At 36.4% G+C, this 72,089-nt stretch overlaps 3 protein-coding genes across 3 annotated transcripts; all 3 read right to left on the bottom strand.

Moving 5' to 3' along the window:
• Nucleotides 1-2,831: 2,831 nt before the first annotated feature.
• Nucleotides 2,832-10,130, bottom strand: LOC142356137 (ribosomal RNA-processing protein 7 homolog A-like). Its single transcript, XM_075408101.1, has 4 exons — nucleotides 10,005-10,130; nucleotides 6,729-7,263; nucleotides 6,276-6,434; nucleotides 2,832-3,382 (listed from the first exon to the last, which is right to left on the bottom strand). The coding sequence occupies exons 1-4, from the start codon at nucleotides 10,082-10,084 to the stop codon at nucleotides 3,215-3,217; spliced, it is 942 nt and encodes a 313-aa protein (XP_075264216.1). The 5' UTR covers nucleotides 10,085-10,130; the 3' UTR covers nucleotides 2,832-3,214.
• An 8,462-nt stretch (nucleotides 10,131-18,592) lies between these two features.
• Nucleotides 18,593-35,575, bottom strand: LOC142356138 (elongator complex protein 2-like). Its single transcript, XM_075408102.1, has 8 exons — nucleotides 34,609-35,575; nucleotides 33,463-33,700; nucleotides 32,959-33,129; nucleotides 26,730-26,923; nucleotides 26,196-26,403; nucleotides 25,647-25,885; nucleotides 24,719-24,957; nucleotides 18,593-19,136 (listed from the first exon to the last, which is right to left on the bottom strand). The coding sequence occupies exons 1-8, from the start codon at nucleotides 35,548-35,550 to the stop codon at nucleotides 18,599-18,601; spliced, it is 2,769 nt and encodes a 922-aa protein (XP_075264217.1). The 5' UTR covers nucleotides 35,551-35,575; the 3' UTR covers nucleotides 18,593-18,598.
• Nucleotides 35,576-41,312: 5,737 nt separating this feature from the next.
• Nucleotides 41,313-67,118, bottom strand: LOC142356139 (adrenodoxin-like protein 2, mitochondrial). Its single transcript, XM_075408104.1, has 3 exons — nucleotides 67,044-67,118; nucleotides 48,776-48,908; nucleotides 41,313-41,466 (listed from the first exon to the last, which is right to left on the bottom strand). The coding sequence occupies exons 2-3, from the start codon at nucleotides 48,889-48,891 to the stop codon at nucleotides 41,373-41,375; spliced, it is 210 nt and encodes a 69-aa protein (XP_075264219.1). The 5' UTR covers nucleotides 48,892-48,908; nucleotides 67,044-67,118; the 3' UTR covers nucleotides 41,313-41,372.
• Between the last annotated feature and the right edge of the window lie 4,971 nt (nucleotides 67,119-72,089).

Raw genomic sequence — 72,089 nt, 5'->3', positions numbered from 1 at the left:
TGTCTTTTTTTAGCAAGTTTTTTCTGAATCAACTTTGTTCCCTGAAATAATTTTTGTGAAAGAACAGTATCTGAAATTTAAAACTCTCAAATTTGAACAGTAGTGATCTCTGTTGAAAATACATGTGCTCTGCACACGAAACCTGGTTGCAATTGCGATTTTGTAAAAAATCTTGTGGCAATCGAGACCTAAACACAAGTTTTGCACTTCATGGCAGACTATTCACCATAACAAACATTTTTAAACTTGATTTGATCGCAGTGGTTGTTTGATTAACAACGAGGCTTTATCGAAAAACTAAAGCTAAAGAGAATGTAATTTTTGTGCTCTGTGATGTTTTCAAAGGTGCAAGAATGATTTTAATTTCCAATACAAATTACCAACTCTTTTTAAATATTTTCTGTTGAAATGAGATCCGTTGATTCACAGAGTGGTTACTGTCATTTTTCATTTCGTGTGATTTAGACCATTTCAATTTTACGATTGTGAGTTTTCGGTAACTTTTTCAAAATAGTCGAATGTGTTGGGTTAATTCTGATTTTTCAATAACAAAAATCTGCTCATTTCACATTAAAAAAACTTCAGAATGGAGTATGTTCTGATTTATTAGTTCGCTAGACTTGGTTCACTTGCATAAACTAGTGTTCAAAAAGCGGGTGTAAAATTTTTAAAATGTCATGTCTTAGTGCGTTACGTGGTACTCTCAAAATTTTCCCAAATTCATGTGTCAGTCAAGAACGCAAATTTGTATATTAATTCGCATCCGGAAAAAGAAGGATGGGCCACTTCATTCATTTCACGACCTAGAGTTTCAATTTTTCACTTTCAAAAATTAACAATCAGTTTCTGAAAGTGCAAAATTAAGAAAAGTGGTGCCTTTGTCTAAAAATGGGTCGAAATTTCTATTTCCGATGACATCTAAACATGCAATTTTTTTATTGTTTTCCCATGCCTCTCGGTTGTTTTAAGAGTTTCAAACCGTCGATGCACCCTGGTTGAGCTTAATGAAAATCAATGCTTCGTGCTGACACGTTACCAAATCTTGTTTATTCCAAAATTTTAAAGTGGGATTTTGCAGGCAAAATGGCAGGGCTATTTTCAGGTAGTATGTCGATTGATATTGTACTGAAACAGTAAATATTTTAGATAGATCTGGACTAGACCCTTGATAGTAAAGAAAAAGAATGGTCAGTACGAGGTGACGAAAAAAGGCTATGATCATCGATCGACGTTTAAGATATTACTTTATAAGTTCGCGGAAAAAACCAATTTACAAGAAAGTTGTTTTTATAAAAATAAGTACTGTTGTTGCCTCATTTCGGAAGTAGTCGAAAAGTGTAAGGGATTGACTTACTGAAACTTACTTTGTTGCGTGACTTTGAGATTACCTTCTATGAAATCGCCTTCTTCAATCGCACTGGCAATAAAAAATGAAAAATGAGTCAATAATCAGAAATCAGACCGGTTGAGTCTATCAATTGTCCCTGAACTTACCAGTTCAAAATGTCTATTTTGATGATTGACTGATGTGAAAATTACTAAATAAAAATTAATAGATAGAGCCGTCTATCGCAACTACCTGGAAGTTCTGTCTAGTTTATGATTATATTGAGCGTCTGATCTCAGTTAATAAAGCGGTCTGTGTGGATATAGGTGGTAAAGTGGCGGATATTAAATCGAAGTGGAGCGTTAAGTTTTTAGTTATAACTCACTGGTCCTCTAAGTCCACGGTCTGCTGGTTACAGCAGTGGGCTGATGAAGGATTTTGACAAGTCGTCATATAACTCATCTATAGCAGAAGAGGGTTAAGATGAGTTCATGATGTGCTAAGTGGGGTCAACTTCGGAAATATATTTGAGTGCGAATTCATGTGTTACAAAAAAGCAATAAATGAAACCGCCTTCAAATTTTTCTCAACGCGCAAATAGCGTTGCCAACGTAACCTCCTAACTGGTATTTCGAATTTCTATTCCATTAGTTCTGTTCAATTAATCTAACCTAATGGCAAAACCATCTGTTGTATTTTATGCTCAATAATACCATAAATGACGTCATGCTCGACCCAAAGCTCCCATGGAAAAAATTTTACACAAAACAAAAAATACCATTCCTGGAAGCTCGACTGTCTAATTTCAGTCAAAAAAGGCAAACTTATCTAGACTTTTGGAGTATTTTCATAAGTTGAGGTATTCATCTGTGTACTGACATTAATTTTGTTTCGTATTGGCAAGCTGAGAATTGAGATCTTACACAGATAACAGACCATTCAAGTATCATCCGATTGAATGGCTGTTATGTAACAAGTAGACCCTGCCAACCATCCTCAAATATTGAATGCACATGGAATGCAAAAAATAATTCTGGGATAATTCTGGGAACATAAAACCTCCACATATCTCTATACTGACTGCAAACTACGATATAAAAAAGCTGCGAAAAAAAGTCAAGTCTCAACTACTGATAAAGATCTCCACGAATATGCCAAACAACAATGGGCTTTTAGCCCGATCATTTACCCAACCTTTTTTGTCACATACAAATGTTTATAACTTCACTCTTTTTTAGAATCAAAAATTGAATTCGTCAAACTATCAATATCACAAACACTCCAATAGACTATTAATCAATTCTCGTTGCAATAACAACAGTAACATCCCTAGTCGAGACCAGACGCGTATCTTGCAAGATTCTTGCAAAAAAACTGGTTTACATAACCGATGAAATAACCTGTTAGCGCCCGATGAATACTAAAAACATCTGAAAAAGGCAAAATTCTGCTTTTGGTTTTAGATTATCTTTTTCCACAACTGTCGCTCGCTATATAAAGAGGCAGGGGATAGTCTAATCAACTGCAGTGTGGCACAAGTTATGCAACCACTGTAATCGCAACGAGAGATGATTTAAAAACATTGCCACACGATTGTTATTGCCTTCTCGAAGTTATTAAACAACTAGGATTCACATCAGAGTTGGATAACTTCTCGATGGCGATAACAACCGTGTGATAATATTCTTCCTTCTTCAGTTCACACTTCTGTAAATGCAATGTTCAGCAAATAAGGTAATGTCACAGTTCTATTACGTTTCATTGAACCATAATGTATTCGAATGCTTTCCTCTCGAACAGATACATCTTACCCCTGGATTCCTCAGCAGGAGTGTTTGCATCCTCATTTAGTCTGGGCGCAATCATTGCCAACATGAGTGGCCTTGGCTACTTTGGACCAGGGTTGAATTTGCGGTTGGAAGATTTCATTCTGGCAACGATGAGTTTATCTCGCTCGAACCTCTCTCGCAATTCTTTCTCTGCTTTTTGCTTTTTAGTCTGAAGATGATGTGCGTAGAAGTTTAGGACTTGTTTTTCATTACTTCTTCGCTCCCTCTGCAACACAGAACAATGAGCAACAGCTTAATTTTATGATGTTCTAACTTGAGCTTTTTCACTTTACATTAGAAACATCCTAATTTTTAGTGTTAACATATTAATGTCTTTACATACTAATTGGAGGTGCCACAAGCCATTACGATTCACATAAAAATCTATGAGACTATCAAAACAACAACAACAAGGAGGTTCGGTAAACTGCATTTGCACATTAAATTCTGACCCCGCTCCTCCACATTTTCACGTAATAGGAAACTTTCAAAAAATCACATACTTTGAAAACAATTGGCTTCTGAGTTAAAAACAATGCTATAAAACCATTTTTGGCAAACCAATCAAGAAAACATTAATTACGGGCAAAACTCAATATCTATTGAAAAAAAACACCAACAAAATTCAATAAGCATCAGATAATACTTCAAATTAACACACCAACTTGTACTTCACCGCAAAGTAGATGCTACCTGCCTTCCATTGCACTATGTTAAAAGGTCTACAGAAAAGAAAAAAAAGAGGCAAATTCCGAAAATTCATTAAGTTTTTGAAACCAAAAAACTTTAAAAGCCATAACAACCATCAGCTTTCAACTAAGATATCATATAGGTTATAAAAATTATTTAGAAAGCCTACAGGACCTGTCCTTAGCGAGACTATGGCATGTGTATCAAAACCACAAAACCACTGAACAAAATAATTGTTGATTAATTCAAGTATAGAACCTGTTACGGTTGACACAAAACTAAAAGTTGATTTAAATAAGATTGAAAAAATAATAAACGAACATTCAAAGTAACAAGAGCCATTACTTATCAACTGAAAGCATTGAATAGTTTCCTTAATACCTTTTTAGATTTCAATTGGACCTTTGATTGAGACTATGTAATAAAAAAAAACGAACTACCAATAAAGGCAAAAATGAACCTCCATATCAAAGGAGACTTGTCTATAATTGCAAAAACAAAACGAGGAGCAAAACAATTTTTAAAGAAGACAGCGCCCCAATACAATCTGAACTCATTTCGATTGTAAAAATCTACGATGAGTCCAAAAACTGGTCTTGCTATCACTGCGCATCTTAAAAAAACACGTAGTTATTCGCATATAATAATTTGGCTAAGTAAAATCTTAATAGATGAAAATAAAATGATGCATTTTGAATAAAAGTCAATTTAAAATAGCGAAAGGCCAGATAATTTTTAATATACGAACACTTTCATGGGAAGCAGAAGGAAAATATAACCGACTAACGTCGGATGAAAAACTTTCAAAAGCCAGGCCAATGGTTGGCTTTGGTGGTTTTCAGCTGGGCATTATTATTCAGCTGGGCATATGGTATATTTTAAGACTTGTAAGGCGTAAGGCTCTAGTAGAGCTGCTCGGGCACCTAATGCCCTGCGAGCTCTACCGTTTATCCCGTTTTTAAGGACGAAAAGTCAATTGAAACATAAAATGTCACAGGACTAATATAACGGCTACCAACTTCGTTTATTAGCCCCCCATGAGTGAATGAAGATTGGGTCAGCAGTTTTTAGGTCTGTACTTCCAAACGCTTTCCCAAATTTTAGCCAAGAAGGCGGATCAAATAGTTCAGCCACCTTCCACTATCTTTGAATAGAAAACCAGTACCCTAACATATTTTTTTAAGCAAAAGTGATGAAAATTCAAGCAAAAATGACGTGGTGGCAGCGCGAAACAATATTAACATAGCTGAAGGCAGATTGCCAGAAAATAGCCGCAATAGCTTTGAAGATCTGAAGTCTCAGAAAACAGTAAAAATGACAGACCAAAAAAAATAGTCTTTTCATTGAAGGCTGATATGTTATATTTTGATTAAAAATCTGTATAAGTTTTTGCTGCCTCTATTAGCTGCTCTCTAATAACCTCCATTTAGTGTGACACACAACCATTTGACCTTAATTAAAGTAAAATAAAAGTCAATTTCAAAGTGAGGAAGTCTTTTGTGTGAATGAGGTAAGTCAAGTGGGACCAAAAATTTTATCACGCAAATGAACAAAAAAAAACTCGCTCCACTAAGAGCGAAAAATGACGTCACGCACGCACTTCAGTTGAAATTGCATGAACGAATGGAACAAAAAGCAGATTTGAAGTGGTTGTGACGTCATATGGTCTTAACAAAAATCGCGATGACGAAATAAAAAACATAGCAGGAAAAGTCCTGAAGTACAATTCACAGAATTTTCATTGACTAAACAAAAATGGACCTAGAATGAACTATGAATGGATTGGGAAACCACTTAGAAAAAAAATACGATCCAAAAAAAATCGAAGAAAACACAGTAAAAATCATTGTGAAATTGCCGCATGTGAACGAAAAACCACAAACGAGAAAGCGAATTTTTGTTCAAACTCCGTTATCTCTCTACTTTTAAATTAGCGCCAAAAAAATTCACGTCGCAAAACCACTCGCTTTTTCGCTCCACTTCCTGTTTCGGCGTGACCCAAATCACTACTCAAATTTGACTTCAAAACTCATGAAAATGTGTGAACAGATCTTAAAAAAAGCGCCCCAATACAATTCAAATTCTTGAATTGTAAAAAAACCAAGAGAAGGCCAATAATAGACCCAGCTATTGCTGTGCGGCTATTAATTAGTCTCATAGTATAAAGATAAACAATATTATTTTAAGCAAAGAAAAATGTCCGAAGTTTTGTGCCTCAATAAATACTATCTAGAAATGAAAGATAGTTAAAGAAACGCAGTTCCTTGTATATATTATATCATCGATTTCAAGAGGTTTGACCCGATAAACTTATTCAGCTCTTTTAGATGGATTCGCTTTATTCTCTGATCCATGGAGCGGTAAAAAAAACCCCAAATGAGATCAAATTTATCAACAAAAGAAGGAAAACTAAAATGAGACATGATTACCATTTTCAGAGCTTTGATTTGGTTTTCCTGTGTGAATGCAAGGCCACCTTGTTTGATCTTGCGCTTGCCATGCCTACTCACAACAGTCCACCCATCGCCGTCATCATCCTCTTCTCCATCTCCAACTGGCTTGTTCACACCCTCCCGCATTCTATTCACCTGGAGAAAAAACTTCCGTATTGATTGCTCTCTGAAAACGCTGCAGATGTAAGAAACATTTGAAGCTCAAAAAATGTTACCAAAAGATAGATTTCGGCCAAAAAGAGACACGAAATTACTGCAAAGAAGTCATAGCCAACAAGACCCCTTGAAACGAAAAATTCTTTATTATGACAATTTTTCACCATTACCGTCGACTAAGTGGAACCTTGACAAAAAATTATGACATGGAGGCATCATAATACAGTCAACACTATAAGTACATATTCATAAACCTCAGAACAATTCTATTACCTCGTCCTTCTTGCCTAACTTCTCCTCTTCTTCCTCCTGTGCGAACTTCTGCAACCAATTTGAGACCTCTCGGTTCAAACTCGCGGGATCTGTTGGGAACTGTTCCATATATTGATTACAATAAAAGTTGACGCCTTCAAGTTCCCTTTCATTAAACGTTAAATGGTTCGTACATGAATTTCCAACACTTTTTAGAAACCTCAAGCATTCAGTTGCGCCCACCTCGTGTTGAAACACCACGAACTTCGTTCTTCTAGTCATGTCACTGGTGTCTGCAAAAATCTTGAAACAATGGTTGGCGTATGAGAACTTAGTTTCCGCCAGATTCAAGTCTCTGTCCAGTTTGCTTCCCGTTGTGATGAAATCCTTTGCAGATTTCAGAGCCGTGTAAAGAAGGTTCTCATCAATGAAAAAGGGGACATTGAGAATTTTGAGAGCTGATTCGAACTGCACTGCCGTATTGCAGAATTCATATGTTAAGGGTAACTCAGGCACGGTTTTGCATAGCTCTGCCTCTAACGAGAACAGCTTACTCCTAAATACAATTTTGTTCTATAGATAAGTCCAGTATCGCCGAAGGATTTTGAAAACTAGCCAACAGATGAAACTACATGCCATAAAAAAATTCTAAAAATGAATTTCAAAACATACGCAACAAGAATATTTCGGCTGATTTTCTTCTAAAATTGGGAGAGCAAACATTGATGGAAAAATTCTCTTTGAGAAATATCCGAAAATTATAATCCTCTCACAATTTTATAATTATATTTCGAAGAAAGAATGTAATTTAAACACTACGAAATCAATTACAGGAAAACTCATACTTCCTTCATGCAAAACCAGTTGAGATAAATTTTTCTTGAAGTACGGAGGTCGTAAAATTTTTTAACTTTCTGATTGATCAAGAATTTTATCCAGTAAAATTAGAACTTCTGACAGTCACCCAGCTCAATAACCCAATTTATAACTTAAAAAAGTTTCTTCTACTACCACCAGATCACTGTTTAAAACATTCGGTATAATTTTGGGGGCCAATCTCTTCACAACCGCCCTTCGCGCCTTGGATTTATATTTGATCAACAGTTTTGTGAATTAGAGTTTTGTGAAATAGAGTTTTTAATAGACAAAGTTTAAAATAGTAGTTTAAAATATAATCATCATCGTTTCGAAAAATGATTTCTTTTGCAATTTTGACCTCACAAAGGTGGCAACAAAATGGTGGTTTTTATTATGGTAACAGTAATAACAACTACCCGGGTTGCTCATCTTATGGAATTCTTAGTAGTCATACTAGGTCATATATGATTCCTAGTATTCATACAAGGTCATATATGATTTGTATGATTTCCTAGTAGTCATACAAGAATCATGATTTCCTAGAAATCATACAGGGATCATACAGAAAAAATCAAAGCCTAAAAACTGTATATCTTTCTTTTTTTTGTGTTGAAAAAATTTCCTGGAAATCATACAAGGTCATATATGACACATAAAACATTAATTGATTTCACAAATTCCCATATAATGTAGTCGAAGGACATAATAAATTATTATATCGCTTTTGCATTCCACATTTGATTCTTTGTGTGGCGAAAAGAATAACTTTCCAACTTAAATACATTCAGAAAACGAATTTGAGGTTATCTGCAAAAAATTTTCCAAATATTTTTTTTTATAAATGAGCATTCATAGGTACAAGCTGGCTTCAGAGAATATCAGAACCTTATTTATCCGTTTGGACTTACTCATTAAAAGCGTGCCCAACTTTGCAAATGATATTGTACGTCTGGGTCTTTTGGCGGATCACAAAGTGATGCCTGGGAATGACATAAGTGAGTCCGTGACGAATGAAATTTTTCAAAGACATAAATGCTTTTAAAATTTATGAAAAATGGATGTATGATTCTTAGTATTCATACTAGGATCATATATGAGTTCTTTGTAGTCATGCAAGGTTCATATATGAGTTCCTAGTAGTCATATATGATTTCTTAGTAGTCATACAAGGATCGTACTAGGAAATACGTTATGATTTGTATGATACCATATATGATCCTTGTATGACTACTCAGAAGTGGTGACCCTTCTGACAGTCAGCCAGCTCAATAACCCAATTTATAACTTAAAAAAGTTTCTTCTACTAACACCAGATCACTGTTTAAAACATTAGGTATAATTTTGGGGGCCAATCTTAACAACCGCCCTTCGCGCCTTGGATTTATATTTGATCAACAGTTTTGTGAATCGCGTACTAAGAAGCAATTTTTGCGGACGAAAAGTCAAATTTTCAGTAAAAAAAACTATCAGACGGAAAGTCGGTAGTGAGAAAAACCAGACCAGCAGAACTAATGTAGAAGACCAGCAGAACTACTGTAATTGCTATAAACTTCGTTTTTGAGCAACTAAACAGCAACCACGATGGATGGCTTGAACCGAGCTTGAGCCTACGGAGACCAGTCACACAGAGTAAAAGGGGTGGGGCTTATAAACCTATCTAGTATTGCCGATCAAGCCATTACGTTTTACTTCCTGAGCAGCTTCGGCGAACCGTACACTTAGAACCTTCACATGCTCGAAGAGAGCTACAAACACTTAATGCTCTCGACTGCACCAGTTTATTTTCGCGTATAGTCAAACTGCTCAAGTGAGCGAATTAACATTCTAGAATAGAGAGTCAAGCAAACATTTTGATTTAAAATGACACAAAAAAAAGAATCGCTTCAAACTTCATTTGAGGGGGATTCAAAAAAGACCGAAGCGATCTCGCTTCGAAAAACTTTGAAGTTATGCATCACAATAATCAGAATGAAATAAATAGAAAACAAAATAGCGTTCGTAGTTAGGTTCAGGTAAGCAAAGGTCGGAAAAATCAGTTAAGATATAGATCAAGCATAAAACAATTAGAAAATCAAAAGATCAAGCCAAAAATTGCTCAGATCCAGAGGGGGCTCAAATCCATTCAATACATTACCACTTAATACATCAACAAAGGATGTCGAAACAATTAACAAGCGAATGGTCTGCACAAATTTGGTTGTGGTTCTGACGAGAACTAAAGCTAAATGAAAGACATCAATTTTTTGCAGTGATTAATCGCATCAAATACGAGATATTTTTCGTTTCTGCCCCCCCCCCCCGGCAATACAATTTACAACCTGGAATATCACGTGCTATGTAATTATATCATGATTTGCCATGTACTGGTACGTGCTCGGTAACAGCGGGGGCTTAACAGAGGGAAAACATTCCAAATGACGTGTTTACGGAAATACTGACCCATTTCGTTTCTGAAAGCTTTTGGGTTTACCATTCACAAATTGCAGTTGAAACGGAACTCTGATCTCTCCATCACTCATTGTTCTCTTTTCCGATCTATCAACTCCAACACCATACAACTAATCTGCAAAAGATACAATTACAAATTTAACTTTGACTTCAAGCGAGAATAAAGGATGTCAATTCTGTTGTAACTGATAAATGCTAACTAAATAGAGTTTTTATTAGACAAAGTTTAAAATAGTAGTTTAAAATATAATCATCATCGTTTCGAAAAATGAATTCTTTTGCAATTTTGACCTCACAAAGGTGGCAACAAAATGGTGGTTTTTATTATGGTAACAGTAATAACAACTACCCGGGTTGCTCATCTTAGAGAATTCTTAGTAGTCAGACTAGGTCATATATGATTCCTAGTATTCATACAAGGTCATATATGATTTGTATGATTTCCTAGTAGTCATACAAGAATCAAATGATTTCCTAGAAATCATACAGGGATCATACAGAAAAAATCAAAGCCTAAAAACTGTATATCTTTTTTTCTCTTTTGGTGTTGGAAAAATTTCCTGGAAACCATACAAGGTCATATATGACACATAAAACATTAATTGATTTCACAAATTCCCATATAATGTAGTCGAAGGACATAATAAATTATTATATCGCTTTTGCATTCCACATTTGATTCTTTGTGTGGCGAAAAGAATAACTTTCCAACTTAAATACATTCAGAAAACGAATTTGAGGTTATCTGCAAAAAATTTTCCAAATAATTTTTTTAAATGAGCATTTATAGGTATAAGCTGGCTTCAGAAAATATCAGAACCTTATTTATCTGTTTGGAATTACTCATTAAAAGCGTGCCCAACTTTGCAAATGATATTGTACGTTTGGGTCTTTTGGCGGATCACAAAGTGATGCCTCGGAATGACATAAGTGAGTCCGTGCCGAATGAAATTTTTCAAAGACATAAATGCTTTAAAAATTTATGAAAAATGGATGTATGATTCTTAGTATTCATACTAGAATCATATATGATTTCTTTGTAGTCATGCAAGTTTCATATATGATTTCCTAGTAGTCATATATGATTTCTTAGTAGTCATACAAGGATCGTACTAGGAAATACGTTATGATTTGTATGATATCATATATGATCCTTGTATGACTACTCAGAAGTGGTGACCCGGGTACATAGACAGGATAAAAATTTCATTATTGGTGAGAACAAACAAAAAGACAAAGTTTTGATACAGAATTCAAATAATGTACGATTTCTTTAACCTCGTAAAAAGTTCAATCAATTTTTGAAAGTGAGCACATCAGATATAAATACGCAAAAGTCACAGCAGAACCGTTGCTATTTTCAGTCTATCATCTGAAAGACATAAACCGACAAACGTCGGACAAAATTGCTCACGAATGATAGGCGGCACAATTTATTCAGGGGCTGTAGCCTAGATAAATTTTTTCTTTATGGTTGCAAAAACATCAGCCGAAGGTAGAATTCAAACCCCAACCTCATGAGTCCGATTCCACCAAATCGACGGAGGTATTAACCAGTCGACAATAGGGGCCTTGTAAACAACTGTCTAACAATCGGTTTTGTTTGAACCACAAACATTATTTAGGGGTGAGCGCAATTGAAAACATAGCTGGCAGATTGCCAGAAAATAGCCGCAATAGATTCGTAGCTCGACAGTCTAAAAAAACGGTAAAAAAGACAGACCAAAAAAATTCGTCTTTTCTTTGAAGGCCGATAAGTAACATTTTGATTGAAAATCTGTATAAGTTTTTGCTGCCTCTATTAGCTGCTCTCTAATAACCTTCATTTAGAGTGACACACACCCATTTGACCTTATCTCTTTGAATTAAAGTAAATAAAAGTCAATTTTAAAGTGAGGAAGTCATTTTTGAGAGTGAGGTAAGTCAAGTGTGACCAAAAATTTAATCACGCACATGAACAAAAAAACTCGCTCCACTAAGAGCGAAAAATGACGTCACACATGCAATTCAGTTGAAATTGCATGAACGAATGAACAAAACGTGGCTGTGACGTCATATGGTCGTAACAAAAATCATGACGACGAAATAAAAAAAAAAACCAAGAGAAGGCCAATAATAGCCCCAGCTATCGCTGTGCGGCTATTAATCACTCAAAAAACAAAAGTGGGTGAGCAGTCAAATATTATTCTAGAAAAAAAGAGCAAAACTATCACGTAAAAAACTTTCATTAAAAACACAGCCGTAGAATACTGGAAACGATTCGAAGAACTACAAATTTTAGAAATAAAAAGCAAAAAGTGAGAAATCTATTTTTTCAGTGAAAAATTTGGGTAGGTAGGGGAGACGGTAGTGGAGGTGGTGGGGGCTAGTTGTGTTTGTAGGGGAGGGGGTTAGTTGTAGGGGGCTAGTTGGGGGAGTGGGTAGGTTAGATAGATTGGAGTGACTTATATCGGATCGAAAACTCTCGAGATGACTTTTTCACCTTGAAAATTACAATCAGTTCTAAATTACTGAGCATTACAAACCAAACAAATCCTAAACTCCATTGTTTGAAAACAGAAGTCGACGTTCTATAACAGAAGTGAATTTTCGAAAACAGAAGTCTAACTTCAAGTCACGACTTCAGCTTCAAAAAACATAGCCGGTACCGAAATCAGAACCTAACTTGACCAATCGGAACATCAAAATAGACACTGGGAAAAACAAAAAAGTAGCACAATAAAACAAGTATTTCAAAAAATGCAGGCCCAATTTTTCAGTTCAGAGGTGTGGGTAAGTGCTGTGATAGGCGGGGAAGGGTTGGGGGCATAAGGGAAGGGGCGGGGGTAGATGGGGGATAACTTGGGGGTTAGGTTGAGTTTGGGGGCGTTAGGTCCGGTAGTGGGGGATGGAGGTGGACAGGTAAGTAGAGGTCTGGTAGGTAGGAGGTGTGGGGGGCGGGGGTGTGGTTTAGGTAAGTAGGGGTCACTTATATAGGATCAAAAATCTCAAAATGACCTCTTGACCTTGAATATTATCAGCAGTTCCGATTACTACGCATTACAAAATCAGCAACTGTTAAAATCCAATGTTCGAAAACAGAAGTAAACAATCAAAAACAGAGGTAAATGATCGAAACGATGAAGTCAAAATTCAAGTCGGGAACAAACTTACTCTAGCTAAAAAAAACCTTTAAAATACCAGCACTCGTTTTGGAGTCGTAAAAACTCGTAGAGCCTCAATACTCCTCTTCGAGTCGTAAAAAGACACGCACGTTTACAACAATTGCTTCTCATTCGAGAGTATTTTAAAAACGAGTTTAAAGACAAACTAAATATATTGGAAGTGACAAACGTTCTATTTTTCCTGTGTATTTAAAATGCTTCTGTAAGTTATGACAGACCTAAGCAGTGACGTTCTGTGATATGTTGTACTTAGTAACGATATCAAGCAATGAAGAGATAAACTTTCTACTTTTTGTTTATCGCTTGGATCTTTTATAGCAATACAATGAGCCCCAATTTCTTTTCGCTCGAAGAGAATAATACATTAATGCTTTTGGAAATTGCCCTCCGAACGTTGCGCTTTCAAATGTTTGTAAAATTGTAAAACAACCGTCTAACTTCGGGCTAATTGCTCTCATTGGGGGTGGTTAGGGTTGGGAGAACTGGACAAGAAGGGGTCCAAATCGTCATGTGGAGTAGGGTTGACAGGGGGAGTTTTAGAATCGTATACTTAAAGACCAGAAACGCTTCAGGAGCTAAGAGCTGCTCAGCCACTTAATGCCCACCGGGGTTTACCTTTTTATCCTGTTTCTATGGATGGACAGTTAAGAGGAACAGTCGAAAAAAATGGTCAAGCAAAAAATCGCATTAAAGAGACCACAGGACTAATACAATTGATGCAAATTTCAATTAAGAGCCATTAAAAATTGACTTAAAACAATTTTGGTTTGAAATTGCAGAAATAGAAATGCAGGAGAGCTAGGAGTCTTTTTTCACCGTCGATTTGCTCATAATCGACTAGTCTAGAGATCGGTCAAAAAACGAGCATCCTGGCTTCAGGATTGTTGTTTGCAAACATTTAAATTTTGAGGAAAGAATGTTTAAAAATATGAATTTCTACAGGCGCCGAATAATTCGAATTAGGGGAGCGCAAGGAGAGAACGGCCTCAAAGAATACAAAAACTTAGGAGCGGCTGAAACGGGACGGTTTAGTGGGTATCCAAACCACCCAAAATTGCCGCGTAAACAGCAGGTTTCATGGAGGGCAGGATGAGGTCAAAATATCAAAAGAAAGCGGTCTAGGTCAATAGAGGTTTCGCCCAAAAGTTCTCGTCAAATACTCAGTGACTAGTTAGCCTTTAAGACAACTACTGCTCAGCGACTTGATAAAGCCCTTGACCTTTACGAGTTTTTCAAGACGAAAGATACAAAAATTGTTCGGTCAGACAGAAAATCGGTCATACCAAAATCCTCATAGGCTAACAAGGCTGTAAAACTTTGTTTGAGAGAAATTATTGACTGATCAGGATTGGGAAAATTGCTCTTCAACAGCATTCAAGGTTTTGATATTAGCCAATGACGACTGGGGCGTCAAGACATAACAGAACGCAATTTGCTTTGACAAAATGCCCAATAATGTCTTCCTGAGCTCAAGTTAATTCCCTCGTGTTTGACCTTGTCTCTTTCGACTAGTCAAACCAACAAGGCGGCTCGTTTATGTGCGTTCGAACATGATGTTCCGACCCGAGCTCATCTACATTTTTGACTTAATTATCAACCAAATGAAGAAATAACAAAAATAGATGTTTGAGTTTAAAACAATCGTCACACAAACTATCTACTATTTGAATTACATAATGCGAGACTACGCGACAAAAAAACAACCAACAAATTAGCAAAAACAAAAACTTCACGGCAAAAACTGAATATCTAAATTTAAAAGCACATAGCAACAACGTCAAAATGCAGTCAGATAAAACTTTAACTACTCAAATTTAATTTCTCCTAACTACACAGCGGACGGAAAGTTTTCTTAATGAGACTATGTTACAAGTCAACAAAGAGAACGATCAATAAGGCGAAATTCAAAAATTAATCAACATTTTTTAAACAAAGAAATTTCAAAAGTCCTAAAAATCATTAGCGTTTAACCAAATAATTCTTGATAAATTACTAAAAAGTTACTACAAAACCAAAAGGCCTTGTCTTTGGGTAGTTTAAGCCTTAGAAACGAACTAAAGGAAAACCTAAAAAATTAGAAACGATTTGCGAAAACAAACTATTGCTACCATTAAAATCATTAGCTACTATCTGAATATTATGTGTTTTCCATTCAATTCTTATTTCTACTAATTCAGCTGCAAGAATTATACTGAGAGATTAAATAAGTTTATTTGGACCACATTTGTAAACCATTGGGATCTGTTACTACGCGATTGCTCTGAAAGAAGAGAAAAAGAAGCGCAAAAAATGACCACTCAAAAAACCTTTATAAAAACGCATATTGTCCAACAAACAAAGCATCGGTGACAAATAATATCCGTAGGTATGTTATTTTTTGGAACACAAGAAGTTGGATGTGACCTCTCATTGATGAAAATAAGTTACAATTTGACGAAAAGAACAACAAAAACTGAAAAGTTTGAAAAATGTTTGAAAATATATATCACAAACTTTAATACTAAAGGCTATAAACTGACTAACTGATTCAGGTAAAATCATTAATTCAATCCTCAATTACAAGCATAAGAGACTTGTCAGCAATTTACGGCTACCTAAAGAACAAAAACAGGCAAAAACAGCGATTTCAGGAAAAAAAATTGAGCGAGAAAATTGTCGAAGGCATTAAAAAATGAACTTTTCACTACAAACGTTTCTATGTTCAATTAGTTTTTTAACAGCAATGAGATAATCAATATAGTTTCGAAAAATCAAATGTGAAGAAAAACATTAGAACCACCAAATTTTTGAGAAAACTCGTAGTATCAACGACATTAATTTCATTAGCTTTCAACGAAATCAACTAAATACGCTAAATTATGCTTGCATGGCACAACAAGTTTGTTGGCCATTTATATTTGGTCAAAAAACCTTACAACAAGTTATTGAAGATGAGAACAACAAAGACAGGCAACAACCAAAAATTCAGTAGAAAAGTGCAAGAAAGTTTCGAAGCAATTTAAATCATAAGTTTTTCTCCGACAACCTTATATATGATCCGTTGAAAGTCTTCCCTAAACTAATGGGAACTATCAGTATTAGGATAATGTGATAGGATTTCAAAGGGATCCAAAAACAAGAAAAAGTACCCGAAATTTTTTTGAAAAAATATGAAAACTAGTGGTATTGAAGTTTAAAAACTGATAGGTAGAAGATAAAACCGCTAACCAGATTTTTTTGGCTGCATTAGAAATAAAAAGGGATCTTGTAAGTACTAAAACTGACTAAGAGTCCACGAAAAAAAGTATAGGATCGGTTCAAAAAAATTTTCGAATAACTTTTTTTAAAGTCTTAACAGCCATTAAACTCAAAACTTTTAACGGAGTTCAATAACTACGCTCAGAAATAACACGATGGCAGAAAAAAATGTATGTCATCCATAGATAATCAATAAGCGATCGCAACAAGTCATATGACCATCAAAACAACAGCAAAATCAGGCAAAAACCAAAAATTCAGTAGAGAAGTGCGAGAAGGAAATTTCGAATCCATTTAAACCAATAGCTTTTCTCTGAAAACATTATCTGTGATCCACTGAATGTCTTTTCCAAGCCAATGGGATTAGAAAAATATTTGGAAAATGTGTATAATATTTGGATAATGTGATAAGAGTTCAAAAGTAACCAATAATACCAAAATATCCAAATTTTTTTTAAATTTTGAATTCTTGTACGATTGAAGTCATATAATCAATAATTAGAAGATAAAACCGCCAACGAAATTTATTTTAGTTTCAGTAAAAAGCAAGTGGGTTTTGTCAATACTGAGACTGACTAACAGTTCACAAAAATTTTAAGATTGGTTTATGTTCAAAAAAATTTTTGGAAAACTTATTTTTAAATTCTTAGTAGCCATTAAATTCAATAAATTTCAACGGAAGTCAAGAAATACGCTCAATTATGCATCAATAGGAGTATGAGGATGTTTGTCAAGCATACGTGATCAATAAGACATCACAGCAAATCTTATGATTATGAAAACAACAAAATCAGGCACAAAACAAAAAATCAGTAGAGAAGTGCGAGAAGAAAAGGTCGAAGCCATTTGAAACCATCAACTTTTCTCTGAAAAATTTATCTGTGATCCATTGAATGTTTTCGTGAAGCCAATAGGAGCTGTCAATATTAGGATAATGTGGTAAGATTTCAAAAGTAACCATTAATACGGAAATATCGAAAAATTTTTAAAACTTTTTGAAATCTTGTGTCATTGAAGTCATATTACTAAAACTTAGAAGATAAAACCACCAACTAGATCAAATTTGGTTACAGTAGGACCGAAGAGGATAATGAACAAAAAGCACTAGAGATGTTAACTAAGACATACAAGGACGACGTTCAAGTAGCGGGCATCTATAATTGGGCTTCATCCCGTTTTTATTTTCCATTTCCGTTTTTGATACTGGTCCTGTTCATGGTAAATTATTTTTAAAGTCTTAACAGCCATTAGCTGTTACTCACTCAAAGCACTATATAAGCTCACTTAAATCTAACTACGGAATATAGGTTAGTCAATGAGTCCGTGCCATAAGACCCCAAAAAATTAGTAAAACCTCAAAAAGAATTTCAAAATTTCATTACGAAAACTCAGAGTCGAATTTATAAAAACCATGAGCAATTCCTTGAATACGATTTTTTTGTTCATTGGGCTTCATTTGACTGTAAAGGAGGTTTTTCATTAACGGAACCTCGATATGAAAAGTGACTTGTCTCTAGATGACTTAAAAAAGCAAAAAAGTAGAAAAGTTTTATAAAAAAGAGCTCACAAATAGATTTTGTTTTTAGTCTATTAGGAAAACGAAATTGGTTCATTTTTTTGGCAAGAAATTTAAGTTTGAAATACTTTTTTTAATAGAAAATATCTTAATTTGAAGAAACATCCCACTAAAAGTGAACAAATATCACGTGTTCACACAAAACTTCAATCCTCGATAACTCCTCGAAAAAAACGAAAATCAAAAAATCTTTTAATTTTGAATTCTACGCTGGACCAGCTTTTTAATGATACCACTCACATTTCTCTGCGGTGAATATATCGATCGGCCAAAATTGACTGAACAAAAAAAACCATTTGAGTATATAGTTCCTCCCCCCCCCCCCACAAGTGGGGTCGGAACAATAAAATAAAGAAAGACCAACATGACCCAAAAAAAAACTGCTAATTCTATCTTGAGAGACAAAAGGTGGCCCTGAGAGCCCTCGTACATGCTAGCCGGTCTCTCAAACATAAACGCTCATCAAGACAAGACAACATTAAAGTCAGAAATATGGCATTAGTACTAACTTAGCACTTGACCACACCTGAGGAGTAGTTGTAATACATTTCTAGTGTTAGCTTCCAGCTTCGTAGCACAGGAAACTACAATTAGGTAGAATGCAAGAATCAAAAATTAACTTTTATTTTAAATAGTTTAACAATGTGATCATTCGAAGCCGTAGTCAGCCATAAAATATCATCACATTCTAAATTGATTTCAAAACAATTCACATTGAACTTCACACAATTAACATCCATCACGTGAGAGTCGAAGCTGTCAAAAACTGTCACAATTTCAAATGAACAGTTTGACAATTTCATCAGATATAGCAGACCATTTTCAAGCCCTGCGCAAACTAAATGCAACGATCTCTCCGAACTTTGAATTTTTACAACATCCAAAGCGGTTACTCCACTTTTAAACGTTTGAGACGCCTTCGACTCAGGTTCTGAAACTAATGTACTGTTGGGAACTTCATTCAGCACTTCAGTGAGCCAATTGGAACTCGCGTTTGGCATCTTGGAGCATTCCCATAGGATGATTGATTTATCCCGTGATCCAGTTAGAAACAAGTAAGAATTGTCGTCACTTAACAGCCATGAACCTTTCCATATTATTCTCTTGTGGTGTTCAACTTTGTGCTGCAGGGACAAATGGTATGATCTAAGCAAATAATAGACAATAATTAAACATAACGGACTAAACGTCGGAAGAATTGCTCCTGAACGACTAGTGGGAGCTCTAATCAATTGCAGCCTGCTTCAGTCGGTGGGGGGGGGGAGAGGAGGGCGAGCCTATATGGGACTAAGAAGTTCTATAGTGGGCTTCAAATAACCACATTAAAGGTTAACATATACCACTATTAAGATTTAAAGTAAAAAATGACACGTTTCGGCGCACTTTTCAGTTGACTTTTAGTAATAAATTGCCGCCAATTGAGTTCAGCTGCTTGTAATTGTGATTGAGAGGGAATTTTAGATCACGCGAAATGCAAAAAGTCAAGGGCGTAAAAGTCACTCGAAAAGTCAAAATTGTCAAGCCAAAATTTTGCATAAAAAAAGACACACACGTTTACAATAATTGCTATGAACTACGTTCAAAAGAAATTAAACATACCCCGCAGATTGTGGGAAAATAGCTGCCCTTGATTTCCATAACACCGATTGGGATTGAAGGAACAGAAAAACGATGAGAAATCTCGTTGTACTAAAACATCTTTTTAAGCGCTAACTATTTCGATTTGAATTTGTTGTTAGGCATACTCCCGTTTCTTAATGAGAGAATGCAGGTGCTAGTATCAACGCCAATAAGCACTAGAGATGTTAACTAAGACATACAAGGACGACGTTCAAGTAGCGGGCATCTATAATTGGGCTTCATCCCGTTTTTATTTTCCATTTCCGTTTTTGATACTGGTCCTGTTCATGGTAGATTGCTTTCCTGAGCTGTTTAAAAGCACTTTGAGCAGAATGAGCAAAGAATGAAGCTCGCCCTACGAAGTCAAAAAATTTAAAGCATAATGCCAAAAAGCAAGAAAATTTTTATTCGACGAAGAAAAAGTAAAAACATAACCGACTACGTCGGGCGAATGGCTCTCAAACGACCGGCGAGCAGTTGGCTTCGTCAGTAGCTAGCAACGGTTTAGTGAGGCTGGCTTTAGCTTGATTCGGCACTACAAATTTTAGTTTTCTAGCCACGTTAGTAAATAACACAAATAAAAAAACTGTTATTTTTAAAATTTGCTGATTATTACAAAATTTAAAAGAAAAGCTTCCAGATTTCGCAGTGAAAATGTTCAAAAATATTTTTTGTCTCTGGAGTTATGTCAAGTCAACACATCTGCAAGACTTGAAAAGCTTCGTTGGCCAGTAATGATCGTTAAACTCAGAAGGACAAAAATACTCAAAAAAATTGAAGACAATTGCAAATTTTAACAAAATCTTGCTAAAATTCAAGATATAAAAATCTTCAAAACCATTTCATTGTCTCAAGAGACTATCCAGTATCCTTATTTCAAGCATTAAATAGTTTCACTGGCTCATAAAGATCCATAAACTTGGAACATGATAATACTTTCCCGAAAACTAAAAATAAAAAATTTAGTCCAAAAATTGCAAAAGCTAGAGTCATTAAAATATTAGTAACCATTCCATTAACTCTAAAAAATATGCGACAGCTTATCATCATATCTTGGAGTTGTACTGAAAAAGATTCCAGCACATCTAAAAGCAATGCAGTAACTATAATCAAACCCTAGAGGAGGTTATGTGGCTCTTGAGGCTGGAAAAACCTAAAAAATGACAAAAAAAATCAAAAAATTTGAAAAAAAGTAAGTTGCATAAAAAACTGCTAAAATTTGTGATAATAAAAGTTGAAAACTAATCCATGACCAAAAAACATTTTCCAGTAACTTATTATCAAAACATATAGGAGATTTTCTGTTAGGCTGAAAAATCTGAATAATGACAACTAAAATTCAAAAAAACTGAAAAAAAAATTGCAAGTTTTGTAAAAAAAAACGCTAAAATTCGTGGTGTTGAAACCTTGCAAAATATTCCATTACACTTAGAAACTACACAGTAACCTATTGTCAAACCCTAGAGGAGATTCCTCGCCTCTTGAGGCGGGAGAAACCTAAAAACCGACCAAAAATTCTAAAAAAAAAATGCAAGTTTTATCAAAAAATTCACAAGAATTTGTAATATTAAAAAATTGAAAGCTATTCCAAGGCAAATAAATTCTTTTCAGTACCTTATTATCAAACCCTTAAGGACATTTTCTGGCCCCTGCGTCTGGAATAACGTGAATAATGAAAAAAAAATGTCTAAAAATGAAAAAATTTGCACGCTTTGTCAAAAAATGCCAAAATTCGTGATGTTAAAAAGCTGAAACCATTCCACTATCATTAGAAACTATGCAGCAACCTATTATAAAACCCTAGAGGAGGTTCCCTGACACCTAGGGCTGAAAGAACTAAAAAAATGACAAACATTTTAAAAAAAATTTGCGAAAATTAGTATAAAATTGCGTCTTTTTAGTGATCGGTTGTTCGATGTAGCAATGGGGGGGGGGGGGGGGTGCACCGGGGGCTGATGGGGAGGGAGGGGGTGGACAACAGTTGGGTGGTGGGCAACAGCGCGGTGGGGGGGTCAACAGTGGGGGTGTCTTCAACCTCTAAGAACCTCCCTTCACACCATAAGTATAAGTCTCAAAACAATTTGAGCTGACAGAGCTGCAACGTTCTAAGAGCACTTAATGCCCGCTGGGCGCTACCTGTTTATCCCATTTTTGAGACGAAAAGTCAAAAGCATCAGACAAAAAATCGGTCAAGCGAAAAATCGCATAAAAAACACCGACAGGACTAATATAATTGCTACAAACTTTGTTTGAGAGCAATTAAAAAATAGGAGTGCTCTAATAGTGGGCTGAGAAGTAGAGGGCGGCTATTAAACAAAAAATAGCCATAGCCAGCAAGCTGCCGGAAAACCCACGGTGACCCCTGTTAGAAGATATCGCTAATTCCAATTAACTCCTTATCTTCTGATCACATTTCAAACACTATTGTAGATCAAGTAATAGAGCCCCAGTCGTCTAATTTTCGTGACTGGAAACAACTAAAGACCTTGACTCGACTAGAAATAGCATTGAAACCATTTACTAAAAATCCAATTATAACAAGAAATTCAATACAGCAACATGTAAATTGTCGCAAGTGAACTAACCTCCGCAAAATGTGCTTTCTACTCCCTCATGAGCTATGCGTGAATTTGACAAATTAAAACACAGAGCATTTTCGGTTCCTTTACTGCATTGGATTGTTATGATTAGGCCTCACAGTTATAATGAAAAATCTGATAATCCAGAAAAATTGTCAGAAGTTGCGACCCCGAAACAATTCTTGGCATAAAATTCCCATAAAAATGGCTCTCAATTACAAACTAACAATTGAAAGAAAAAAATTGCACAATAGTAAACACAGAAAACCGAGAAACGAAAAAGAAACAAAATTTTTGTTTACACAAATTTCCTACAAAATGTTGAATGCTGCTTCCCAACAGTTATTGTGAGACAACACTTTCAAATTTTTCTGCTTGATCAGTGACCCACCCATTCCAAGTCATGGAGATCATAATCAAAAGTTTGAAAACTCTAACAACAAAAAACATGAAAAATTACAAATGGATATAATTTATTACATTATATTAACAGCACTGAATAACATTGAAGTGTAACCACTTAGCGATCTTTTCCGTTTGTGTGCCCCCACCCAGCTTAGTGGGTGCATATTATTTGCAACCCCCCCGACGCATAAGTCATATTTTTACATAACGATTTACTATGTAATGGTACGTGCTCCGTAACTGGGGGCGGGGGCGTACTGGGGGGGGACAAACGAAAAAGATACCCACTTAGTAACAATACCTATCAAATAGCTCTCGATTATCTAGTTCATAGAAACCCAATTATTATTTAAAAAAATGAAGATAGCAACAAGTGCCTCCAAATATACTATTACTAGCCAAATCAATTAAGACAAACACCTCTGTCGACAAAGTTATAATTTAAAAACATAGCTGGCAGATTGCCAGAAAATAGCCGCAATAGCTTCGATCTGCTGTCTCAAAAGAAAAACAGTAAAACAGACAGACCAAAAAAATTCGTCTTTTCATTGAAGGCTGATATGTTCTATTTTGATTAAAAATCTGTATAAGTTATTGCTGCCTCTATTAGCTGCTCTCAAATAACCTTCATTTAGAGTGACACACACCCATTTGACCTTATCTTTTTGAATTAAAGTAAATAAAAGTCAATTTCAAAGTGAGGAAGTCATTTTTGAGAGTGAGGTAAGTCAAGTGTGACCAAAAATTTAATCACGTGAATGAACACAAAAACTCGCTCCACTAAGAGCAAAAAATGACGTCACGCACGCACTTCAGATGAAATTGCATGAACGAATGAACAAAAAGCAGATTTGAAGTGGTTGTAACGTCAAATGTTCGTAACAAAAATCGCGACGACGAAATAAAAAAAACCAAGAGAAGGCCAATAATAGCCCCAGCTATCGCTGTGCGGCTATTAATAAAAAGTCAGCCTTGAAAAACCGCACGTGATAAAAAAAATATCAGCCACTTAGCGCACATTTTTTCACACCTACATTTCTCGCTCTCTTATAATACTGCATGAACAAAAACCTCTTTCGATCTCCTTTTGACTTTAGTTCAGCAGGTTGACCCACCGATTAGAAAACATATGCGTCGGAAATATTGCTATCGAACGACAGGCGGGCCAATTTTATTCAGAGACTGTAGCCTAGACTTTATCTGTCTTTGAGCAAAAACTCCGACTAGGGAGGGATTCAAGCCATCGACCTCGGGAGTTCTGAGTTCCCGGGGTTCTCAAGAATCAACCACTTGGCTATTTGACAATTTTGTTGTAATTTGTTACCTTATTTGTTACCCTGTAATTTGTTATACTACAATCTCACTAAATTAGCAACAAACTTTACGTCCGAATGAGAGATATTTCCAAACGAGATGGAGGAGGGTGGACGGGGGAGTCTTGCGGGGGTTAACTGAGGAGATCTTCAAACTTTCAAGATTAGGAACCGCCCTTCAAACCATGAAAATGTCTCCTCACAACAGCTACGATGAATTTCATATTCACACTAGTAAGGCGTAAGGCTCTAAGACAGCTGCTCAGCCACTAAATGTCCTCCGAGCGCTACCTGTTTTTAGGACGAAAAGTCAAATGAGTCAGACGAAAAATCGGTCAAACGAAAAATTGCATAAAAAAGACCACATGACAGAAATAATTGCAACAAACTTTGCTTGAGAGCAATGAAAAGCGCCAAAATGGGCAAGCAAAAATTTTGCATAAAAAACAACATGTTTACAATAATTGATTCAAACTTCGTTCGAGAGTAATTAAACATAGATCACCATAACTCCTCTCCGAGTCGTAGAAAGGAAAGCACCTCGATAACAGCCGTTGGAAGGCTGGTGGCGGCTATTAGAAAGCAAATCCTCTATAAACGCTTCAATCACATCTCAGGATCCAAAGCTACCTATACCCAATTGCAGTCCGAACGCCGATAAATTTTCGATCACATTCATCAGGAAGCACACATTATTGGGCATCTCTCTTCTATCAAGAAAGCAATGCTCTGAAAGTAGTGTCTTTATGAAGAACTGGTGTAATATTAAAATTTCACTAGAAAAGCTTTTGAGTATATTATGGTGATTAACCTTTTTTCTCCATCATGGTCATGCAATAACACAGCAAACAGGCAGAATGACCTATCTCGAGACACTGACAAGAGCAGGTTTCCATCTGATGAGAATTGCAAGTCTGTGACTGTTAAAGTGTGTCCCTTTCCACTCTCGTTCGATGTTGCGTTTGAGGTCGAAGAGGAACAGAGTTCAGTGTCGGCTGATGATCGGCCATATTGCCATAGCAGAATGCAGGCGGTATCTATTGAGGTAGCCTAAAAACCATTGGTGGATTACAGGTGACGAAAGAAAAGAACAGAAACGAAGTAGGAAGGAACCAGAACTTGATTTTGGCAACGGGAGACTGCATCCTAGAGCAGAGTTTATTCGAGATTATTACACAAAGTTCAATTCTAATCATTGTTCCAGAAAATAGTGTGACAACATATAGCAAAGATTTGCGTAATTCAGTTTCTAAGTTCGTTAAGAAATTTAAGATACCAGTATTTACTTTTACATAATAAATTAACAGTACGTCAAAAGAAGTAAGATACACCTACAACAATTCACTCTTGTCATCAATACATCATGGATGCCCGATTCATTAGATATAATGCATGCACTATTATGAGTATCCTCCCTAAACAGAACTTCTATGGTTAAGAGAAGGAAGTGACAAATGAAAAAGTATCAAAGAAAAGCAGTCGAAATTGAACACAAAAACTGTAAAACTGAGAACTGATTGAATTATCTTAAACGCTTGTATCCATACAAGCGTTTAAGATGAATCACTCAGTTCTCATTTTTTATGGTTTTTGTGTTCAATTGGAGGATCCTCTATTAATTCAGATAACGAGTAGTCCGAAATAAAGAGTAGTTATAATTCAGAGTAGTCCTAAGACGGCCATTGCAACAATTCTCACAGCACCTTTGTTTCAGCGCTTATAGAAATTTCAAAACGAACCTTGCAGGACGTAGCAATGAGAGTCGCGTGTTGTGAATGGAAGCAGGTGACAGCATAAACTTCGTTGCCATGACCGTACAGTTTAATCTTTTCACTCCACAGGGTCTTTTCAGCCAAGTGAGAATTAGTGAAAATGGCCGCCTTTGCATCTGAATCGGCAGCATTTCCCGAGAACTTATGCTGCGATAAGGAAGCATTCGAAAGATCTCCCACATCTTCAAATCCTTTATTAGACAGACCTGTAAAAAGAATCTTTCAAATAAGCACATAGAATTTGCTAGCCAGTCTTTTGGAACTTGTATACAACAGCCAACCTTGAGAATTTGAATGGAGGACCAATATCCAAATAGAAAGAACCATTCAGATTTTTGAGCTGTCTATATATTTCCGTAAATTGACAGTTTAGAATTAAAGTTGACCAAATGCCAATTACAACTGAGAAGGAAAAATTCACTGTTGAAAATTGGCGAAATTCGACAGAGTTGGTCAAAAATTCCATGTCAATTTATTTTCAAATAGAAACCTTGTAAGAATCTGTATTATAATCACCTAAGGCAGGAACTGCGGCTGTCTTCGAGATCTCGACGCAATCTGGGATGACCAAATCGTCATTTTCCCTTTCAAACACATGACTAAATGCGGCTGTGCAGTCGAACACTCGCGCCACTTTCTCGTCTCCACACGAGACAAGTGTGACGTCACTGAGAAGGCTGACTGAATTCATCTCGTAGCCATGCACTTGTGGACGACCCACTTCCTACGAAATAAATAGCGATCCTGCACAAATTTAGGTTGTATCCCCCACTTGAACATGTTAAGTTAACACTAGGTAGCGTGCTATATAACAACTCATAGATCGCAACAGTTGACAGAAGTATAATCGGCGGAGGATTCGAAAACCAAATAGATCCGAATCATCCGTGCTTTGCGAAATCGAACATCATAGTCGTTTTATAATGCTGGAAACGCTTAGCCTAAAGGATCCTTTAGATTTAGACCTCATTATGCTTGGGGAGGTGATATCATCTTAAGGGCTCTACGCCCTAATTTCAATTTAAACCCAGGCTAGATGATAGTACTTACTTGCCAGATATAGACACTTTCCTTCTCGCAGCTTTCTTCATGAGAAAAAGAGCGCAGATTAATCCTGGCCATGGCCCTCACTATTTTGTCCTTTCCAGCTGTCACAAAGTAAGAGGCACGTGTTTCCTTCTGTTGGTTCTCAGATGCCCATGATATCCTGTTCCAGTCGATTGATGTGGGAGCGAAGAAATGACCTAAAAACAAGGAAAGCTTCATTGCTTTTAGTAGTGTGTGTTTCTCCGTTTGACTCCACGACGCAAGGACGCATCGGCCGTAAAGCTGGAGTGAGAATATCTTCATTCAACTCGTCAACCGAATCGTCGCTAACGCGACTCATCGATCTCCTCATTTCATTCATCAATTTCTCACTCCAGGTTGGACGGCCGATGCGTCCTTGCGTCGTGGAGTCAAACGGAGAAACACACACTACTGCTTTTCATTATATAAACTGCAAAAAAAATCGACAGCAGGGTGTACGGTAAAACAGCTATACTAATTTGCAAAGCCACGCTAAAACTCTGTAAAAATATGCTCAAAGCCTTCATAAAACTGATCAAATAATCGAAATAACCAAAACTGGCCATTTAGTTAATCAAAGAAAGAAAGAAAGAAGGAATTAATTTCGTTGTTGAAAAGATGTAAAAAAAACAAGCAACGTGGACAAATAACGAGATCAGAGCGAACTTCTTTTTCAATTTGCCCAATAAATTATTGACAACGATGACTCGATATACGTTCGTTAAAAACATGCATAATATAGCAAACAAATTATTCAAATAGGATATCAATTCAATAAACTAGAGTAGCACATGTTCCACATTGTTGTTCACTTCAGTTAAAAACGAATCTAATTAGCTCATAGTTCGACACCAGATAAGTTTTTCAATTTATGACAGAAACTTTTCACTTCAACTTGACTACCATTCTCTAAATTAGCGGGAATTATCTGCATTATCTTTAATTTGTTATATAGTTTAGCACCTCAAAATCGTATTGAACTGCGCTCCAACTTTTTTTTTACAAAACGGTTCCTTTAGCAAGTTAAGAATCCCACTTCTAGTTTTCCGGTCGTTGGATTTAAATTGAAATTGTTGCAAAAAGATTGCTGGTGTAGACCATTGATTGATTTCAGAACAAATTTAATTAATTCGTATATGTGTAGCTCGTAGATAGTCAACAACGAGTGCCTCATAAAAATATCATTACAGTGATCGCCTTTTTTTCTAAAATATATTACTTTTAATTTTTTTTCTGCAATAGGTAGATCGGTAGAAGCGCTGAGTATGTACAGCAGCCATAAACCAAGGCACCATATTGTATTAGTTGTGTCACATTTGAACTGTAGTAGAAAGAAATTAGTTGATTCCGAGGAACATAATGTCTGAGTTTTGCTAGTATACCACATTGTTTACTTAATTTAATTTGCATATGATCGATATGAGCTCGAAGGGAGAACTTACTACCTAATTTTATCCCAAGATATATACAGTAATGCTCAACTTTGATGTCAGTTTTGTTCAATTAGAAACTAAGATTGGCTGGCCCTTTTTAAAGTTAAGTTGAACTGTTTTACTAAGATTTAGCACAAGCTTGTTACTCTCAAGCCAAAAGTTTATGCTAGCTAAATCTGACTTTATATTTTCAACAGAACACCCAAATGCTTCTACGTTAGTATCGTCACCGAAAAGGAAAATTTCAATATTTTTACAGACTAAAGGAAGGTCGTTTATATAAATTAAAAACAGAAGAGGGCCCAAAACCGATCCTTGAGGAAAACCGTTTTTGATTTCGCACCAATAAGAAGAAGCACCATTAATTACAACTTGCTGCATTCTATTACTCAGATAACAGTTAAACCATTCCCAGCAGTTGCCTCTAATTCCATATCTCTAGTTTTTCCAAAAGAAATGTATGATTGATAGTGTCAAAATCCTTTCTTAAATCCAAAAAGAAACTTACTATGGTCGAATAATGTTGTTTTATGCGGAAACTTTCGGTTCTCTCAACTAGTGCATCAATTGTACTATGCTTAGATCTAAAACCAAACTGCTTATTATAAAATAAAGAAAATTTCTCAAAATATTGGTACACGCAATTGTACATTGCTCTTTCAAAAATTTTACTAAAAACTACAAGAAGTGAAATTGCCCTAAAATTATTTTGGCCAAGTTCAGTCCGGTCTTTGTACAGTGGGAGAACTCTTGCTCGAGCCAGTTCTTTAGGAGAAATACCTTTGTCAAATGAAAAATTTATCAGAAACACCAGGTAGGGGTTGATGATATCTGTAGATAATTTTATCAGTATGTTATTTATATCATCAACACCTGAGGATGACTTGTTGTGAAGAATGGTTAAAATTTCCCCCACGTCTCTCGCAGTAGTTTTGTAAAGATACATGGAGCATTGATGTCTAGGAAAAGAAGGTTGGAAACTTTTATTTAGGTGCCTACTGACTTCATATCCTATGGAAGCAAAAAAATTGTTGAACTCGTTTGCATTATTTTTAACCGAAGGTTCACCAAACTTCTAATAACAGCTGCTTAGGATAGGAAAATTCTGTGATTTATATGATTTGCCTTGAAGCTCATTGAGTAGTTTGAAAGTCTCTAGAGTTTCCTAAACATTTTTGAAAAGAATTTAGATAATTATTTAGATAATGCGCAACTTTAATTGCCTTTCCAGCCTAATTCTACAGTCTTTAATTTTCTTCAGCAGCTCATGATTATTTTTGTTTTCTCTATATTTATAATAAGTATGGTTTCGTTTTTGACGTAAATTTTTTAACCTATTATCAAACCACTTCGGAATTTTTTGTTTATTATCGACACTTTTTAAAGGTGCAAAGTTTTCTGTCATTTTAAGAAAAAGTTGATTAAATGTGGAAAAAGCATCGCAAGGATCGAAACTTTTGTAAATAATGTCACTATTTTTGTTAAGATAAGCTTCCAATGCCATTTTATAACGGCTCACAGCATCTTTGTTATTTACAAAGCTATTATCTCGGAGCATTAAATCAATTTTATTTATATCTTCATTTGCTCGCCACGTTAGAACAAAGGGATTATGATCAGTAAAGTTTTGATGTTTTAGGCCTTCTACAGAAACTTGCTTATCCAAATTTTGATAAATGAAATGGTCCAAGCAAGAGCTGTACTCATTAGTTGAACGTGTTGGTTCGGGAGAGGAAATACAGAAACCATTTGCTGTAAAGCTGTTCAAGTAATTTCTGCTCAGCAAATTATTTTTCATAATATCCAAATTCATATCACCACGAAAAATGACCGGCTTGTTGCTCGAACGTAGATTGTCTAAAAATTTATCCATCATATTGACAAATTCAACTTTGTTTGAGCGTGGTGGGTTGTATATAAACAGTTTTAAACGTTTGTTTATTTTTGCGGATGTCAACACAAAGAGCTTCCTGAAAACAACTCTCGCTTTCCGTTGTAATACTGCAGCATTTGTTACATTGCAACATGACTCCACCCCCTTTAGAATTTATATTCGTCGCTACAAAACTATTGTATCCAGTAACAAGATAGTTGGAAATTTCATCTGTTTCAGAAAGCCAGGTTTCAGTTAAACAAATAACTTCAGGTTGTACATCCAGACTATAAATAAAAACTTCTAGGTTCAACAACTTTTGACTAAGAGATCTAACATTGACATTGAGGATAGTTATAGTTTTTGTGTTTTTTTATGTATTAAACTTTCAGCATTGGGGAAAAAAGATCTTTGTCCAGAACCCTGGTCCATAAATCTGAAATTTGAAGAGCTTGAGGGCATCGCTGAATGATGTTAGGTTTTTTGTTTGTCGTGTGGGAAAGTTGGCCGACGAAAAGTTTGATTATTGACATTTGCGCGTGGTGGTGGAATAAAGGAGTTGAAACAATTTAGTACACTTTCTATGCTTTAATTGAGATCAATTCCACCTTCGTACAAACCATGAATTTTGTAGGCTAAAGTGTCGTACTTTCACTCATAGAACCAAGTGCCTTCCCTTGACCATAGTGAATAAATTCTATCATCCGCCTTCTTTAAGTTGATAAAATTAACTCGCGCTTTACTCAAATCTTCAAATACTTTGACCTTTTTGTAAGAGTCCGATTGAGCCCAGTTTTTCTTTTTCATGAAGTCAAGTTTTGTTATTCTGAGCACAAATTTTTCTATTGTTGGTTTTCATTCGGAATTTGACGGCAGTTGGTGCGCAATTGAGATGTCTTCCTCCTTGATATCCATACCGATGTCCGCTGCAATATCAACAACTAACTTCGCGTCTGTTGATAATTTTCTTTACCTTCAGCTGAACATGGAGATAACCCAAGCAGTTTGATATTGTCTCTTCTGTTATATGTTTCTAAGAGCTCCTATTCAGAAAAAGTTATGAGCTTAGATTTGGCAGCTTCCAAGTTGACTTTACCATCAAGCTCACTTCTTAGGTCACTAATTTTGGCATCGACAACTTCACTGATAGCATTGAGCAGTTCTGTCCTAATGGTTTGAAGTATACACGGAACTAAGTTATCAATTGATCTTTTAATGCTAGATTCTACTGTCTTCCCTAAATTCACACCTGAATTTGACTCTTCCACCGGACTAAGAACAGTACAGCTCCTTTTAACACTTTTTGCAACGGGAGTATCAAGGTCTTTACCATTTCTAATTGGTGTTTCTCCGTGAAATCTGAGTTTGGGCATTGCTTCAGAGACGTTACGCGCAAATTTGCTTTCCAGGACTGTCGAGTTCGCTATATCGTTGATTTCGGTCCTATCCATATGAATTTCATTTCCAACAGAATTTGTAGCTTCTTACATCATTTGAGGAATTCTAATCGACTACGGAAGTTAAAATTTAAGGACAGATTATATAAATTTACAAAAACCAAAGAACAAACAAAATGTATGCAGAATAAACACGAAGAGTATGCAGAATAGTAGTATTTAGTATTTACACTTCAGTCGAATAGAATTTGAACTTTATTGCTTTTAGCAGTTCCAAGATATCAAAATCTCAAACTGCCTGTGCTGATTAAGCAAAATATCAAATTACTAAGGAAGTATTAATTACTGTTGAGCGTTTCATCCAAATTATAATCAAGCAACTAGTCCACTGCACTTTTAGCACCACAGAGTCAATCCCTCAGCAACGATCTCAGACGGCAGCTCCAAGATAACGAAATCTCAAAAGTTGCCCCAGAGATCAAAGCTAAGAAACGAAACTGACTAGCAAAGATTATGGACAAACCAACAAAAAAGCATACAGAAATTTTGACTCACTAAATGTTTCTTTTTTTATTTTTTTCTTCTTTCTCCTCTTTCTGGTTTTTGATCTTTTCTTCAAGATTAACTTGTTCAATGTACGTTGGTGCTGAATAACTGTTCTTAGCAAATTCACTTCAGTTCGTGACGCCGGATTGAATTCGCTCTAGTTCTGCTTTATAATAATGCGACTTCTTCTTTCTTGGGGAAATCAAATGATGTCTCAAACTAATAACAGGAGCAATTTTCATATCGCACACTCTTTTGAAAAGATCGGGTGCCCCAAACGATTACAGCAAACGAGGCCTAATATTTGATCGCTGTATTTCGTGAGGATATGTTTCAATTCGTTGACTGATAAAGGATTGTTTCCATTGCTCTTGTGTGGTGTCACTGAATTGTTCAGGAGATCATGCCAGATTATAAGGCCCTTTCGTTGTTCCAATGGCGATTTTTCGAGCAGCTGTTGAAGATAGAGGCCAGCGCCGCTTCTATGATTTAGGTTCAGACCTGATTTTGAATAAGTATGTCCTAGAATGCTGTACTGTTTGAGAAGAATGTAAGGGGTTCGAGTGACTGCTCTGTTAACGCAACTCGCACCAATAATTAGAACCATAGGGGTTATACACTAATCGGATCTCAAAAATCCCAGTTATTTGGGCCCCAAGTCTTATCCGATTCGTCGGCAACTACAACTGAAAAGAACTTATTAAACAGCAACGAATTGCTATCTAATAAGTTTATCACAACAATCGCATTTAATAAAAATCGAGAAACTACACATCGCAATGGTTATATATTAAACCAGGACTATTCATTTCTATAACTAATTCAAATATTGTTGGATCGCCCAACAAAAACAGACATTCCGTTATAATTGGAAGCTTGATACACATTTGAAGAATGATATTTCCACTTATTTATCGATTCGACTACTCATCATGTACTGACTTGACTGCGCATTGTCTAACCTGAAGATGTTAGTACGTGAGACCACTTGAGATCCGAGTAGGACATTGTCTTCGCATTCGGAGTGATTACTTTATTGCATTCAACAGAACAAGTCCATGAGAGAATGGAGCCCGTGTAGTTATATGCCACTATACCCTGTCCATCTGGAGATACTGATGCCCCATAGAAGCCTAAAAACAGACCAAAGATAGGACTAATAAAACTTGACATTTCGTAGTGATTGATCTATACGCAGAGATTCTCCGTATAAGATATCTTTGAGGAAAATCAAGGAGGGACTACTTATAGTGTTTGCATACTTTTTAGTAAAAACTATTACTCATTTAAGATACAAAACCGAGGGGCCAGTACATTTTGAACTACAGAATTTTCAAAACTACTGATATTAATGACCCACTTAATCATTGATGTTCTTGTTCTTTTAAACACAAATAATTTTTCCGTCACAAAACCCAATACCAAGTCCTTTTCAATTGTCCTGCTTGAGCTGACTTTCAACTAACCTAAATCATTACCTCCCACATCACCCACCCTCATTACATCTTGCCACACTGCAGCACAACCATTCAAATCACATTTGACATCCCTACTTGATAAATTCTCTCCTCTATTCCCACCTATGACTAAAGAGTCTGCGCTCAGTTCAAGAGACCACAGCACTATTGATCGGTCGAAACTTGATGAAAGCAGAGCGAGTTCCCTCTGGCCTTTATTGTATGGCAGGAACTGAACTGAAAACACCTGAAAAATTTTACATTAATAGATTCCCGAACTTCACGAATTTGCTGATCTACAAAATATATTGAAATCCGACAACTGTCAATACCGGTCACAAATTCAGGAATTCCTGAAGTTACATTGCGAATTGGAGATTTCTTTGTTTTAAGGATGCGTAGATGCACTTACCTGGAGTATTTCTGTTTATACATTTTTCGATGCAGCGAAGGAAATAATTTTCGTGACCACGTTTCAGGGAGTTTTTATTTGACAAAGCCGCCTTCATTTAAATTTCAAATTGAAATGCGATTTTGGACAAGTCAATTTTAAAACAGGTCGCTGCTACGCATATTAATGAACGTACCATAAAAATGACCGTTGTTTGACCACTTTTGACACTTCTGATATATTTTGTCACTCTTTAGGAAGCCTGCTGAGGTAAAAAAAAAACATTGTTTTCTCCACTAGATTGTAGAACTAAACGAGAAGTATTGTAGGCATGAGAACGTCTCAGCGATGTCATCATATGATGCATTTTATGCTGAGAAATTCTAATTAGTCAACATTTTTATTGTACTTCTAGGGATCTATTCTGCTCCGGCACCCTTCTTAGTAGGCATACAACTTTTACACCCCAAGGCACAGGTGCTAATTTTTAAATAAGTGGGGGTCATAAAGGACACTCGAAACAACGCAAAAAGTTTCCTTTGGACTAAATTTTACCGAACCATCCACTTGATTTTTTAAAATTGTAATTGTTCCGCCTTTGTATATTCCTAAATTGCAAAATATGAATTTATCATTCTGAGATTTTTGATTCCTTATCTCCATATTGGAATTAAGCTACAAACCTACTCAACCCAGTAATAAAGACCCACATTAAAAGACCCCGAACATACACTTTCAGACCTGAAATCTATTAGAGGACATACCTTGTCAGTGTGTGCACTCAACAGTGACTCTGCGAAAATATTCCACTTCACCTTGCCAGATTCGTCTTTGATTAGCGTCTTTTTCAATGTAGACCCATTGTCATCGTTACTCGTATGGTTTACATCAGGTACCGCATAAACACCAAAAATCTGCACAAAGCTGTCTTGGCAACCAACGGCAGCTAATATTAACTCATCACTTACGTAATCGCAATTCGAATTATGTAAGTGAACCAATGAAATTCCACGAATCCAATCGCCGAAATGCTCACTTTTGAACACGTGTCGAAACTCATTCGAATTTTGATCACCTAATTCAGCGATTGATCCGGACAGATAAACATGTAAACAACAGTCATCCAAGGCAGTAAACAAAAACAGATATCCATCTTGTGTAACCAGCGCATCAATTTGAAACGCAATTTTATTATTCAAATTTAATTTCGAGCTTAATACAAGCTCCAATTTTTCAGAGTAAGCGGAGTTAACGCTGTAAAAATTAACAGACATATCTCCACACGTTAAAAGGTAAAGAGACTTTTCATTTCTAATGAATGCAACACAATTAATGGACATTTTATGAACAGCTTTTACTGTAGACGAAGAAATCAACTGCCACTTCGCTTTTCTTTTACTCAAATTCCATAATATCAAGTTTCCTTTTTTATCACCACTGGCTATAACTGCAAAGCTATTGTCCAGTTTAGCCACATCTAAGCAGCTTATGACATTATCATGACCATTCAGGGTTGTGACAGCTTTAGTATAACTCAAATTTTTAGAATAATTATTGAATTCGTGAATTATTAAAGAGCGGTAGGCTGCAGTTACAAAATAAGCAGAATCAATCCATTTTATACAATTCGGGTTTCTGTTAACAGCCGTGAAACACGTTTCAAATTGTACATTAATTGAACTGACGGTATCGATAATGTCCTGCATTTCACTCTGAAAAAGAATATTAATGAACTAAAACGAGATGAAAATAGCAGCAAAAAGTAGCACGCAAAAAGCAGCAGAGATCAATGACGTCATAAGAGCAGCAACACTCGCAAGCAAAATCTGTGAGTAAAACTCTTTCTTTCTGCATTAAGAAAAAACAGTTGAGCAGATAGGCGTAGGAATGGCAGCCTTGAGTTGTCATTACCAGTGTATGATTTATTTTAAAGATACGATCCGATACATCAACTTTTAACCACCGAGGGTTAATGCTACTCAACTTATGGTTGCTAAATTAGATCTAGTTCAGCACAATTTTCTGACGAAATGTATATTTGATTTTTGCAGCTTGATGTTTGCATTCAAAAATTTTCTGGGGAAATAAATGACGACAGACGTTTTTGTAGAAAGCCTTCTCCTCCTGAAAGGTGAACCTAACATGTAATTAATGTTATATATTCGACTTCGAGAAAAATTTAAACGTACCATTTATTACGTCGACAGCTAATTCAGATACTCATCTATATTTTTCTTGGTATGGTCTTCTTATTAATGCCCAGAGAAAACATTTTTGAAGATCATTGTAGTAGAATATTGTCTTTGCCTTCTGGTCAAATAAATCGGATATTTCGGAATTATAAATTATATTTCCGGTCAAATAAATCGGATCCATTAAAACCAAAATGAACAAATTTTCCAGAATGTTTTTCCCGTTTCTATAAATTGCTTTTTCAATCCTGCAGTTTCTATCGAGTATCAAAGTTTGGTACCTTTCATGTACAGCATTTTTGAAATATCCGACTAACAACAGACGAAAGGAGGGAGGGAGGTATGGAAATAAATTAGTATGCTAGTATGCAGGCTTCAAGTGAAGATACAGGTTAACGTTGACAACTAATGACATTTTAAGTTAAATGAAACCAATTTTGGCGTACTTTCCACTTACTTTTTACCAGCCTGCTTCACTTGAAGCCTGCTTCAAGTGAAGATATGGGGTAACGTTGACAACTATGGACATTTTAAGTTAAATGAAACTAATTTTGGCGTATTTCCACTTACCAACAACCTGTCGAAAACTGAATTCAGCTGCTTAAATTGTGAATAAGAGCATTTTAAATCACTCAGACAGGCACGTAAAAAATCACTCAAAAAGTCAAAACGGCAAAGCTAAATTTCTGCTTTAAAAGAACACACAATTATAATACTTGCCTAACACTTCTTTCAAGAAAAAATGAAAAATTAAACTTTAAATCCCATTTATTCAGTAATAAAGAAAGATTTTTCTTCACTGTATCAAATTCTTCAAAAACTCTGCTTATGCAAAAAGCTAGATAATTGTACTGGACAGTGAGCAATGTGATCAGCCGCTATTTTGCAAAAATCTCCTTTAATCCCTATTTTCTCGAGAAAAGATGGCAGAATTAGCACAGATTTTGCTTTTTCTACCCTTATAATTTTCCATCCCAAAGTTGAGTTAAACTTGGAATAAATTTGACTGCCGCTCGAAAGTTTAAAAGGCAAAACTAAAACAAAACACGAGTATTTTTTAAAAAAATAATTAGTTGCGACTTTCTTTGAGCAAGTAAAAATTTGCAGGAACGATTGTCACGTAAACTCTGATAAGAAAGTTGAAGAAAAATTACACAAATTTCGTAGCACTTCCTATTAGACTTTTAGTAGTAAACTGCCTTCAATTAACATACCAGATGACAGATCAACTAAGATCACTCAACAATCAAGAAGTCAATGTTTAAAAACCAACCCAAAAAGCACAACCATTTAAGCAAGCGGAAATATATTTCCGGCACAATTGTCAAGCTAAAATTTTCCTCAAAAATACAGATCTTTACAATAATTGCTTCAAACTTCGTTGAAAATCAATTAAAACACAATAGAAAACATAGCCGGCAGATTGCCGAAAAATATCCACCGGTGACGCGCTAGACGCACATCGGGGTTGAAACAGAGAAAAACAGAGATAGAAATTGACAAAAAATTTTCCTAAATTTCAAAAATTGTTCAAATTTAATGTGCAGTTTCAGTTAGATTCGAAACCTATACTTACTTCAGCTTGTAAACTGAAGGGTATTAAGCTTAATACTAATATCAGCTAGCAATCGCTCGAACATTGGTAACCTAATACACTATGACTTAACGACCGGGCTTTATATACTCATCCTGTTTCTTTTGATTGTGCTCTTTCGACTTTGAACGTATTCACTACATTAAGTCATTTAATGAGTGAAAGAATTTAAAATCCCTTCAGTTGAAAAAGTGAGTGGGGTAGGTCAGAAGTCAAACGTGAAAATCGTGACTTTTGTAAAACGAAAACATTATCAAAAGGTAAAGCCAATTAGAAAAAAGGAGAAAGCCTAAATAATAGCCGTTGAGAGGCCGACGGCGGTTATTAAAAACATAAACCGACTAATGTCGGAAGAATTGATCTCGAACGACAGGGGGTAAAAAAACATTTGACCCCGCCGGGCTTCGAACCACTGACCTCCCGATCCATATCCAGATGCACTGACCACTCGTCCATGAGACCCTGTCTTTTTGCTTTGCTCTGACCGACTTTATATTAGCAACAAGCTTTACTTCGGAGTGAGAGCAATAGAAATCAGTCAAAAATGAAGAACGAAAGCGTGAAAAAGTCACTTCAGAAGTCAAAGAAGGTTCCAGAAGAAAAGCGCAAAATGGTCCAGCAAAAAATTTGCATGAAAAAGACCAACACGTTTACAATAAGTGCTATGAACTTCGTTCAAGAGCAATTAAAAACAATCCCACTCTTCAATCTCATTTGGACAACGATAACTAGAATATTGGCCACAAAAGCATTAAAAATGTTCAAAATGATCCAAATGCTTATATCACCAAATGCCTACTACGCACCAAAACTGGATAAATGTCCAGAATACAGCTTCCCTTTTAAACCAAGAGTCCGCTCAGCTTACAGCTTCCCAGCTATAAATTAAAAATAAAAAAAATGCTCTAAGTACCAGAAAGGCACCAAACATCTTTTCTTGTTTTCACTTCGGTTTCATTAACTATTACTCGTTCTATTCAGCAAAAAAACTCGCAGAGAAATATTAATTCAATAAACATAGCCGGCAGATTGCCGGAATAGCTGCGAAAGAATAGACCTGCGTGCCATATAATAGAGATAGAAACAGATACAGATGTAAATTGAAAAAAAAAATCGACGCCGCTCAAAAAACTAGGCTAAAAAACAATCAGCGATAAATCAATAAAGGTTGTTAAAACTCATTCCACAGAAGCCTCTTATTAAGGACCTTTACTGCACATATGAGTTCCTTTGACCTTAAACAAATTCAAATTAAACTTAAGTTTTAAAGTGCAAAAGTCATTTTATTGAGTGAGGTAAGTCACGTATGATCAAAATCTAATCATGCAAATAACCTAAAAACTTTCGCTAAAGCGAGGAAGAAATGACGTCACGCGCGCAAATGCCGTTAGTGAGAGGAAGAAGTCATTCAGAGAATTTGGCTTTTTCAGCTTTGCTGTGTGAACAAATGTAAAACGAAAAAAGAGCGTCAGACGACGAAACAAAAACATAGCCGGAAGAATTCCGGAAGCGACTCCAAGCGTCAAAACTTCACTAACAAAACAGTAATTGCAGCGGAAGCCACTACCTTTTGTATTAAAACATTAACTACTTCTCCAGGTCTGCTCTAAAAATTGGTGAAACTTAAACCACTGTCAACAAGAGAAACAAAAAGCAGCAAAATTTTATATTGAAAACGTTTGGTAACGTTAAAATATCCAAAATAATTAATGTGGTCAAAAACCTGATGGTCTCAAAAAGCTGACAAGGTTATCAATAGCCCTCAAATAACTCATGACACTATTATGAAAAGGATCGCGAAAGCAAAGGGCAGATAAATCTTATAAACCAAGTTAAATTTTTTTAAAAAGAATGCTCAAATTTAAGAATCAAAAACACCTATAATTACACTTCTAATCACTGCGATTAACACAAAAAACAAAACACACCTGTTCCTTGTTTTACATATGATAGACAACATGATTCAATACTAAATTAAAAACAAAATTGATCATAGAAAAGACATAAGCAGCAGAAGAATATTCAAAGGCAAAAAACCGTTTAAATTAATACCAAGGCCGGAAGAAAGCTGCAATAAATCGCCATAAGTGGAAATTTGGGAAAAAGATTGCTATCAAACTCTCGGTACTGCCTTATGTTGAATGAAATCAATTGCAAACCAAAGAAATGACGAAAATCTAAGAAAAAGCTGAAATCATTCATTTTTTACAACTGAAAAAATCAATATAGCGAAAATAAATGTAGGCTCCAGGACAAAGCTAGAATGATACTAACTAGAATGTGAAGAATATGGGCACAATGTAAGGAACACCGTAACAAAGACATTCTTGATTTTTGAAAGTAAAAAATCAATTTAAAAAATTCAAGAAAAACGAATACATTTCATTGTTCAGCATTCAAGACATAGAAAAGATAACTAGTCATCCGATACAAAGATCTATCCTCCTGAGGAGAACAAAAATATAGGAAAAAGGAGAATTCATAAATACGAAACATTGAAACATTTTGCAAAAAAAATGGTCAAAGAACTTTTAAGTTAACACTGCATTTATGAAAAAGTTTATTGAAAAATTTTTATTGAAACGAAAATAAAGTCCCTCATGTCGCACAACAAAACTATTTCTAGCAAATACAACCAAAATGCAAACAAAAAACTGACGAAAATCGGAAAAAAACTACCAAAATCGGATTAGCATATGTACAATTTTATAAAACAAAATTACATCGAGGTAGAAAGAGGCGTTGAGTATAGGAATTATCAAAGAGAAGTTGCCATATTAACTGATTTTTGACAAAAAGACGGTTAAAAGATCTAAAAATGAAGAAATTAATAGAAAAAAAAAACCAAAAATTAATAAAAAAATCAAGAATTATGAGCCAATTTTCAACTTGAAACTCATTTTCAGGCTCTGCAAAACAATGTGGCATCAATTTCCGAGGTTGACATTTCAATATAGTATCGAAAAAAAATTATTTCTACAAGAAACGAAATTAAAAGCAAAAAAATTTGGCCACTTAGACAAAAAAACGGCTAAAAACGGTTTATCTATATGTGCAATTCAGCCAAAACTACTTTTCAAAGTCAAAAAGTCATTCACTAAACGCAGCGCATGATCAAAAAACTTCTCTCGCTTAGCGAAAATCTGTTCAACAAGACAGTTTTTCTCAATTTCGCTTTTAGGTCAGAATGCCGCGTGAACAAATCTACTTCCTGTAAAAAAAACCGAGAGAAAACCAATACTCCTCTTCGAGTCGTAAAAAAAACAAAGAGCACGGCAATATAGCTACGCTCAGCTTACAGCTTCGCAGCTATAAAAAGATACATAACCTTCACCTAATGCAAGAATACCCAATGTTCCCGCCAATCCTAGTTGATATCGAAGCAATAGAAAAACACGTACAATCGTACAAATTTCCATCAAAAGAGCTTATGGAAGTCAAAAAGGGGTTATTCATAAGTAAATTAGATTTAAGGGCTGAATTTGTTTATCGAAATTTTGAAAATTTGACTGACAGAAAACGACTGCAAAATTTTTTTTGGACGTAGTAAAATTGGGATAATTAAAACAAAGCCAAGTACTCTCTAAATAAGTAATGAGACAAAAAATCCCAGTGACCAAAATCATTGCGATGACCCAAAAACGGGGCTCAAAAACGGGGAACGCAATTTTAAAAATTAAAAGACGTTATAAAACTAAATTTATATATTCAATACAAACAAATATCAGCATTCATTGAACAACTACATAGTTCTGGCATCGTTACTATCTGCTGGAACTATAATTGATATTCCATCCATCCAACTTTCAACGTGAACTTGGCACCCAAGTCTGGATCTGAAACAAAGAACGTCCAGGAAACTGAAGTACTTGGAGCTAGACTGCTGTTCAATAAAAGACTCTCAAAGAAGCAACCTTACTAATTGTTACGCACTAACTTTTAAGGTTGCTCCTCGGGATGTTTCTGAGGTTAATATTGAGAGTAATTAACTTGAATAATTGCCATTGTACAAGGACTCATTTAGTTGTTTCATAGTGCGATTTTTAGCGGATATAATTTGAATAAAATTGGCTAGTAATAGCCTTTTATTGAGCGGTTCAGATGCGTGATATATCCACTATTTGCCTTGTACTTTAGTAGCTTTTCGGCAGCCTAATTAGCACTATTGAAGCTTGTTATAACTTAGTCTTTTATAAAGTTTTTCCAGTTCAATCTTTAATTATTTTATCAAGATTTATCAATAATATTTCAACAAGAAGTTTAAAAGTATTTGTGAAGTTTCCAGGCTGGTTCTCTGGTGTTCTGATGATCGTGGGTTCCGCAGGGCTGTACCTTGAGTTGCATTGGTCCTTCGCAAATATTCTGATCTACAAGTTGGACAATTTCCGGCGTTTGTACGTCTCTTGATTTTTTTAAGTACATATACAATTTCCGTATTAGCACCCACTTTATCAGAATAATTAAAACATCTATTCCACTCAAAACATACTTAAACTGTGGACTTAAGAGGGCCTACTAAATCAATTTGGAGCATATCTCCTGGGTATGATTGTAACGAACTCACTGGTGTGATATGCCTTTTTGGATCTCTGTTTAATTGAAGGCAAGTGACGCCGTTTTTAATGAAACTAATGAAGTATTCAGTGAAGCCTCGGTAATAAAATCGCTTTCTAAACTCTTGAATTGTTGCTTTGATGCCTAATGTCCTGCAGTTTGTGAATTATGGAGCCAATATATAGTCTCTTTCCACAAATGCTTAGGTACACAGAATTGTTTATGAAGTACTTTTCCTGTATCATCATAAAGATTCCGGTATAAGACATTCCCTTCAAGAATTAATCGATTTAAATGCTTGTGATATTTTTTAAGTTTGTTGAGGCATAATTTAAGTCTGGTTGTTGAAAGTTTTGCTGAATCAGCCTATTACTATTCTAATATCTGTCTTTTTGCTGCTCTTCTGCTATATTTAGGCTAATTAAGTTGTCTGTGAGGTCTGGAAACTCATCTAATGGATTTGGGTACTGAATTGAATTTATTTCTTGCTCTCTTTTGAGTTCAAATAGCCCTTGTATTTCTGTTATTGGTTAACTACTTTGACGTTTTTTGCATTCATCATAAAGCCCAAATTTTTTAAGAGCATTTAGTGCATCTCCAATTAGTTCATCATCAGTAATTTCAGTGTCTAGTAGTACATTTATTTCAACATCAGGGTTTTCTGCTTCTGTGTCAATTTCTATTTCTCTAACTGGAGTTCTGTCAGTTAATTTCAAGGACATTGTTGCAGTTTTATCATTCTCCATTCTAGAGAGGAAATCTGCTGCGTAATTAGCGCGTCCGGGAATGTGGGCAATTACTATGTTAAAGGCAAGTATTCTGTCTAAACAATTCCAAAGAGATGGCGGTATTACTTTTGAAAGAATTGTGTAAGGCTTTTGTTGTCAGTGAGTATAATTACTTGTTTGCTTGATCCTTAAATGTAGTGTGAAAAGTAGTCCAGCGCGTAATACAAAGCTAGGAACTCTTTGTAGTAAATTGACAACTTTAATTGCGTTGCGTTAAACAAATGCGATCCAAATGATACGGGCGCACATGTTTTCTTTTCTTTCTTTCCAGTTTCGTTTACATAGTCTTCCACCATTAATACAAAACCTGCACCGTGGTAACTAGCATCACAAAGAATTACATACTGTAGACCGGGTTTTGGTTGTCGCAACGTTACATTTGTGGCTTCCATCAAGTCCTTCTTTATTACTTCTAATGCCTTTACATGTTCTTCAGTGGTTTCTATGTCTGCGTCCTTCTTCAGGTTGTAAAATGACATTAGTTTCTCAACTAGATTAGGGATGTAAATACGAAAGAAGTGCGTGAAGCCTATTAACCTCTTTACTTGCTTTGTTGTTTTCGGCATTTTGAATTCATCAAGAAATTTAGTGATTTTCGACTTTTCTGGTGATATTCCTTCTCCACTAAAGTTATTTCCGAGGAATTTCATTGTATCAGTTGCTGTTTCACACTTTTCGGGAGACGGTTTCAGTCCCCATTGACGTATACAGATAAATATTTCTCGTGAAGAGGGTACCAATTGTTCAAAATTTGTTACTGCATTACCAATGTCATCCATAAACTGGGTACAATTTCCTGAGGCTAAGCATGGGTCCAAGTAATGTCTAATTAAAGAACTAAATCCAGTTACTGACTTATTTAATCCCTGGGCAAGACATTTGTATGCATGATCTCGAAGCAAAATTAAATGCTAGCAGTTGCACTGATATATCATCTGCCATTTGCACACAGTGGTATGCTTGAGAACAGTCAAGTTGCATAAACAACTTTTTCCCGGCGAAGTAGTTTATTGCATCACTCATGTTTGAGATAGGGAAGTTCGTGTTCGGAGTCATTTTTCAGCAAATGATTTAATTTTCTCAATTAACAGTCTGTCTCCCTGAGTTCTTTAGTTGTGCGAAAAGGGGACGACTATATCTTGATTGAGACAAGGTTGTTATCAGTCTGTAGTAATGCATTAATGGTAGCTCATTTCTCAAAAGGATAGACGTTGGTTGCCTTGTTCACAAATTGGTATGCTTCTTTCTGGAGTTAACTTTATTTTAAAATCTGTGTTGTATCCAACATCAAATCTGTGTTTTGCAAAGATATCACTAAATTCAACTAATAATTCACCTACTATAGCTTTTTGCTGATCACTGAGGGTCAACTTTTCCAACGGAAATTTGCTCAAAAGGGTGATTTTGTCCTGATGGTTACCCTTTGGGTCAAATTTCTCCATTTCTTGCAGTTTTAGCAATTGCTCATATATTTCTCTCTGCAATGGCGACAAATTTGTCGGATCAGGACACGTTTCAGGCGTTGTGAAACACATTTTTTCATATTCTAGGGCCGGTTTTTGCTGGTTGCGCTTTTCTTTTTGGATTATCTGTTACCTGAATTAACTGATTTATTTCTGTTAAGTAATTTTCACTCATTTTTGCAACATTTATTAACTGAGGATCTATTGCTAGCAGCTGCTCAGCTTGGTCAGACGCTAAGAAGGAGAATTTGGCTATTTCCTCGCCTTTATTTATAGTTACTGGGTGTTCAGTAATGTTCAGAACATAGATATAAAGAGTATTATTTTCAGCAACTTTACTTAAAGAGGACGTTAATATTACTTCGCTATCTTTTTCAAAGATTTCATTTGGAATTGTTACTCCACAAAGGTCAGTAAATGATTCTATTTTATCCTGAAGATTGCATTCTAGAATTTCTTGTTGATTTGGCTGTAATACTTGCTTTTTCTCGGTATAAACTCAAATTTTTTCCGCTTAGATATTCTTCTGGGCTGCTTTTCTGGCTTAATTTCATTTATTTGTAGAGTTTGACCAAGGAATTTAATGTAGCTTTGTCCTGGGCAGATGCTAACTTTATGTTTAACAAAGAATGGGTTGCCTAAACATTACAGGAGTTGTGACAGTTAATACAAGGAAATCTTTAGTGAATAACTGTGTGCCCAATTTAAATGTAACTTTAATTGCTTTATCAATTTTAACTAAATTTCCGTATGCCATTTTAACTTTATCTAGATCAGTCTTTTCTATTTCTGTTATTGAACTAATATTGGTGTTAATAAGTTCCTTGTAAAACTCACGGCTTATCACGTTTGCCAATGCACCGGTGTCAATTAGTGCGCGTCTATCTAATTCTTCGTTAAATTTAACTTCAACATAGGATAACGTTCTGCCTAAGTGGACAAAACTGAATAATTGCTGAACATGTGTTACTGGCTTTGGTGCAGCCTGAGGTACTTGTGTTGGGAATTGCAGATTTATTCACTTTATTTCTGTTCCTACTTCTTTTGCGCTTTCTACGCTTTTTATTACTTTCGTTATAAACTGTTTCTATTACTTTATCTAAACTAGGACTAGACGTGCTTTCGTTATAATAATTAAGTGAGTTTGGTGGCTTTTTATAATTTTTATTTTGGTTTTTAAGATTGGTTGGCTTTATTAGATTTTTGTCGATTAAATGGGTAATTCATACCTCTCATACATCCTTGCGCGATTAAACTGATTTGTTTGTTGAATAACATATCGGTTTTCTGCTGGCGTTGGGCTATCATAAACTATTCCCTGTCGAAGGAGATTTGCAGGGGTATTTTTTGTTGGGAACCGATCAATGGGTCTATTAACATAAGCTGGGTGAAAAAAGGTTCATTCCAATAATTCCGAATGTGCGGCTCCTCATTGTATTAAAACGGTCTAGGAGCTCTAAATTGTGGTCTAAATTCGCGATAATTATTAGAACGGGGGGTGTACTGTTGGTGGGGCCGATAGTTTGGCTGAAATTGACAATAATAAGGCTGGAAAATAATTTGGTCTAAAACTTTGTTTGTAGACTTGTTGAGGGTAATGTGGTGTTAAAACGTTTACTGGACCTTGTTCTGATTCCTCATTTTTAGGTGCTACTTTTTACTCAAATTTCGGCTCAAGTTCTTTTTAATTATTTGAAATAACAGTTATTGCTTTTAACATTTTATCAGAGTTTGATTCAGTTATTTCGTAAAATCCTTAATCAAATTACTCTTCTCTGTTACACATCTCCCATATGGCAATCTGTTGGCTAGCTAAGGTACACTAACTGATCTGTTGTGTCCGTATCTAGCCTTTCTAACAACTTTGGCTTTAGCCGATTTGGCATAGACTTAATAAAGAAGCGCTTTATTTGTTCATTTTTTCAATTTTCTGACAATCTTCAAGGTCACCTGCTCCTGCTGGCGCTACTACTACTTCTGGTGCTGGATATGCTTTATTTGCCTCAGTTCATAACTTTACTAAAAAAATTCACTATCCTTTTTGGATTGAACTTTTGATTCTCTAACTTTATCATTCTGATTTCTCTCAGGTCATCTTGAGTGAATCTATTTCTTAGAGCAGTTATACTATCTGCAAAACTATTCTGTTAGCCTCTGGTAAGTTTAAGAAGTATCTTAAAGCATCTCCTTTTAGATGTAACTGCAGAAAATTCGATTGTTGCCCCGCTGCAATTCCTGCAACTCCGATTGCTCCCGTTATTAACTGTTTAAATTCTTTAAAATTGTCCATTTCTGATCCAGAGAAGGGAGTGATGTTGATTTGCGCGTGTGCCATTTTGCTTTTACCCATTTAGTTTATATACTTTGCGTTCAGTCAGCCTTATTTCGTTCTAAAGAAGTAAAACGCACACTTAACTTAATGAGATTAATTGACTAGCACAGGTAAATGAAGTAAAAAACAACAGTCTTAATTAATTGATGAGTAGCACAAGAGGTCAGAAAAAGAAGCTACTGAAACCATTTGCTTGAAAAAGAATACAGATGGGTTGATTAAGAAAACTAGTGCCTAAAGCTCCGGTCGGATCGTCCGACTGTTAACGTTGAAGCCGTAAGGGCCGCCGAAGTCTGACCATTAAAGAGTGCCCCTTAGTCTAAGAAAATTCTTGGGGACCACGACCGCAAAGGCCTTGTTGACGCTGCACTCATATAGGCAACAGCATGATGACTGAGTTCACTGTTTGATTCATTAACCTCCGGATCTGATTTGATTTAATATATTTGGTTTGCCCTTTCTTAATTAATGTTCAAACTGTGGCTTCAGTAATTTAGCTTATTCTGAGGTCATCTGGTATTCGGTGATGATGTTATCAAGGTTAATATCACTATCTGATTGGAGTTTGTTGCGAATAAGGCCAAATTTGCGTCTTTTTTGGTTTATGCTTTTTGCTATCCAATAAATTACAACACGTTTGTCTTCATTATCTAGCCCATAGATTACAAGAGACTTATGAATCGAAGAAGAAAAAGCCGTAACTATCTGAGCTTGCGTTTTATTACTGTTTTCCGTGTAGTTCATGTTATTCCTTGAATATGTCCAACAAAATTAGAGGAAGCACGACAATTATTAATAGCGGGGAGAACATGTTCTTTATAAATTGACATAAACAAAGCACCAGAAAGTAATTTTACAAATTCATTACTCACAATATCCGCGTTTGTAAATACCCTGTGTTGTTTTCGTCCGTTGTGGCGTCTGTGGTTGAGTTTGTTCCAGTTGTTGTCCACTCAAGCACTTTTGGATTATTGAAACATTTAGTTACCAAAGACACAAACACAGTTTCCGCCCATTCTTTCCTTTGTTACTGGTTTCTGCATTGTCGTCCTGCTCGAAAGAGGTGTGCTGGATGCTAGCTGAAGATTCTTGAGGGAATGTAGTAAAGGAAGTAAAGAAAAGAATCGAAAGAAGGAAGAAAATGTCGAATTTGTCAAAGAATTAATCGGAATTTCGGTCCGTTAAACTGGGAAACAGTTAACAACTCAACATTTATCAAGATTTATCAATAACATTTCAACAAGAAGTTTATAAGTTTTTGTGAAGTTTTCAAGAGATTGTTGTCAACTGGTTGTCAGGCTGGTTCTCTGTTGTTCTGTGGATCGTGGGTTCAGCAGGGCTGTACCTTGAGTTGTATTGGTCCTTCGCAAATATTTACTGATCTACAAGTTGGGCAATTTCCTGCTTTTGTACGTCTCTTGATGTTTGTTAAGTACATGTACAATTTTCGTATTAGCACCTACTTTATCAGAATAATTACTTCACCGAGTACATATTGTCTCATGAAGTTATTTACAAAAAATATGCGAATTCAACTTCAGGGAACTCAAAAAGGTAAATTTTGAGGCTTTTAGGTACTTAATATGTTTATCAGTAAACTGTCAATCTGCGGTTGTTTTAGTACACATTAACAAATAAGGGGTTACAGGCCTAGATGGAATTACTGGCTACATATGGCCTTGAGATCTATCGGAATATGAACTAAATTATAGCACTTTATATGGATATTTATAGGAAAAACATCACGTAACTATGAGGGACGAAATAGGAGCGTGACACTAATATTTCATCTCATTTTGTAAGGCAAACTTCAAATCACTTTTTACTTGAACATTAAATTGAGCTGTACAAGGCATTGTACTTTTTACCAGATGATAGATGACTCAAAGAATAAACCATGGCATGTTAAACATATTCATTCCTTTTCTCACAACCATGCACCCAGAATTATTGCAGAAACTGAAGCCAATGAAAGTGTTACTAGATAGCCGTATGAAACACTACTTACGTTTCACTCAACCCCAACGCCATATCTAACATATCCAGTTCGTCTTCGCTGGCAGGATCTTTGATTTTGTCAAAAGACTTATTATCAAATATCAAATGACAAGTCACGCACGCCATTGTCCCCTCACATGCGCCTGAAACAAACAGACGTTGCTGTAAAAATTTTGGCAATTTTTTGAAATTGAAAACAACTGACTCCTCTCAAACGACAGTAGAGGAATTTGTTTTGGATGTAGCCAGATTTCGCTTAGGGATGCCAGTCGCACACAAGCTCCAAAAAACGAATTCCACAAAAGGAGGCAAGAGTGCAGCGGAACCATCAAAACATTACAGGAGCACTTTTTCCTCATCAATGTTGAAACATTTTCAAGCATTGTTAACTCTCGATTTAAAAAAACGTTCGAATCGTGAAATGGCACTAGCGAAAGAAAAGAATGAAAAACAATACTTCAACATAAAGTCAAAGCAGACTTTAATTTTTAACAATAAACATAGAGAGGACACAGAGATCGTAAACTGAAACCACTTGAAATTTGCTCATAATTCATACAACAGAAATAGATCACGATTTTATAGCACCAGCTGAATCCAAATTAAAAGGCACAGTTATTTATTCAAGACTTTGTTTATAAAGTTCTCACATGCATTCCATTCAAACAATTTGACTAGTGTCCAAACATTTTGCTGATGTTTGAAGGCATAATTCAAACAAAGTCGAAAAGCATTATAGATAATCGCGTGCATCAAAATGTAATTGATTGCATCTGCAACTTAGTTTTGAATGCACCTTCATCAGGTATATGAAAAACGCCTTTCTAGTGCAAGACAAAATCCAAAAGAGACCAGGGTATTTACAGCTCTGACTAACTTTTATGTCTTTCCTTCAACTGATAATTAACATTTGAAAGCTTCGACTCGAAGCTCAATTGAACTGTTTTGTCTTGATTAAACTCAATTTGTTATCATTTAACCAGGAACTTAGATCGAAGAGATCGATTTGAATTTAAGTTCTTTGACAGTCCACAGCTGTTTAACTTGCGTAGACGTAAAAAACAGTAGTTTTAGAAATTGACTTCGAGAAAAATCGGTAAATGTATATGAAAAAATAATCCTGAATTGCGTCATGAGGAGCTCCGCACTAATAGCAGTAGAAGTACAATAGCAGTAGTAGTAATACAGGATTTGATGTTCATTATTCAGGGTTTAGCACCTACTCAGTTTTCCATGTTTGTTAGTTTGTGACTGCTGTTGCATATAATGTCGACGTTTGCATATAATGTGCCAGGTACATTTGTTTTCCTCTGTGTAGCGATTAGAGACAATGCAAAAAATTTGACACTATTTTTACATAGACATTTCGCAAATTTTGAATACACTTTAAGCACTAGGTTGTACAAATTTTTGTTCGCTGGAAGAAATTTCCGTCCGTCCTTACTAGTCGATTTTTGCTTTAATGTGTACTTCTCCTCCGCTACGTACGGGTAGTACTTCCTTGAACACATTCTAGGTTTGATAGTTTGACGTCATTTATACCTTCTTTCAAAGTAATAAGGTACAAAAGTCATGCACTTGAGAGCATTATAGCCTAATTTTAGTGTTAAACTTAAATAGCAATTTTACTATTTGATAAGTAGTGTTCTAGTTTTCTTGCCGACAAACCGGAAATATTTTTGGGCATCCCTGATAAAGGGATTTTAGAGTTCCGGTTAATGATTAAAGTATTCAGAAGCCTCATCTCGTCTGAAATATCTGATTTTCCACTCAAAGTCCCGGATAGTGCGGAATAATCAATTATCATAAGATCCCGTTAGGGCAGAAGAGGTCAAATAAAAGGTGGAGTCTAAAAGTACATTCAGAACGTGGGCGGAACCGACAATGTGCCTTTTCTGTAATCAAGTTGTACAAAAATGCGAAGAGATAATCTGTTCAACGTTTAACAAAATTGCACATCAGTAATGCACAGGATTAAATATGCCAATTAAGGGCCATGTACTTTGGAATTGTATGGAATGCGGTCCACATCCAATGAAGACGCTCACAGCCATTGTCCTAGAACTGAAGAATAAATTGTCGTCACTAGAGGGAATTTCAGACCAGATCAGCTCTCTGAAACAAGAGATAAAAATTCTCAAACCTAACTGCAGCGCCGTTCTGCAGAGAAATACACAAAATGAAAAAGTTTTACCAGCTGCGTTCAGCCAGCCCGGAAGTGGAATTTTTGATATAGGAGTACCAAACCAATACAAGAGTCTCTACAACACCTTCAGAGGGCGTATCAACAGCACCACTAGCTCAAAAAGACAAAAGCCAGATGAGGACAAGGACACAGTTATTACTGACGACTTGCAGTTTAGAAATAGGATGAAAATAAGAAAACAGAATTTTGGAACAAAGCAAAGTCAAAACGACTTCAATGGCATCAAGAAGAAACCATCGAGACGGCACATTTTTTTGGAGGCTGAACTCCAACTGCACGGAAGGCATGATCATGAATTGGTGCAGTGAAGGTGGAGCGGAAGTAATGCACTTGAGAGAAATTACCAAAGAAGGCTCTAAATTGAAAAGCTTTCACTTAATTTTTAAAGAGGATGCACATGAGCTAATACAACTCGATAACTTCTGGCCCAGTAATGTCGTACATGGGCGTTTCTACCTAAATTAGGAGGCTAGAAGTTGGCTTAGATCACTTCCGCCTGACTCCCCCAATGACTCAACAACTTCTGCGCTCTGCTTAATGCGCGTTCTGTCAGAGATAAAACTGATCTTCTAGAAGACGAAATTCTATCAAATGAATTTGATCTTTTCTTCATCAACGAAACTTGGAGTTCTTGCAATACTGATGACAATTGGCTAATCAGACCAAATTTATTCTAATTCTCTTTGCTTTGATCACTTCAGCTTCCCAAGAACTTACGGAAAAGGGGGTGGACTAGCAATCATTTACAGAAAACAGCTCAGCATTACAAATAATGTCTCATGGTTAATCACAATCGTTTGAGCACGTGTGGTTTCAAGTTAGAACAACAGAAATAATTCTTATTTGTTTACTGTACCGGCCACCTATCCCAAATACAGATGAGTTTTTATATGAGAAAGTTTTGCCAAAGTCACTCGAGTTCAGAATCGTAGTAGTTGGCGACTTTAATCTGCCTCACAGCAAGGCTCTGACCAGCTTCCACGAAGAAACGTTTTTGACCAACTAGTAAATGCACCGACCCATCAGAGTGGAAATGTGCTTGACCTAATTCTTTCTAACAATAATGAACGTGTCTCTCTGATTTCTGTCTATGAGTTGAGCTTTTCAGATCACCAACTTATCAAGTTCAGAATATCATCCCTATTCAAACCCAAAAATTGTGAACCAGCCACAAGAAAAATTTGGAGAAAAACAGATTGGAGTGCATTTAACAATGCAGTAGAATTACCTCTCTGCTTGAATCAACACATTCACTGCCCTAACGACTTAGCCAATTTGTTACTCGTTACACATTTTCTGCGGCTGTAGAGGAAGCTGTCCCAAGCGAAAAGCGCAGTCTAAAACAAATGATCTGCCCAAGAGCTGGACGAAGAGCTTTTGACGAAGAGCTGGAACTCCTGAAACGATATTGCCGGAGGAGAGAAAGGTTTTACCAGAAGAACCCCTCTATTGAAAATAAAACAGAATTTCAGCATTCTATTTCCAACTATAAGAAAGTTTTTAGAGAAAAGAAGTTAGCGTTTTTTGACAAAAATATAAACCAAAACTTGAATCATCAAAATTCTCAAATTTCAATCAGCTCTTGGGCGTTCCCAGTGAACAAAAACTTCCTACGAGTTGGGATTAACAATCAAAAACAGCAGAGGAGTTTAGGAAGTACATCACAAACAAAATTGTTGACCTTAGAAACTCAATACCCAATCCCACCGAAACAAAAATAACAGATGCGTCAGTGTCCAGTCATATCTTTCATTTTTCTCCCTTAAACGAATTTAAGCTGATAAGAGATACACAAGTTAAATATCGCACTTAAGAATCTATCAAACAGCCAAGGTGATCTGGGTCCAATTCCCACCTCGGTTGCAAAACAAACTTTCCATCTCTGGTCTAATCATTTTATAAACCTTGCCAACAGCAGCTTCGAACAAGGCGTCTACCCTGATGTTTTCAAAGTAGCAATCATAAAACCAAAGCATAAGATAGTTCAGCTTGACACAGAGGTGGCCAAAAACTATCGACCTTTGCAAACACAATATTTTTCCCGAAACTGCAAGAACGACTAGCCACCGATGAACTCAAACGATACCTTGAAGACAATAAACTGCTTGACGTCAAACAGTCTGCTTACAGAACTTATCACTCTACTGAAACTGTTAACTCAAAACCGTTAATGATGTTTTAACTGATTTGAATTTTAACAAGACAGTTCTTATTCTTGGCCTAGACCTTTCAGCAGCCTTCAAAACAATTGACTATAATATTTTTGCTGACATAGTAGAAAAACGCATTAGAATCACAGGGAAGTGCAAAAACTGGATAATGTCGTACTTGAGTACAAGAAAGCAAAAAGTACAAATTGGCAACTAGTTTTCTTTTGATTCTGATGTTAATTACGGAGTTCCCCAGGGTTCAATCCTGGCACCTCTACTGTTTACCATAAATATAACCCAAATTGGCAAATTCATGCGACAAAGTGAGCTGAACTATCAGATATACGCTGACGACACGCTAATTTTATCTAATTTCAGCCAAATTGACATAAATTCACAAATCAACAACATAACTACCAAATTGTGTAATCTTTTTCAAGTGTTCAATGAGATGAGTCTTGAAGTCAACGCCGAGAAAACGGAAATAATGCTAATTTAGTCAAGAAACCAAAAACTCCAAATCAATGCGATTCAATTACGGGCGAATTGCTAACCTTCAAAACGAAAACCGTCCCTTGGGGGGTTTTTCTCGATCAGCACCTAATCATGTCAGACCATGTCAATTCAGTTACTCGTTCCTGTTGTAATGAACTTTGTAAACTCTACAAAATAAAACACTACCTCACGTTGGAAACCAGAAAAATTGCAGTACAGAACATTACTATTTCACATCCTGATTATTGTATTTCTCTTTTGTCAGGTATCAGTAAAAAGGACATGAGTGCAAAATGCTGCCTGCCGTTTCAGTTTTTCCTTGTATAATTACGAGTCCTGTAAAGATTTCATGTTTAACCTGCACTGGCTGCCCGTTGAAAAGCGCATGATTTTAAAATTTTAATTTTTGTTCACAAAATAATGCATAAAAGTCCTGCTCCAGAGTATATTCGAAGTCTTATTACATTTCAGCCTAAAAATGATTCAAAACGATCAGTTAATTTACGGAAAGCTGCTCCAGTCAGGTCTTAAAACTCATTTGGTGATAGAGCATTTAGTATTCGCGGTCCTAAATTATGGAACAACTTACCAATCAATTTGAGAAAAATTAGCAATCACTACATGTTCAGGATAGAATTGAAGAGTTTCGTTTTCACAAGATATTATCAATCTGCTTTCAGAGGTTGAAATGGATACCACCAATTTTCGAAAATCTCGTACCAATACTATCAAGAGAAACCTCAGTCTCAGAGGTTGCCTTTTAACAGTACTTCAAAAACCGTTCCGAAGAATTGTAGACAAGAATGAACGGTTTCAAAAGACTTCTTGCGTACTCGGTTCGTCTTTAGTCTGGTGTCTTTGTACGACACTGCGTTACCATTTCTTGTCCAGGTGGAAGTATTTATGTGCTTTGATCGTATTTTAAAGGAGCTCTTAAACAGCAAAGTGCGACAAGTCGTAATCATGGCCGGTACTAATAACCTGTATGATAAGAACAACAGACGGTTAATCGGTCCAGCAGAAACATCGGATGAAATGTACTATTTGGTCCAAAAACTGAAGTTTCATTCTATTAAAGTGGCCATTATGGAGCTAATTGATCGAAAAGGCAAAACAGAAACTGTCAGGAGGCTGAACAATTGAGATGTTGCAAGAGAGTTGAATGTTCCTTTTGTCAAAATGAAGAAGTTCAAATCCGACAAGCATCTATGTAATGATGGACTTCATCCAAACCCGAGCGATATCAGAGAACTCGCCTCTGACTTTGGACGCGCGATCAAACACGCAGAACTTTATTCAAGGATACGTTAATGCGCATGGTTAGTGCTGAAGCTATTTTAATTCCAATACTTTTTATCTGAATGATTTGCAGCAAAGTACTCGGTTGAAGACCGACAAATCAAGAGAGTGTTCTGACGTATTCTTTTTCTTTTCTTTTAGAAAAATGCCCGGTTAGGGCTGAAGATATTCTACAGATTCCAATATTTTTTATCTGAAAGAATTAATGGATTTGCAGCAAAGTACTCGGTTAAAGTTGAAGACCGACAAATCAAGAGCGTTTTCTGGACGTATTCTTTTGGAAAAAATGCCCGGTCAGGGCTGAAGATATTCTACAGATGCTATGTGCCACCACCTTTGTGTAAAGAAAGGGTGGATAAAGAAAGACTGGACCACTACTACTACACACTGTAGTTCAAGTCAAGTAGTAGTATTAGTAGTTAAGAGATTAATTAAGATAACAAAATCTTCTGTTGAACAATCCACTAGTATCCTCAAGGAGAGCAACACAAGCGGGTGTTGGCATTGCGGTTAAAAAGACAATGCTTGGCGGCATAATCGAACAGGTTGCTTTGAGTGAAAGAAAAATTTATTGAAAAACTGAAAGGCAAGTGGACCGGATCAGATCTCAGCTGAAAGGTTGAAAACAAGCAAAGGCATTTCAAAATGGCTCTGGTACATTTTGAGAAGTCATGGGATGAAAAAACACTGCCCCAAGACTGGAAAAATGCAGAAGTGGTACCATTATACAAGAGCGAGATGCATCGATCAGCTGTTTGAGAAGACACTCATAAACCAGCTGGATCTTAGCTTCTGTTTCGTTGATTTTAAAGCAGCGTTGCCTCCATTGCGAGTGACCAAATGTACAAGATCATGAGACATTACTGTTTGTCGGGACAAGTTGTCAACATAAGAAACAGTTATGATGGATTCAAATGCCGTGTGAACACTGAGGGCACCGTAGTCGATACATTTGAACACGATTCTCTCAGGGAGATGTCTGGTTGCCGTTCTTGTTTGATCTAGTGATTAATTATGTCTTCGCAAGCGCTGTCCAAGGTGGAAACAACAAGTAACTGATCAAGGACAATTTTGCGCTGATCAGCACCTGTGACAAAGAAGTTGAGGAAAATTTGCACAGGTTGGACTTAAAATCAATGTTACGAAGACCAAAAAACGGGTGTTGAGTTTGCCGATCCTTGTCGGTTTCCCAAGCAGTGCAGCAATCTCACGTCAACATCATTTCAGGTCGGAAGGAAAAAACAGGAACGATACAAACTTCTGAAAACCAAATAAAACAAACATTGGCCGCGAGATATTAGCTGGAAGCAAGAAAAAAAGCAGGCTGTCTCGAGACGGCTGAAGGAATGAAATTAAGAATTAAACAGCTCAGAGACAATCCTGAGCAACATAACGCAGTAATTGTATCTGGACTGCCCGAACAGTCCACAGAGTGCTCTAATTGTTCGCGCGTCTTTGAAACATTTCGAGGCCGGCAAAATACACGAAACACGGTTTTGAAGTAATGCCAAGGATACAAACCATATATCTAGCCATAAAAAATCAGAATTTGAGGAACTACAGCAAAACCTTACTTGTCAGTACTGTTCTAGAATGGTTAAGTCTGTGAATTGACAAAAAGTGCATGAAACTCGTTACTGTGGAAAAGCTTTGAAGCCAAGAGGTTGTCAAACATTTTCCTGTTGTGTTGCTAACATAACCGGAACGGAATTCGAGAATGTCAAAAATTTATATACCTTGGCTCAGACATCAGTTTGCAAGATGGTGATTAAAAAGATCTGCAAGCTGGCTGAAGGCAGGCGACGATTTACGAACTTTTCAATTTATGGAGGAGCAGGCAATTAGGGACGTCTTTGAAATGTAAGCTCTTTTATATCAGCAGCCCTATATAGTTCAGAGACATGGACAATAAGTAGAGCGATGGAAAAGAAACTCTAAAATTTCCAACATTATTGTCTCCGAAGATTGCTATGTATCCCATACCTCCAGATGCTATGTGCCACCACCTTTGTGTAAAGAAAGGGTGGATAAAGAAAGACTGGACCACTACTACTACATTGTAGTTCAAGTCAAGTAGTAGTAGTATTAGTAGTTAAGAGATTAATTAAGCTAACAAAAAGCTTCTGTTGAACAATCCACTAGTATCCTAGTGCAACACAAGCGGGTGTTGGCATTGCAGTTAAAAAGACAATTCTTGGCGGCATAATCGAACAGGTTGCTTTGAGTGAAAGAAAAATTTATTGAAAAACTGAAAGGCAAGTGGACCGGATCAGATCTCAGCTGAAAGGTTGAAAACAAGCAAAGGCATTTCAAAATGGCTCTGGTACATTTTGAGAAGTCATGGGATGAAAAAACACTGCCCCAAGACTGGAAAAATGCAGAAGTGGTACCATTATACAAGAGCGAGATGCATCGATCAGCTGTTTGAGAAGACACTCATGTACCAGCTGGATCTTAGCTTCTGTTTCGTTGATTTTAAAGCAGCATTGCCTCCATTGCGAGTGACCAAATGTACAACATCATGAGACATTACTGTTTGTCGGGACAAGTTGTCAACATAAGAAACAGTTATGATGGATTCAAATGCCGTGTGAACACTGAGGGCACCGTAGTCGATACATTTGAACACGATTCTCTCAGGGAGATGTCTGGTTGCCGTTCTTGTTTGATCTAGTGATTAATTATGTCTTCGCAAGCGCTGTCCAAGGTGGAAACAACAAGTAACTGATCAAGGACAATTTTGCGCTGATCAGCACCTGTGACAAAGAAGTTGAGGAAAATTTGCACAGGTTGGACTTAAAATCAATGTTACGAAGACCAAAAAACGGGTGTTGAGTTTGCCGATCCTTGTCGGTTTCCCAAGCAGTGCAGCAATCTCACGTCAACATTTCAGGTCAGAAGGAAAAAACAGGAACGATACAAACTTCTGAAAACCAAATAAAATAAACATTGGCCGCGAGATATTAGCTGGAAGCAAGAAAAAAAGCAGGCTGTCTCGAGACGGCTGAAGGAATGAAAATAAGAATTAAACAGCTCAGAGACAATCCTGAGCAACATAACGCAGTAATTGTTGTATCTGGACTGCCCGAACAGTCCACAGAGTGCTTTAATTGTTCGCGCGTCTTTGAAACGTTTCGAGGCCGGCAAAAAACAAGAAACACGGTTTTTGAAGTAATGCCAAGGATACAAACTCTATATCTAGCCATAAAAGATCAAAATTTGAGGAACTACAGCAAAACCTTACTTGTCAGTACTGTTCTAGAATGGTTAAGTCTGTGAATTGACAAGAAGTGCATGAAACTCGTTACTGTGGAAAAGCTTTGAAGCCAAGAGGTTGTCAAACATTTTCCTGTTGTATTGCTAACATAACCGGAACGGAATTCGAGAATGTCAAAAATTTATATACCTTGGCTCATACATCAGTTTGCAAGATGGTGATTAAAAAGATCTGCAAGCTGGCTGAAGGCAGGCGACGATTTACGAACTTTTCAATTTATGGAGGAGCAGGCAATTAGGGACGTCTTTGAAATGTAAGCTCTTTTATATCAGCAGCCCTATATAGTTCAGAGACATGGACAATAAGTAGAGCGATTGAAAAGAAACTCTAAAATTTCCAACACTATTGTCTCCGAAGATTGCTATGTATCCCATACCTCCAGATGCTATGTGCCACCACCTTTGTGTAAAGAAAGGGTGGATAAAGAAAGACTGGACCACTACTACTACATTGTAGTTCAAGTCAAGTAGTAGTAGTATTAGTAGTTAAGAGATTAATTAAGCTAACAAAAAGCTTCTGTTGAACAATCCACTAGTATCCTAGTGCAACACAAGCGGGTGTTGGCATTGCAGTTAAAAAGACAATGCTTGGCGGCATAATCGAACAGGTTGCTTTGAGTGAAAGAATAATTTATGTCAAGTTTTAAGCAAGAGCACACTAACTCGGTTATTGTTGAGTATTACGGTTATTGTTCTGCGACCCCAACCAACGAAGCAGACGAAGAAATAAAAGAAGATTTTTCGCAGGAGTTGTCAAATTGGATGCACTGCTTTTAAGAAAGCTCGAAATGTATTGTTGGTGACCTAAACGCGGAGCAAGGATCGAATGAACTTTTTCACACAAATGAAGAGGTCCATTTAGCTATGGAGAGGAGAACTACAATACAGAAAGACTTCTAACATTTTGTAACTCAATCAGCTTATTTATTGGAGCCATGTGGCTTAGACATTGATTTGCTCATAAATATACCTTTAACCCAAAGAAAAGAAAGAAAATGCTGGACCATATACTGTTTTCCATCAGGTATAGGAGCTGCGTTCAAGATGTTGGAGCTCGGGAGGGGAAAGTTTACCATATCTGACCACGAAATGATTTTTGCACAATTTTAACTTATCTTGCAGAATTCTAAGCCTCATATTGCACCGAAAGTGAGAGAGAATCTGTAAAGTTTTCTGAGTTTATCAAAAAGAAATTTAAACTGAAGAAAATGAAGACATTAAACTTGGTTGGGTTACTTGCGACAGTCACTGAATGAGGCGGCCTCTAAATTACTTGTGCCTGCGAAAAAAGCGCACAAGCCATGGATTACGGAAGAAACGAGAAAGCTAACTAAAAAGGGAGGAGAGTTCCAGCTGAAGAAAAACTCAGAGGTGGCTTTGGCTGAGATTAACGAATGTTCTAAAGCAGTGCGAAAAGCTGTACCGGCTGTACTTGGCTGGCTGAAAAAGGCACTGTCATACAAGATCTGGCTGAAAAGGGTGACATCAGAGAAAAGTTTGCCGCATCGAAACGGATCTGCAAGAAGTGGAGTCCCCAGAGTACAATGCTTATGTCTGAAAATGGTGAACCTGGGAGAAATGGAAGACGCCAGAGAAGATTTAGAGACTGTTATAAGCCCGATGAGACTTGAAGTTCTGACATTAATTCCAAAATTGAAAAACTGAAAGGCAAGTGGACCGGATCAGATCTCAGCTGAAAAGTTGAAAACAAGCAAAGGCATTTCAAAATGGCTCTGGTACATTTTGAGAAGTCATGGGATGAAAAAACACTGCCACAAGACTGGAAAATTGCAGAAGTGGTACCATTATACAAGAGCGAGATGAATCGATCAGCTGTTTGAGAAGACACATGTACCAGCTGGATCTTAGCTTCTGTTTCGTTGATTTTACAGCAGCGTTGCCTCCATTGCGAGTGACCAAATGTACAAAATCACGAGACATTACTGTTTGTCGGGACAAGTTGTCAACATAAGAGACAGTTATGATAGATTCAAATGCCGTGTGAACACTGAGGGCACCGTAGTCGATACATTTGAAGTAAAAACACGATTCAATCAGGGAGATGTCTGGTTGCCGTTCTTGTTTGATCTAGTGATTAATTATGTCTTCGCAAGCGCTGTCCAAGGCGGAAACAACAAGTAACTGATCAAGGACAATTTTGCGCTGATCAGCACCTGTGACAAAGAAGTTGAGGAAAATTTGCACAAGTTGGACTTAAAATCAATCTTACGAAGACCAAAAAAACGGGTGTTGAGTTTGCCGATCCTTGTCGGTTTCCCAAGCAGTGCAGCAATCTCTAGTCAACATCATTTCAGGTCGGAAGGAAAAAACAGGAACGATACAAACTTCTGAAAACCAAATAAAATAAACATTGGCCGCGAGATATTAGCTGGAAGCAAGAAAAAAAGCAGGCTGTCTCGAGACGGCTGAAGGAATGAAATTGAGAATTAAACAGCTCAGAGACAATCCTGAGCAACTTAACGCAGTAATTGTTGTATCTGGACTGCCCGAACAGTCCACGGAGTGCTCTAATTGTTCGCGCGTCTTTGAAACGTTTCGAGGCCAGCAAAATACACGAAACACGGTTTTGAAGTAATGCCAAGGATACAAACCATATATCTAGCCATAAAAGATCAAAATTTGAGGAACTACAGCAAAACCTTACTTGTCAGTACTGTTCTAGAATGGTTAAGTCTGTGAATTGAGAAAAAGTGCATGAAACTCGTTACTGTGGAAAAGCTTTGAAGCCAAGAGGTTGTCAAACATTTTCCTGTTGTGTTGCTATCATAACCGGAACGAAATTCGAGAATGTCAAAAATTTTAAATACCTTGGCTCATACATCAGTTTGCAAGATGGTGATTAAAAAGATCTGCAAGCTGGCTGAAGCCAGGCGACGATTTACAAACTTTTCAATTTACTGAGGAGCAAGCAATTAGGGACGTTTTTGAAATGTAACCTCTTTTATATCAGCAGCCCTATATAGTTCAGAGACATGGACAATAAGTAGAGCGATGGAAAAGAAACTCTAAAATTTCCAACATTATTGTCTCCGAAGATTGCTATGTATCCCATACCTCCAGATGCTATGTGCCACCACCTTTGTGTAAAGAAAGGGTGGATAAAGAAAGACTGGACCACTACTACTACATTGTAGTTCAAGTCAAGTAGTAGTATTAGTAGTTAAGAGATTAATTAAGCTAACAAAAAGCTTCTGTTGAACAATCCACTAGTATCCTAGTGCAACACAAGCGGGTGTTGGCATTGCAGTTAAAAAGACAATGCTTGGCGGCATAATCGAACAGGTTGCTTTGAGTGAAAGAATAATTTATGTCAAGTTTTAAGCAAGAGCACACTAACTCGGTTATTGTTGAGTATTACGGTTATTGTTCTGCGACCCCAACCAACGAAGCAGACGAAGAAATAAAAGAAGATTTTTCGCAGGAGTTGTCAAATTGGATGCACTGCTTTTAAGAAAGCTCGAAATGTATTGTTGGTGACCTAAACGCGGAGCAAGGATCGAATGAACTTTTTCACACAAATGTAGAGGTCCATTTGGCTATGGAGAGGAGAACTACAATACAGAAAGACTTCTAACATTTTGTAACTCAATCAGCTTATTTATTGGAGCCATGTGGCTTAGACATCGATTTGCTCATAAATATACCTTTAACCCAAAGAAAAGAAAGAAAATGCGAAAGAAAATGCTGGACCATATACTGTTTTCCATCAGGTATAGGAGCTGCGTTCAAGATGTTGGAGCTCGGGAGGGGAAAGTTTACCATATCTGACCACGAAATGATCTTTGCACAATTTAACTTATCTTGCAGAATTCTAAGCCTCATATTGCACCGAAAGTGAGTTCTGCAATGTTGAGTGATGAGAGAATCTGTAAACAGTTTTCTGAGTTTATCAAAAAGAAATTTAAACTGAAGAAAATGAAGACATTAAACTTGGTTGGGTTACTTGCGACAGTCACTGAATGAGGCTGCCTCTAAATTACTTGTGCCTGCGAAAAAAGCGCACAAGCCATGGATTACGGAAGAAACGAGAAAGCTAACTGAAAAGTGAGGAGAGTTCCAGCTGAAGAAAAACTCAAAGAGGTGGCTTTGGCTGAGATTAACGAATGTTCTAAAGCAGTGCGAAAAGCTGTACCAGCTGTACTTGGCTGGCTGAAAAAGGCACTGTCATACAAGATCTGGCTGAAAAGGGTAACATCAGAGAAAAGTTTGACGCATCGAAACGGATCTGCAAGAAGTGGAGTCCCCAGAGTACAATGCTTATGTCTGAAAATGGTGAAACTGGGAGAAATGGAAGACGCCAGAGAAGATTTAGAGACTGCTATAAGCCCGATGAGACTTGAAGTTCTGACATTAATTCCAAAATTGAAAAACTGAAAGGCAAGTGGACCGGATCAGATCTCAAATGAAAGGTTGAAAACAAGCAAAGGCATTTCAAAATGGCTCTGGTACATTTTGAGAAGTCATGGGATAAAAAAACACTGCCCCAAGACTGGAAAATTGCAGAAGTGGTACCATTATACAAGAGCGAGATGCATCGATCAGCTGTTTGAGAAGACACATGTACCAGCTGGATCTTAGCTTCTGTTTCGTTGATTTTAAAGCAGCGTTGCCTCCATTGCGAGTGACCAAATGTACAAGATCACGAGACATTACTGTTTGTCGGGACAAGTTGTCAACATAAGAAACAGTTATGATGGATTCAAATGCCATGTGAACACTGAGGGCACCGTAGTCGATACATTTGAAGTAAAAACACGATTCCCTCAGGGAGATGCCTGGTTGCCGTTCTTGTTTGATCTAGTGATTAATTATGTCTTCGCAAGCGCTGTCCAAGGCGGAAACAACAAGTAACTGATCAAGGACAATTTTGCGCTGATCAGCACCTGTGACAAAGAAGTTGAGGAAAATTTGCACAGGTTGGACTTAAAATCAATGTTACGAAGACCAAAAAAACGGGTGTTGAGTTTGCCGATCCTTGTCGGTTTCCCAAGCAGTGCAGCAATCTCACGTCAACATCATTTCAGGTAGGAAGGAAAAAACAGGAACGATACAAACTTCTGAAAGCCAAATAAAATAAACATTGGCCGCGAGATATTAGCTGGAAGCAAGAAAAAAAGCAGGCTGTCTCGAGACGGCTGAAGGAATGAAATTAAGAATTAAACAGCTCAGAGACAATCCTGAGCAACATAACGCAGTAATTGTTGTATCTGGACTGCCCGAACAGTCCACAGAGTGCTCTAATTGTTCGCGCGTCTTTGAAACATTTCGAGGCCGGCAAAATACACGAAACACGGTTTTGAAGTAATGCCAAGGATACAAACCATATATCTAGCCATAAAAAATCAGAATTTGAGGAACTACAGCAAAACCTTACTTGTCAGTACTGTTCTAGAATGGTTAAGTCTGTGAATTGACAAAAAGTGCATGAAACTCGTTACTGTGGAAAAGCTTTGAAGCCAAGAGGTTGTCAAACATTTTCCTGTTGTGTTGCTAACATAACCGGAACGGAATTCGAGAATGTCAAAAATTTTAAATACCTTGGCTCATACATCAGTTTGCAAGATGGTGATTAAAAAGATCTGCAAGCTGGCTGAAGGCAGGCGACGATTTACAAACTTTTCAATTTATGGAGGAGCAGGCAATTAGGGACGTTTTTGAAATGTAAGCTCTTTTATATCAGCAGCCCTATATATATATATATATATATATATATATATATATATATATATATATATATATATATATATAGATCAGAGACATGGACAATAAGTAGAGCGATGGAAAAGAAACTCTAAAATTTCCAACATTATTGTCTCCGAAGATTGCTATGTATCCCATACCTCCAGAAAATAACAAACCAGACGTTATTGCCGAGAACACAAATGCCAACAATTTCCTTTCTGATTATGACGAGACGATTGAAGTGGTTTGGATATGTCATCAGAATGAATATGAACACATTACCTATCAAAGCCTTGAACTGGAAGCCAAGTCATCATTATAACTCAGCCAGAAAACTGTTGGAGGACAGCGGAAAACGTGCCAAGAGCAGCTTGGAAATGATTGCAAAAGAAACGGGTGACATCGGAGAAAAGTTTGCCGCATCGAAACGGATCTGCAAGAAGTGGAGTCCCCAGAGTACAATGCTTATGTCTGAAAATGGTGAAACTGGGAGAAATGGAAGACGCCAGAGAAGGTTTAGAGACTGCTATAAGCCCGATGAGACTTGAAGTTCTGACATTAATTCCAAAATTGAAAAACAAAGGCAAGTGGACCGGATCAGATCTCAGCTGAAAGGTTGAAAGCAAGCAAAGGCATTTCAAAATGGCTCTGGTACATTTTGAGAAGTCATGGGATGAAAAAACACTGCCCCAAGACTGGAAAATTGCAGAACTGGTACCATTATACAAGAGCGAGATGCATCGATCAGCTGTTTGAGAAGACACTCATGTACCAGCTGGATCTTAGCTTCTGTTTCGTTGATTTTAAAGCAGCGTTGCCTGGATTGGGAGTGAGCAAATGTACAAGATCATGAGACATTACTGTTTGTCGGGACAAGTTGTCAACATAAGAAACAGTTATGATGGATTCAAATGCCGTGTGAACACTGAGGGCACCGTAGTCGATACATTTGAAGTAAAAACACTATTCTCTCAGGGAGATGACTGGTTGCCGTTCTTGTTTGATCTAGTGATTAATTATGTCCTCGCAAGCGCTGTTGAAGGGGGAAACAACAAGTAACTGATCAAGGACAATTTTGCGCTGATCAGCACCTGTGACAAAGAAGTTGAGGAAAATTTGCACAGGTTGGACTTAAAATCAATGTTACGAAGACCAAAAAAACGGGTGTTGAGTTTGCCGATCCTTGGCGGTTTCCCAAGCAGTGCAGCAATCTCACGTCAACATCATTTCAGGTCAGAAGAAAAAAACAGGAACGATACAAACTTCTGAAAACCAAATAAAATAAACATTGGCCGCGAGATGTTAGCTGGAAGCAAGAAAAAAAGCAGGCTGTTTCGAGACGGCTGAAGGAATGAAATTAAGAATTAAACAGCTCAGAGACAATCCTGAGCAACATAACGCAGTAATTGTTGTATCTGGACTGCCCGAACAGTCCACAGAGTGCTCTAATTGTTCGCGCGTCTTTGAAACGTTTCGAGGCCGGCAAAATACACGAAACACGGTTTTGAAGTAATGCCAAGGATACAAACCATATATCTAGCCATAAAAGATCAAAATTTGAGGAACTACAGCAAAACCTTACTTGTCAGTACTGTTCTAGAATGGTTAAGTCTGTGAATTGAGAAAAAGTGCATGAAACTCGTTACTGTGGAAAAGCTTTGAAGCCAAGAGGTTGTCAAACATTTTCCTGTTGTGTTGCTATCATAACCGGAACGAAATTCGAGAATGTCAAAAATTTTAAATACCTTGGCTCATACATCAGTTTGCAAGATGGTGATTAAAAAGATCTGCAAGCTGGCTGAAGGCAGGCGACGATTTACAAACTCTTCAATTTATGGAGGAGCAGACAATTATGGACGTTTTTGAAATGTAAGCTCTTTTATATCAGCAGCCCTATATAGTTCAGAGACATGGACAATAAGTAGAGCGCTGGAAAAGAAACTCTAAAATTTCCAATATTATTGTCTCCGAAGATTGCTATGTATCCCATACCTCCAGAAAATAACAAACCAGACGTTATTGCCGATAACACAAATGCCAACAATTTCTTTTCTGATTATGACGAGACGATTGAAGTGGTTTGGATATGTCATCGAATGAATATGAACACATTACCTATCAAAGCCTTGAACTGGAAGCCAAGTGATCATTATAACTGAGCCAGAAAAACTGTTGGAGGACAGCGGAAAACGTGGCAAGAGCAGCTTGGAAATGATTGCAAAAGAAACAAAATACGTCAAGAACTGTCTTCAACGCATCCATCCAGTAAAACTTCCTCAAATGATTTGTGATGTCATAATGAAGCTTAAAATTATTGTGATTTCGGTATTTATCTTATTGCTTTTGAGGTGCCTTTATTCCATTTTTTGAACTCAAGTGTTTATTCAGTAGTAGCAGTAGAAGAATAGGATTTAGTTTACTCAACCGTTTGCAGCCTGAACAGCTTCGGTTGAATTTGATGTTTGTATTAATTGATGTGAGCTTTCCGTTGGGTTTACATTTGTATCTGCAGAATAGTCTCCAGGTGCAGGGGTTGTTTCCATCAAATTTGTCGATAAAGAAATCACGTTGATTTAAGAAATCAAGTTGATTTAGCGTCAAAATAAAGAAATCAAGTTGATTTACCGTTGACTTGTTTCTATTTCTAGTACATTGTAGATCCCCGTATTTCTAAACAGAGGGAGTTTGGCCTGACGTCCCCTTCCTCAGATGTTTCACCTTAGAAAAGTAATTGACAGCCAAGCGGAATACTGAGACGCAGAGAGCCTAATATACAACTCATCAAATTACAGAAATTATCAATATGACAAGACCTATGCTCAATAACAAATTTTATCTAAGGTGCAGAACAAACGCATTATTCTCCAGGTTTCGAACCTTTTGATAGGTGCTCCAGCATAGGCTTCTAAATCTTCTCGCAAAACTATCAGCAAACAATTGTTAACAGCACGCTGCACTTTGTGTTGATGACCTTCTACAGAAAAAACTGATTACTATAACCCTACAAAGAATTATCCATAGCATGCGCAACTGGAGCACAAAACACAAATTACCATTTCGTAGTGACAACAAAACAAAGAATTTAGACTTCTGCTGAAGCAATGCTATATGTTGGGAAATGCTGACCTTACCGATGCACAAAAACTTACCAAATCCATCTAAATCAATGTCGTTGTCCAGCACCACATCATACAAGTTGGCTCCAATTTTTGCCTTCGTGGTCAAAACTTGTCGGTACTTGTCAGTACTGTTCTAGAATGGTTAAGTCTGTGAATTGAGAAAAAGTGCATGAAACTCGTTACTGTGGAAAAGCTTTGAAGCCAAGAGGTTGTCAAACATTTTCCTGTTGTGTTGCTATCATAACCGGAACGAAATTCAAGAATGTCAAAAATTTTAAATACCTTGGCTCATACATCAGTTTGCAAGATGGTGATTAAAAAGATCTGCAAGCTGGCTGAAGGCAGGCGACGATTTACAAACTTTTCAATTTATGGAGGAGCAGACAATTATGGACGTTTTTGAAATGTAAGCTCTTTTATATCAGCAGCCCTATATAGTTCAGAGACATGGACAATAAGTAGAGCGATGGAAAAGAAACTCTAAAATTTCCAACATTATTGTCTCCGAAGATTGCTATGTATCCCATACCTCCAGAAAATAACAAACCAGACGTTATTGCCGAGAACACAAATGCCAACAATTTCTTTTCTGATTATGACGAGACGATTGAAGTGGTTTGGATATGTCATCGAATGAATATGAACACATTACAGTAGTTATATGTAAGCAGACCTGGGGGGGTAAAAGGATGTACCTATGTATTAACATTAGGTATAGCCTATTTTCGTCCAATTTCCAAAGATGTACCTAAAAAGAGAGTGAGAACAATAGACCTGTCATCTTATCGTAATTACCCAGGGGTAATTATCTTAATTACCCCAGGGAAATGCATCCGCTCTAATGCACTTCAGCTAATCTTATCTACTTAACCTTTTTTTGTGTCCAGGAAGCAATTCTTTTATCGGATAGATCCAGCAGGTGCACAAGCTTTTTCAATAAACAAGCATAATTTGATGTATTCTTTTCTTTCCATTTGTTAGTTTTCGAAAAAAAAGATTTTTATTCGAATTTTTGTGATTAGTTAAAAAAATTTTTTTGACAAAAAGGTTAATTCACTTAGAAATTTTTTTTTGAAAAATGTCGCTTTTTACATAAGGTTTTTGATGAAAAAAGCATAATTTGAAATTTTCTTTTTTTTCCATTTGTTGGTTTTCGAAAAAAATAGTTTTCATTTTTTTTCGAATTTTTGAGTTTAATTTAAAAAAAAATATTTTTTTTGATAAAAATGTTAATTTACTTAGAATTTTTTTTTGAAAAATGTCGTTTTTTACATTAGGTTTATAAAAAAAATGCAGATTTTGATGTTTTTTTTCTATTTTTCAGGTTTTGAAGTTTTTTTTTATGTAAATTTTTTTTTTTTGAAAAAAAATCGTTCTTCTTAAAACATAATTCCTTCAAAAATGTCGTTTTTTACATAAGCTTTTTAACAAAAAATGCAGATTTTGATTTTCTTTACTTTTCTATTTTTCCAAATTTCAATTTTTGAAGTTTTTTATGTAAAAGTTTTACATTAATTTTTTTTGTTGTTTTACTATAATGAGTTTTTTTTCATAAGATTCTTTTACTATTTCAAAAAAAACAAAATTCTAAAATTTATCCAATCATATCATTTGTATAATTTATTTTGAAATGAGTTAAGATTGAGAAACTCTGATCATTTTGTGTTTTGACTCAGTTGAATATCAGTGGTCTTAAAAAAATGCAAAATACTCCAATACTTCCTTTACTTCCTTCAACATCTTTTCTGTCGACACTTCATTCTGATTTAGATTTTGCTCCCAACAAAGAGGAATTGAAATTTAAAACAACAGTAACCGATAACAACATCGAATTATCCTTTGAGGTGGATTGCACAAGAGTAACAATAAAAACACAGACTACTAGCTTAACACTTCCGAAAGATTTGTGGAGAACTTTAGAGGCTGCTAGACATCATAACCTCCACTTAGCAGAAGAAAAAGTCAACAATTCAGTACTTTCTCTCCCCACTTATTTCCAGGCCATTGAGAGAATTCGAAAAGAACAAGGATTTCATCCACTGAAAGACTGCAAAGGTATTCTGTTCCCGTACTCTCGTGAAATAAATCACTACGGTGTATGGTGGGTAGAAGACATGTTCTCCAAACATGCTGATACAATTTCTACAAAATCAGAAACCTTCGATCTTCCCAATTTCCGAGATCTTATTCTTCCTCCTATCCAAGAAAATGACAATGATGAGAACCAATCACTTCATCAAAATCTTCCTTTCTCGAACTACAGGTGCTCTCCAATATAAGTCTTAACAGTTGCTTGTATTCTTTGCTAAATTCTCCCTCACGTGACAACATTTGTCACGTCACGTGATGTTACTAAAATTAGAAATGACATAACTATTACGTCATGATGAACACTCAAATCTCATTGGTTACGACTGCTTTTACATGATCTCATTGCTTACGATGTCGCAATAATTCTCGTTCTTACTAAAATTTCATTGGTTCGATTTATGAAGCTCTTTCTTGAAGATAATTTATTCATTTGTTGCTTTTCGTTTTCAATATTCAGTTACCTTATTTATTCAATTCTTCCTTTCTTGCTTTAAAAACTCATCTTTTACTTACTTCACACGCCACAGATGGATCAAAGTTCAGTCTCAGCTGACAGCAAAAAACCCTACGCCTTCCCCTTCCGCAAACGAAACCATAAGGGAAAACCAGTTATTCCTTCCTCCCAGTTTGATTATCATAATGAAAGCATATATTCTTTGTTTAATGACATCAACGTGAAAGTTGAGGACACTGAATCCAAACCAAATAAGGATCGCCAAGGAAACAACAACCTTTGGTCTTTCCAAGAATACAGCAACCGGAAATTTCAAATCAGCATCCCAGAGGAGACTATCAACACAAGCTCGAATTGGACCCACTTGAAAGTCTTTCGCGAAAATGTCGAAGGTGAAATTGTTCTACATCAGTTTCTGATGCTGTCGGTCTGGGAATTGAAAATTTTCATCCAAAAATTACCTGAGATGTTGAAAGAAGCACTACAATTTGAACCCACAGAAGTTACTGCAAAATTGATGATTGACGAAACTTTGTTCCAGCCAACTGATGTGGAGGAAAAAGCAAAATTCGATGTGTTCTGGGAATTGAGTGAGACTGCTAGGCGAAAAGTATGTGTGACCAGAACATTTTACCAAGATGATCCGAATCGATGTTATTTCAGCATCAAGCTCTTCACTCGAGGGACTGAAAAGGACAGTTTTAGAAGGAAATGCTTCCTTTCTGTCAGAATTGGGGAGTTGCAGAAATTACATCGAATGAGCAATGAAATTATTTCAGTGCTGAACAAAGTCAAAAACCCGACAAAATCGCAAAGTGCATAGAAGTAATTGTAAACTTTTATAATGTATGTGATGTCTTTATTTATTCACTTTTTGAATTAAATTCTTTCAGAACAGTTGCTTGATATGAATATTAAGGAAATTGTAGAGTTCGAAAAAGAAATCAGTCAACTTTTTGTTGGAAATACAAAAAGGAAAAATTATTTTTTGGCTGTCTGTCAAAGTTTTGACAAAAATGCAGATCTAGATAAAATTAACAGAGAAGCTCCCTTCGGAGGTCTAATAGGAGTTGGCGATTCAAAGTTAGAAAAACTTTTGAATTGGTCGAAAATTTTTCGTTTACATGCCACATTTCATGATGCAACTGGATACCTGAAAACAAATCTAAATATTGGTCCTGGGTACTGTTACATGGTTCCATTCCTTAATTCAAAATTTAACTTTTGTTTCTTGGGACATATAACAGGTCTAGCATATTGTTGTTTTCTGAAATTTTCACCACGATTCCATTCAATCAAAGTGTGAATCATTATTTCCTAAACACGAACAAAAATCAGTTGCACTCTAATGACAGATCATAACAATCACGCAGCTGACTTTATTTTCGATAATAACAATCAGGAGCGACCTCCTTGGAAAATTTGCGGACGCACTTGCTCTCGGACAGCTTTTTTGTCAATATTCCAGTGCTTAGTTGTATTAATACTTCTTCTTTTTTCAATTATCAACCTTATTTTTGCTAGAACTTGTGACGAACGAACAGTTTGGATTGCTATTCTTTCAAGTGCTGTAGGTTACATACTTCCTAACCCCAGAGCATAAAATGAACAAGATTATATCAACAAAGGAACGCATTCTGATGTATCTTGTTGGGCCTTCCGGATCTGGGAAGACTGTTTTCATTAATGATATGCTGCAAATGAAAACTTTTCAACCCTCGTTTGATCGAATTTTATACTTTTATAAGCACTTTCAAACAATTTACGATACAATGATGCAATCAATTGCAGGCATAGAATTCATTCAGGGTGTTGACTTTGAATTAATTGAGAACTTACCAGCTGACGGCACAAAATATTTACTTATATTCGATGACTCATTAGACATTCTTTCCAAGTCGGAAAAATTCAACGAAATTGCGACAGCCGGTAGACATCGAAATTTAAATTGTGTTTATATCAAACATAATCTCTTCCACAAAAATAAAACTGGACGTGACGCCGAGCTTCAGACTACTCACATTGTTTTGTTTAAATCACCCAGAGATGTGCAGCAAATTGATATATTGGGAAGACAACTGGGTCTGGGAAAACAATTAAAACAATGGTATGATGACGCTACACAAGAACCATATGGACACCTTATGATTGATTTAAGACCATCTACACCTGATTTGTTAAGATATTGTTCAAATGTAACTTCATTTCCTTCAGAATTCTTCGTACCGAACAGTCGTGCTCGTATTAGTGATATTAATGATAAACGCACAGAATTATTATACTCTGAAGCTCTTTCGGAATCTCAACAAGAAATTTCAACCAGCTTTCCTTCTACATTGTCCTAAGGAATTCATCAGATTTCTCTGTGAGTGTATTGTAAACTTGATTAAAGGAAACCTCACAGGAGTAAGAAAAAAACAGTTTCTTCGCTTCCAAAAACAACTTAGAAAGCTCACTTCAAAATCAACAACTCTAAATTCCAGAAGACTTATATTGGGCTCGAAAGCTGGAATAACAATATTAAGTTACAT

Source organism: Convolutriloba macropyga, unplaced genomic scaffold (assembly GCF_964194025.1).
Source record: "Convolutriloba macropyga unplaced genomic scaffold, txConMacr16.3 SCAFFOLD_780, whole genome shotgun sequence".
Lineage (NCBI taxonomy): Eukaryota > Metazoa > Xenacoelomorpha > Acoela > Convolutidae > Convolutriloba > Convolutriloba macropyga.
Note: the sequence above shows the minus strand (reverse complement) of the source record. Positions and strands in the feature narration are given on the sequence as shown.

Bases quoted from the DNA above. Each gene is read 5' to 3' on its own strand.
- LOC142356138 (XM_075408102.1), bottom strand. From the start codon at position 35,550: ATGCAGGACATTATCGATACCGTCAGTTCAATTAATGTACAATTTGAA. The intron at 25,886-26,195 runs GTGATTATAATA...TTCTTTTTACAG, and splicing joins AGCCGCAGTTCCTGCCTTAG to GTCTGTCTAATAAAGGATTT. The intron at 24,958-25,646 runs GTTCGTTTTGAA...AATGGTTTTTAG, and splicing joins TCATTGCTACGTCCTGCAAG to GCTACCTCAATAGATACCGC.
- LOC142356137 (XM_075408101.1), bottom strand. From the start codon at position 10,084: ATGAGTGATGGAGAGATCAGAGTTCCGTTTCAACTGCAATTTGTGAAT. The intron at 7,264-10,004 runs GTCAGTATTTCC...AATTGTATTTAG, and splicing joins AGCTTTCAGAAACGAAATGG to GAGTAAGCTGTTCTCGTTAG. The intron at 3,383-6,275 runs GTAATCATGTCT...TCTGTGTTGCAG, and splicing joins AAATCAAAGCTCTGAAAATG to AGGGAGCGAAGAAGTAATGA.
- LOC142356139 (XM_075408104.1), bottom strand. From the start codon at position 48,891: ATGGCGTGCGTGACTTGTCATTTGATATTTGATAATAAGTCTTTTGAC. The intron at 41,467-48,775 runs GTAAGTAGTGTT...TCTTTGTTTCAG, and splicing joins GCGTTGGGGTTGAGTGAAAC to ATCCAGACTTGGGTGCCAAG.